The sequence below is a fragment of the Chelonus insularis genome, unplaced genomic scaffold (assembly GCF_013357705.1).
Source record: "Chelonus insularis isolate UGA/USDA-ARS -01 unplaced genomic scaffold, ASM1335770v1 contig_98_pilon, whole genome shotgun sequence".
Classification (NCBI taxonomy): domain Eukaryota; kingdom Metazoa; phylum Arthropoda; class Insecta; order Hymenoptera; family Braconidae; genus Chelonus; species Chelonus insularis.
This window is the reverse complement of record NW_023276787.1, coordinates 115,670-187,758: the sequence shown is the minus strand read 5'-3', so window position 1 is coordinate 187,758 and position 72,089 is coordinate 115,670. Positions and strand designations below refer to the sequence as shown.

General features: G+C 31.9%; 6 protein-coding genes, 1 long non-coding RNA gene and 2 pseudogenes across 10 annotated transcripts; 5 read left to right on the top strand and 4 right to left on the bottom strand.

Moving 5' to 3' along the window:
• Positions 1 to 16,999: 16,999 nt before the first annotated feature.
• On the bottom strand, positions 17,000 to 18,373 carry LOC118073095 (uncharacterized). The gene has a single exon (XM_035093393.1). The coding sequence runs from the start codon at positions 18,371 to 18,373 to the stop codon at positions 17,000 to 17,002; it is 1,374 nt and encodes a 457-aa protein (XP_034949284.1).
• A 10,576-nt stretch (positions 18,374 to 28,949) lies between these two features.
• On the top strand, positions 28,950 to 32,777 carry LOC118073091 (glutathione hydrolase 1 proenzyme-like; annotated as a pseudogene).
• Positions 32,778 to 37,871: 5,094 nt separating this feature from the next.
• On the bottom strand, positions 37,872 to 38,638 carry LOC118073090 (uncharacterized). The gene is made up of 3 exons (XR_004691071.1): positions 38,548 to 38,638; positions 38,023 to 38,392; positions 37,872 to 37,940 (listed from the first exon to the last, which is right to left on the bottom strand). It is a non-coding gene; the product is annotated as an uncharacterized lncRNA (long non-coding RNA).
• A 3,439-nt stretch (positions 38,639 to 42,077) lies between these two features.
• On the top strand, positions 42,078 to 44,465 carry LOC118073089 (venom carboxylesterase-6-like; annotated as a pseudogene).
• A 982-nt stretch (positions 44,466 to 45,447) lies between these two features.
• On the top strand, positions 45,448 to 49,926 carry LOC118073088 (SWI/SNF-related matrix-associated actin-dependent regulator of chromatin subfamily A containing DEAD/H box 1 homolog). 4 transcript variants are annotated; one of them, XM_035093385.1, is made up of 11 exons: positions 45,448 to 45,733; positions 45,881 to 45,936; positions 46,144 to 46,213; positions 46,286 to 46,515; positions 46,810 to 47,003; positions 47,119 to 47,312; positions 47,378 to 47,940; positions 48,012 to 49,038; positions 49,136 to 49,348; positions 49,427 to 49,533; positions 49,611 to 49,926. In XM_035093385.1, exons 4-11 carry the CDS (start codon positions 46,410 to 46,412, stop codon positions 49,739 to 49,741), a joined length of 2,535 nt encoding a protein of 844 aa, XP_034949276.1. In that variant the 5' UTR covers positions 45,448 to 45,733; positions 45,881 to 45,936; positions 46,144 to 46,213; positions 46,286 to 46,409; the 3' UTR covers positions 49,742 to 49,926. The 4 variants fall into 4 exon arrangements, with proteins under 4 accessions (XP_034949276.1, XP_034949280.1, XP_034949278.1 ...); XM_035093389.1 differs by lacking the exon at positions 46,144 to 46,213; XM_035093387.1 differs by lacking the exon at positions 46,144 to 46,213 and having other exon boundaries at positions 45,448 to 45,744.
• Positions 49,927 to 56,698: 6,772 nt separating this feature from the next.
• On the bottom strand, positions 56,699 to 58,136 carry LOC118073094 (uncharacterized; the record flags this gene model as incomplete). The annotated part of the gene is given in 6 exon segments (XM_035093391.1): positions 56,699 to 56,929; positions 57,011 to 57,208; positions 57,286 to 57,345; positions 57,347 to 57,638; positions 57,727 to 57,933; positions 58,021 to 58,136. Coding segments are annotated over 6 exon segments (1,104 nt in total), but the record flags the coding sequence as incomplete, so codon positions are not given.
• A 5,261-nt stretch (positions 58,137 to 63,397) lies between these two features.
• LOC118073086 (uncharacterized) lies at positions 63,398 to 64,698 on the top strand. Its single transcript, XM_035093383.1, has 3 exons — positions 63,398 to 64,108; positions 64,214 to 64,315; positions 64,451 to 64,698. The coding sequence occupies exons 1-3, from the start codon at positions 63,748 to 63,750 to the stop codon at positions 64,639 to 64,641; spliced, it is 654 nt and encodes a 217-aa protein (XP_034949274.1). The 5' UTR covers positions 63,398 to 63,747; the 3' UTR covers positions 64,642 to 64,698.
• Positions 64,699 to 65,577: 879 nt separating this feature from the next.
• LOC118073087 (succinate dehydrogenase cytochrome b560 subunit, mitochondrial-like) lies at positions 65,578 to 67,132 on the top strand. The gene is made up of 6 exons (XM_035093384.1): positions 65,578 to 65,683; positions 65,789 to 65,859; positions 65,935 to 65,991; positions 66,420 to 66,619; positions 66,686 to 66,828; positions 66,908 to 67,132. Exons 2-6 carry the CDS (start codon positions 65,840 to 65,842, stop codon positions 67,013 to 67,015), a joined length of 528 nt encoding a protein of 175 aa, XP_034949275.1. The 5' UTR covers positions 65,578 to 65,683; positions 65,789 to 65,839; the 3' UTR covers positions 67,016 to 67,132.
• LOC118073085 (replication factor C subunit 3-like) lies at positions 67,129 to 69,295 on the bottom strand. The gene is made up of 5 exons (XM_035093382.1): positions 68,741 to 69,295; positions 68,451 to 68,588; positions 68,212 to 68,377; positions 67,753 to 68,071; positions 67,129 to 67,534 (listed from the first exon to the last, which is right to left on the bottom strand). The coding sequence occupies exons 1-5, from the start codon at positions 68,825 to 68,827 to the stop codon at positions 67,177 to 67,179; spliced, it is 1,068 nt and encodes a 355-aa protein (XP_034949273.1). The 5' UTR covers positions 68,828 to 69,295; the 3' UTR covers positions 67,129 to 67,176.
• Positions 69,296 to 72,089: the final 2,794 nt, after the last annotated feature.

Here is a 72,089-nt window from a genome sequence, read left to right as displayed (position 1 = left end):
GTCTGCTTTAAAAATAAATAAAACAAATAATTAGGAGGGAAAAATCCTGCGGCGGGTAAAAACCTCCAAACAGACCAAAATGATCTAAATTAAACTAAAAACGTGATTCCATACAATAAAAGATTTCTTAAAAACTAATCGTCCGTTAGTCAAATTAAAAATGAAAATTTCCATCTTCAATTCCCTTTCCATCCTTCTTTTTCATCAGGACGAACCACTGGGAAAAACCAAAAGAACCTAAAGAGTAGGAAATGCTAAAAACTGGAAGGTCATAGAACTAAACAAAATAAAAGTTCCTTACAGAATCAAAGTTTTTCAAAAATTCCATTATTTTATCGTAAATTCAATGTTTAATCAATAGTAAGGTTAAATGGTTGCATTTCATGGAGTCAATTCTCCAAATAAATTCCGACTTCGCATCCTTTTTTAAAATAAAAACCCGACTCTCAAATAAATGATTCAATATCATTAAAACAATCAAGTCAATTCCACCTTGCGCAAGGAATTTTCAAAAATAAGTTCAATAGCTTCTGCTCACTGTGCAAACTAAATTATTAAAAATTGGGCTTACAGTTACGCATACTATCCGAACAAAAATAATAGGATATCATGGACATCTAGTGCCTCACTTTACTTCACTTTGGCCAATAAATGGAGAAAAGGATTCCGGTACAATGACTCCAACCGTGTATATCCTACAGTAACTCCACGAGAACGCTCCAGGACAGACATTGTGAATTTAAATCATCAATCAAATGATCAATGAAAGCCAACATTCTCAGACTGGAAGTTACAAAAACCCTGAATTCAACATAAATTAGGAATCCAGAAAGAGTCAAAATAACTAATCATCCTCATAAGGAGCGAGTCTGTTCACATGAACAACTTTCAAACGACCATTCGGAATTTTATGAATTCGAAATACAACATCATTAAGTTCGTTTTTGATAATATAAGGACCTTCCCACTCACATTGAAGTTTTGGACACTTTCCTTTAACTCTTTGAGGGAAAAATAACCAAACCTTTTGATCGATATCAAAAGAAAGAATATTAGATTTCAAATCATACATATACTTAAGTTTTTCAGATTTAATTTGCAACTTATCCCGTACATTATCATGAACAATCTTTAATTGTTCACGAAGATTAAAAACAAAATCAGTTATAGAATTATTCTCAAAAGAATTATCTAAAGGATTAATTCCTCTAAGAAGATCAATAGGCAACCTTAATTCACGACCTAACATCAACAAAGCTGGAGAATACTCAGTAGTTTCATGTCTTGAAGAACGATAAGCCAATAAAAATAAAGAAATCCACTTATCCCAATCTTTTTGATTCTTACTAATAAATTTGGACAAATATTGAAGAATAGTCCTATGCAACCTTTCAACTAAACCATTTGATTGAGGATGAAGAGGTGTAGTTCTTGTCTTCTTAATACCAAAAAGACTCATGACCTCCTTGAAGATTTCAGATTCAAATTCTCGACCCTGATCAGAATGAATTTCAATAGGAACACCATATCTACAAAATATTTGAGTTACTAAAGCCTCAGCAATAGTAGAAGCCTGATGATTAGGCAGAGGAATCGCCTCAGGCCATCTAGTAAAATAATCTGTAACAACAAGTAAAAACTTATTTCCAGAGGAGGTTTTAGTAAGAGGACCAAGAATATCAATGGCAACCCTTTCAAAAGGAGAACCAACATTATGAATTTGAAGTTGACCACAAGACTTTTTATGGGGACCCTTTTTAGCGAAACAAACTTTGCATTTTTTACACCAAATCTCAACATCTTGCTTAAGAGTTGCCCAGAAAAATCGTTGACGAATTTTTGAAATCGTTTTATTAATACCAAAATGACCACCAGAAGGAGAATTATGAGCCTCATGAATTATTTCATTCACTTCAGCTCGAGGAATGACAACCTGAAAAATAATATGAGAAAGATTTGGAGCTTCCCAACGTTTAATTAAAACACCATTTTTCAATTCTAAAGAATTCCAATAAAGTAAATAAATTTTAAAAGTAGAATCCAAATGTGAAACATCATTAAACTCGGGAACTTTATTTTCCTTTTTGAATTAAATAATTGAACTTAAAATGTTATCATCATTTTGAAATTTGATCCAATCAGAATCATTATAGATTTCACAAATGACACGGAAAATATGCCTACTATCACATTTTTCATCAGAATCTATTTTGAGACATTTTTTATAATCACATGGACGCCGAGAAAGACCATCAGCATTGCCATATTTATGACTAGATCTACGTTGAACTTCGAATCATATTGAAATAAGATTTCAAACCAACGAGCTATTTGATCTTGAGGATTTTTGAAAGAAAGTAACCAAGTGAGAGAGGCATGATCAATTCTAATAGTGAACCTCTTGCCAAGAAGAAAACGACAAAAATGTTTAATAGAAATAACAACAGCTTATAATTCTTTCCTAGTAACACAATAGTTACGTTCTCGATTATTTAAAGTCTTACTGAAGTAAGCAATAACTTTTTCTTCATGAACAGTCTCACCATTACTATTAACTGGAATCTTTGAGATAACACAGCACCAATGCCAACATTCGAAGCATCAGTATCAAGAATGAAAGAATAATTTGGATCAGGATAACCCAAAATTGGAGTAGAAGTCAAAATTTGCTCCAATTTTTGAAATGTTTGAAAAAAAAAAATCATCCCAAATAAAATCTTTCTTTTCCTGACTAATAAGATATAAAGGTTTTGCAATAGTTGCAAAATCTTCAACGAATTTTCTGTAATAAGAACAAAGACCTAGAAAACTTCTAAGTTCAGATTTATTCTTAAGAACAGGCCAATTAATAATAGCAGAAATTTTATCTGGAGAACTTTTCAGTCCTTCACCAGAAACTACATGTCCAAGGAAAATAACTTCTTTTTGGAAAAATATACATTTCTTAGGATTTATCTTAAGAGAAGCTTGTAAAAATCTTTCAAAAACATTTTGAAGATGAATAAAATGTTCATTTAGACTTTTACTGAAAATAATAATATCATCCAAATAAAGTCAACAAATTTTACCGAGAAGACCTTTTAAAACTATGTTCATAAGTTTAACGAAGGTAGCAGGAGCATTACACAAACCAAAAGGATGAACCTTAAATTGCCAAACCTCATTCCAAATACAAAAAGCAGTTTTAGATTTATCCTCCGGAGCAACTTCAACTCGCCAATATCCACTTTTTAAATCAACGGTAGAAAACCATTGAGCACCAAGAACCATATTCAATATGTCTTCTTGATGAGGAATTGGTGTTGAATCCTTAACTGTGATATCGTTTAATTTACGATAGTCAACACAAAATCTAATTCCATCACCTTTTTTTAGAACAAGAACAACAAGAGAAGCCCAAGGACCATTACAAGGTTCTATTGCATTCTGTTGTTTCATTTCCTCCATAACTGAATCAACTTTATCCCTATAATGTAAAGGAATACGACAAAGAGCCTGTTCAATAGAACGTGCATTTCCAACATTAATTTTATGTTGTAAAATTTTGCACTTTCCTAAATCAAAAGAATTTTTCGCACAAATATCCATATTTTTCAATAAAAGTTCTTCAAAACGAAATTTATCATTGACATCCAAAAATTTTGAAGATCTTTCAAACAAATTTAAAACAAATTCTGGAAGTTTATTCAAAGTAGAGCTAATTTTATTAATTGAAACAACTTTATTACTTTCTGAGAATTTTTTCTCAAGAAGATCTTTGAAATCAGTAAATAAACCAGACTTGATTAAGAAATCTAATCCTAGAATACATTCTTCTTCAATTCGAGTAAAAACGACCTCTAAATTAACCTCAATATTGGAAATCTTTATTTCTACAGTCTCGATAAAATCAAAATCAAATTTATCACCTGAAACTGTGATATAAGCATAAGAAATAGAAGAATTATTCGAAACAGTTACCATCCCTTCAAACAAAGAAGACTTAACAACCGTAATGTCAGCAGCAGTATCAACTATCATAATACATTTTATGCCATTAACTTCTCCTCTAAGTAAAAGTTTCAGTTCAGAACCAGAAGAATAAGAAAAATCAATTGAATTAATTTTTAGTTTTGACTAAATTTTTTTTTGGATGAACTTTCACCAGTAGACTCATTAGAATTATGAATATTTGATGAACTAGTTTGAACAGCTTGAAGAACTTGACAATTCTTCTTAGAATGTTCTTTTTCACCACAAATCCAACATTGGAAAATTTGCGAAGAATTTTGATTTTGGGAATTTGACCTAAAATTTCCTTTAAACAAATTATTTTTATCATCTTTTTTAAAATTATTTCTAAAATTATTATTTTTATTGAAATTATAATTATTTTCACTAAAATTATTACTATTCTTATTATTAAATTTATTTTTATTCTGACCTCCAAAGGTCAACTCTTCAATCGACTCAAGCTCTAAAGCTCTCTGAGTTGCTAATTGAAGAGACTCAATTCTCTCTGAACGAAGTGAAAATTGTAACTTTAATTTTTTTAATCCAGAAATGAATTGCAAACCAGCAATTCTATCTCTCTCTTCAAAAGAGACCGAAGGATACGCAAATTTGACAAGCCTATCTAAATCATTTGAAAAGTCTGTTAAATTTTCATTTTCAGACTGTTTTCTAGCCTGAAAACGACTAAAATAAGCTCGAGAAAATTGAGCTTCATCAAAACGATCTTCCAAAATTTTCTTCAATTTATCGAAATTCCCTAAATCTTCTAAACTTAAATTTTCTAAAATGACTTGAGCTTCGTCCTTCGAACAGGACACTAAAATCGATGCTTTAACTTCATTCGTCTACTTATGCCGACGAGCAATTGTCTCACATTGACGGAAATAAGATTCCCACGTCTGAGAACCATCAAATTTTCCGGGTTTTGCAAAAGCTAAAGAACTATTATTAACTGAAGAAGTTGAGACCGATTCAACCAAATTTTTAGAATTATTCTCTAGATTATGAATTTCCAAATTATTATTATTGTCTTGCGATTCGTCAAATGTATCTGGCCAGGGATCCCAGGGCTCCGACCCACCTGGGGCCTGACCAGACGGGATTATCCTGCAGGCATCCGACTCCCTCAGGTTTGAGGGTGAACCGGGGCTGCAGCCGTTCAGTCGAAATTCTTACAGTCGTCTCAGGATTCGGAGAGAACCAAGGATGACCGCTTTCTGCATACGAGCCGCGAGAATTTCAGCCTGACTACGGCAGACTGGTATTGTTCGAAGCTCTGTCAGAAAGCGGTCCCTCATCCCTCCGAGGGCGCCAGTCACCAGGACTATCACGTGCGCTGTGTATTCGTGATAGACATTTCTCATGACCTCCATGAGCTCTCTGTAGCGTTCCTGTTTACTCTCTTCTTTCGCACGTATATTTGTCTCGGCCGGGGCTGAGAACTCAATGTAATATACGTGCTTGGTGGTATGGTCGAAAAAAGTAATATCCGGCTTATTGTGTTCAATGCGTTGAGCGTAGAGAGCGGGTAATTCCAAAGAATTTTTGCTCTCCCGTTCTCAACGACTGACTCAATTTCACCAGGCACATAGGGCAGCACTAGTGTCTCGTCTATTCCGTAAGAGTGCTGTAGGTGGTAATACAGCACTCTTAGGGCGGCGTTATGCCGGTGAATGTAGGCTGAAATAACGTCTTATCTACATCACCGTGGCAAACTCGGCATCTTGTGTCCTCGAGTTGCTCGTGTATAACATCACGCCGATAGGCGAGGGTGGAAAATACACCATCTTGGCGGGCCATAATGAATCCTTCGGTCTCAGAGAACAAGCCAGCTGACTTAAGGTATTGAAAAGTCAGCTGGTGTGACAAGTCCTGTGTTTCGAAATGCCGGTAAAACACACCATGTAAGGACTTTGCCACATGTTCGTCGAGCAGTTTTAACTGCTCGGTTGTTTTTATATCGACCTTTCGCTGCCCTCTGGTCAATTGCAAAAGCCTTAGACCGTCTGGGCTGCTAGGGTCGAAAACTGAGCCGAGGTTCTGCGCTGCCTGATATGCTCCTCTATATAGGAACGCATCCCTTCCCAATAGTTCAAAGCTGTTCACGAACTTGAGAAGAGGATCAGAGCTCTCATAGATGTCATAAGCAAGGCCTATCACTAACCTGTCATGTAGACACTCCAAACTTAGTAGTCCACGCCCTCCCAGATCACGAGAAAAGTATAGGCGTTGGACAGAAGATCGCGGGTGATGACTTCGATATAACGTCATCACTTTCCTCGTGATAATGTCCAGATCTTTAAGCTCTTTTCGGAGCCATTTAAGAACTCCGAATGAGTATAGCAAGACTGGGACAGCGAGCATATTCGTGGCTTTGACTTTGTTAGGACTTGATAATTCAGAGCCCCATATTCTCTTGAGTCGCCACTTGTACTCACTGCGGAGAGTATCTTTGATGACAGACACGTCCTGTAAAGGAGATTGTGCCTGTCCAAGATGTCAGTATGACTCTCCAGCATCCAGATGTTTTATGATGCTCCCGTCTGTAAGCTCGACATTATCACTCCAGTTCGGCGATCTTCCTTTTACTAAGTGGGCAACTGCGCACTCGTCTAACCCAAACTCCATGCTGATTGCACTGGTATACTCGGAAACAGCCTCTAGGGCTATTCGGAGTCTCTCAGGATTTGCCGCGTACACTTTCAAGTTATCCATATAAACAGATGTGTGACTTTGTGTACGCGGTTGGAGACTCGTCTGGCTTTATGTCCAGGCGTTCGGCGTAGAGTGACAGATAATGGCAGCAGTGAGATGCAAAGTAGAAGAGGACTCAGGGTATCTCCCTGGTATACGCCTCTCCTAAATGGCACTGCTCTGGTAGACACTTTTGTTTCACCAGATGTTACGGTGAAACGTGTCTTCCAGAGCGGCATCAGATGTTCGATGCATCTCACTATTTGTGGGGGTACTGAAAGGCATTCGAGCAAGTAGAGGAGAAGCTCATGTGATGTTGTATCAAATGCCTTTCTGTAATCCACCCAGGCCATTGACAAGTTGCGCTTGTAGTAGTATGCGTCCATTGTGACGCATCGGTCTACTAGCAAGTTCTCCTTGCAACCTGTCAAGCCACGCTTGCTGCCACGTTGTTCGTTTATCTGTCTCCATACAGGTTCTATTGCAGTCAAAATCCTCTCGTTCAAAATCTTCGTAAACAATTTGTAGAGGGTATTTAGACATGCAATAGGCCTGTAGTTTTTGGGGTTGGACAGATCACCACTCTTGGGGATCAGCACAGTACGCCCTTCAACGAGCCATCCAGGAATGGGTGTTCTGAGAAGATACGAGCCAGATGCTGGTAGGATGACGTCAATTTCTACCACCAGAAGGTGGGGATTGCATCTGGCCCAGTTCTTTGTGCCCCTTAGAGCATTCCTGATCTCATCAATGCTGACTCGCTGAAACTCTTCAGGAATTCGTGATAGATGTTCGTCACAGAATTCTCTGAAAAGTTAAAGGGCTGGAGTGTCTACATCTAGCGCACTAGCGCGACCATATATTTCGGTCCAGTAGGTTTCGACTCTTTCTGCACTCGGAGGCTCATAAGTGACAGGGGCTTGCGGCTTTAGAAAGCGCGAAGGGTCAGATTGGAACAATCTGTTGTCCCTTCGTCGCTTGTACCGCTTTGCTAATTACTTTTTAACGGCCATTAGCGATCTTATTTTGCCTGTGTACCTCTCCTTTAGGATCAGTAACACGGCCGTATTCAAAGTGTGATGTTCACGTCTGATACTCGCCACGCAATCTGTTCGATGCGTCTTTTCAGGCTTAACTTAGGATTGACAGGTGTTCGTCTGCCCTGAGTAAACCCTCGAGCCACATCATAGACTGCATTGTTGAGTGCAAAAAGGTCTACACTATCTAGTACCCAATGGTCGAGATCTTAGTTAGCGCTAGCTAGATGTTCTGCAGAGAACGTAATTTTCTGGAGAAAATTACCCTCTCTGTTGGTGAAGTCCTGTTAGTTGGCGCCCGCAGGGGGAGGAGATGGAGGTTCTGCAGTGAAAGAAGGGCGGAACGGGAGTATGCTCCACCTCGGTGCGGCTGTCTCGAGTGTCAGTGAGACTCCGTCCTCAGTCTCTGAAGCGTCTTATATTGAACAGTCAGAGTATGACTCCTCTTCTATCCACCGTCGAGACTGAGTATACCGCAACTGCGATGCGAGCGCCGCCTGCTTCAGATGTTGTAACTCTAGGTGCATTTCGCACCACAGAGTATGCAGGCGCCTGGCATAGCCTGAGGTCTGTGGCTCGCATCTTTCCCAACACTGCATCAAATCCCGTCTCAGCTCCTATGTGCACCTGAGACGCTGTAGGGGTGGTCCGTGGTCTAAATCCATATTGGAACGTATCATAAGGCCCCTCCCAACTGTTCCATGGCCCTCATCTGAAGAGGGCCGGTTGTGGGGGGCCCGTGCAGGTCTATTGTTAGGAACCCGTTAAACTCCTTTGCAGGGGTGGTTAGCCCACTGCAAAGGTGGTGATGTTTAACGAAACCGGGATGGATAGTTTCGTTCCTCACGCCCAGAAGGCCATCACCAGTGAGGAGGAAAAACTGGCTGTACGGACTTATTTCATAACCGTAGCGAGAGGAGCACCCCTCGGCCAGACATAATTATTATCTCTAATACTTATCTCTAGAAATAAATTTTGAGTCTCTCTTCGACCTTCCTCGAAACGTTCCTCCAAACGAATCTGATCTCGATTTAGTCTTTCTTCCAAACGATTTAATCTCATCTCTAAAGCTACAAGTCCTCCATTACTACCGTCTTCGACACAATCGGCATATTGAGTTCTCCTTCTAGCTCGAGTTTGTCTCCGACTTGGACTCTTTGGCATGATTTTTCAAATATTCTTTCAAAAATCACCAACAAAAATATTCACGGCACGCGAAACGAACCATTTCTGACACCAATGTAAAATAAGACTAAATAACAACTTCGGAAAAATAGTAAATAAAGAAAAATGTTTATTAATGATTGACAGCAATTAATTAAAAGAAAGATTCCGTGCGGTCAACTCAAGTCTTAGACAAAAACTGGAGATAAACAAACTCTCCCCTCGTTGCTATAAACAATCTAATCGTCAAGCAAGCGTCGTTAACTAACAAACTGTCGTTAGTCTAATAGTCATTAGATGGCGACATACAAATATTTTACACTGATTTTACACAGTATTTACACAGAGATTACACAATATATATACAGTGGATCCAAAAATATGAAGGCTGGACAAATCTGGTTTTTCCCCCTTTGATTTTTCATAAGGAGACATTCCACCTGAAGCAGATGTAGGTACCCTGTTACGTATATAACAAGCTGTGGCTATAGCATCAGCCCAAAATACTTGAGGAAGTTCCGCTTGTAGTAACAGACATCTTGCCATTTCAACAATTATACGGTTGAAACGTTCGGCTACACCATTTTGTTGAAGAGTACGTGGAACCGTCAATCGACGTTGAATACCAGATTTACTGAGCAAATCATCAAATTCAGTGCTTCAGTACTCTTTACCATTATCAGACTGTAAACATTTTATACTTTTGCCAGTTTGATTCTCCATATAACTTTTATATTGTCCAAATGCAGTGATCACACCACTTTTTCTTCCCAGTAGATAAATCTCTGACCATCTTGTAGAATCATCTATAAATGATACAAAGTATCTGGCTCTATTCAGTGCCTGTACTCGAGTTTTGCCAACTACATCAGAATGAACAATTCTTAATAATTCATTACAAGGAGACTTACTTGTTGTATACGGCACACTGGTCATTTTTCCTCGAATGCATATGTCACACTCTGGAACTTCAATATTACTAGCATCCAGATTCATAGTTTCTTTTAACATCTTGGTGACATCTTTATAATTCAAATGATCGAGCTTTTCATGCCATTCTTTAAGGTCACTTTGACTCAAATGGGTAGATACATTAGCATAATGAGTATTCTGTGAAAGAAAATATAAATTATTTCTTCGAATTCCATTTAATCTTACTCTACCTTGTGGATCAGCAATTATAGCAGAATTCTTTGTAAATTTAACACTATATCCTTTATCAGTGATTTTTGCGACTGATACCAGATTAGCTCGCAGATCAGGAACATATAATGTGTCCTTCAATTCAACCATTTTCTCATAACCGTTACGTTTTACTGAGATCATGATATTACCTGAGCCTTGAACATCAGTGGAGGAATTACTAGCAAGATTCAGAGTACCACACATTGACTCTCTCAAATAAATAAAACTGTCTTTATTATTGCATAAGTGACTAGTACATCCACTATCGAGGATCCAAGGTTCATCTGAGGATACATGATGCCCTTTAATACTTCTTGGAATAGCTTCAACACAAGCTCCAAACGATTCACCTGCGGCATTTGCAGTTTGCTTCTTGGAATTTCTTTTACCCGAAATACTGTGTTTATTTGGTTCCTTACATTCAGGAGATTTATGACCATACGCACCACAATTATAACAGCGTATTCTGTTTGGTTTATCAGGTTTACCATTCTCCGATTTGTTTCCTTTTCGATCCTGCTTCTGGTATTTCGTCTTAGACTCTCTTCTAATCGCCATTGCACCAGCTGCTTGGACCATCTCATCATTACTTTGAGTTTCAGCATGCTCCAGTATTTTTGCCTTTAGAATATCTGCGGATGGTAGTTCATCTCGAGCTTCAATGGACAATCTAAATTGTTCAAAACTAGAAGGTAAACTATGTAGCAATGCAATAGATATAACATCAGGATGGGAGTGTATTTTCATCGTTGCTAACTTATCTATTATCGGCGCGGAAAGTATTGGCCCCTCACTTTAGAGGAGCATAAAAAAAATACTAATACCCATGGAAAATTGAACCAAGATTAAAAATATAGGTTGAGCAATTCTACGTTACCTGTTCAAATTTGACTTTAATCGGTTGATAAGTTCGCCCGCTACCTAACTTTGAAAGTCGAAAAAGGGCGTTTTTAATGTAGAAAATTTTTTAGGGCAAATATAAACGACCATAATGATGTCAAAATTTGTTTAATCGAGTTGAAAATTTTTTGGTAGTTGCCCGGAACGTTTCTTTCGAAGATCGCGGTGAGAAAAATTAATAATCTCAATTGCCAATTTAATTATTCAAAGAAACATCCATGAACGCTATCTCAACAACAGAACAAGATAATAAAATGATTCAAACGCAAATATAAAGAAAACAAAAATCACATTATAATCCGCAATTGTAAAAATAAGAACAAAAAGAATTCGCAAAAATATAAGACTTTTTAAAAATGGTACAGGTGTTTATGACACCGATTAACGTTGAGGCTTACCGGTCGTAAACCCATTCTGTGCGTATATGTACACAGAAGAGGATTAAAAGATAGAAAAAATTTTACGTGCGTGCGACCAGAAAACATGTGCAGATGGAAAAGCGTAGGACGTACGAAATTTTCAGAGGGGCAACGAAAAAACTAAAAGTACCAATAAAGAATAATTCCAAGATCGAAACACTCGAGCGTCACAAGTTCAAAAATTCATAGCACCTTTATTTACAACAATTAAGGAATAAAAATTGATCTCCATATATATTATAGTTAAATGAATAATATAGAGCCATTTTTATTCTTTAGAAATTATTTTTAAACCCGTAGGGCAATTCATGAGAGCATCAACTTGCCCCTTTAGGTCCCAGAGCATGATTTTAGGGACTTTGAAAATTCATAACACCTTTCTTCATAATAATTAAGGAATAAAAATTGATCTCCATATAAATTATAGTTAAATAAATAATATAGAGCCATTTTTATTCTTTAAAAATTATATTCAAACCCGTAGGGCAATTCTTGAGAGCATCAACTTGCTCCTTTAGGTCCCAGAGCATGATTATTGGGACTTTGAAAATTCATAACACCTTTATTTACAATAATAGAGGAATAAAAATCAAACTCCATATATATTATAGTTGAATGAATAATATATCGGTTTGAAAATAATTTTTGAAGAATAAAAATGGCTCTATATTATTTATTTAACTATAATATATATGGAGATCAATTTTTATTCCTTAATCATCAGAAATAAAGGTGTTATGAATTTTCAAAGTCCCTAAAATCATGCTCTGGGACCTAAAGGGGCAAGTTGATGCTCTCAAGAGTTGCCCTACGGGTTTAAAAATAATTTTCAACGAATAAAAATGGCTTTATATTATTTATTTAACTATAATTTATATGGCGATCAATTTTTATTCCTTAATTTTCATAAATAAAGGTGTTATGAATTTTCAAAGTCCCTAAAATCATGCTCTGGGACCTAAAGGGGCAAGTTGATGCTCTCATGAATTGCCCTACGGGTTTAAAAATAATTTCTAAAGAATAAAAATAGCTCTATATTATTCATTTAACTATAATATATATGGAGATCAATTTTTATTCCTTAATCATCAGAAATAAAGGTGTTATGAATTTTCAAAGTCCCTAAAATCATGCTCTGGGACCTAAAGGGGCAAGTTGATGCTCTCATGAATTGCCCTACGGGTTTAAAAATAATTTCTAAAGAATAAAAATGGCTCTATATTATTCATTTAACTATAATATATATGGAGATCAATTTTTATTCCTTAATTGTTGTAAATAAAGGTGCTATGAATTTTTGAACTTGTGACGCTCGAGTGTTTCGATCTTGGAATTATTCTTTATTGGTACTTTTAGTTTTTTCGTTGCCCCTCTGAAAATTTCGTACGTCCTACGCTTTTCCATCTGCACATGTTTTCTGGTCGCACGCACGTAAAATTTTTTCTATCTTTTAATCCTCTTCTGTGTACATATACGCACAGAATGGGTTTACGACCGGTAAGCCTCAACGTTAATCGGTGTCATAAACACCTGTACCATTTTTAAAAAGTCTTATATTTTTGCGAATTCTTTTTGTTCTTATTTTTACAATTGCGGATTATAATGTGATTTTTGTTTTCTTTATATTTGCGTTTGAATCATTTTATTATCTTGTTCTGTTGTTGAGATAGCGTTCATGGATGTTTCTTTGAATAATTAAATTGGCAATTGAGATTATTAATTTTTCTCACCGCGATCTTCGAAAGAAACGTTCCGGGCAACTACCAAAAAATTTTCAACTCGATTGAACAAATGTTGACATCATTATGGTTGTTTATATTTGCCCTAAAAAATTTTCTACATTAAAAACGCCCTTTTTCGACTTTCAAAGTTAGGTAGCGGGCGAACTTATCAACCGATTAAAGTCAAATTTGAACAGGTAACGTAGAATTGCTCAACCTATATTTTTAATCTTGGTTCAATTTTCCATGGGTATTAGTATTTTTTTTATGCTCCTCTAAAGTGAGGGGCCAATACTTTCCGCGCCGATAATAGAGCACCAAAGAATCGACGAATGTGCTCATTTACATCACTACCATTTTGAAGTTTGGTGAATAATAATGTTTTTAATAGTTGTACCTTTTTCAATGGTCCTTGAGGAGCAAAAACGCTTGATAACTTAAGCCAGACCTCCCTGGACGTCTCACATTCACTGTTGTGATGAAGCTCATCGAACCCAATAGACAAAATTGAATCAGCCTTGGCCATTTGATCCTTCTCGATCCAGTTTCTTCGCTTAATTTCTCTAGCTGCTGCATTTTCTCCACTAATGCACGGAGGAAGTATGTTTGTACTATCAACATAACTCCAAACACCATTATTAATCAGCATAGCTTGAGCATGAATCTTCCAAGAGTCGTAATTGTCCTTTTTTAATTCACTAATCTCAATTACACTCTTTTTTATTTCTTATAATTTGACGGCACGTGTTAGTGTAACTTCAAATTAGATATAAGAATTATTTATTTCAATTATTCCCTGAGCCCATAACCTGTTGAGCTGCTTTCGCAGGGAAGCAGGTAATTGAGTAGTAATTAATTATAAATAAACAACTAATTTATTCATAATGATTGATCGAAAATAAAAGGATTACTTTCATACAAAAATACAACAAAATAAACGTGACCACATGTCTCCACGGATATCACACAATCGAATGAAAATCAATAGTTCCGGTCGAATTATAGTAAATGTATCAAAATAAAATAGAGTATATCAACCAAATATACTAATGAGAATAATAGTGTGACGTGACGAATTTGGCGGAAAGATTTTCAATCTAACATCACCGAACTTCCAAAATACTTTTGAAAATTATAAGAAAAAGAAAAATTACAAAAAAACACGATAAATGTTGAATATACAGTTAACATCGTATAATATAATAAGAAGATTGAACAGATCATTTACATCGATCATGTCGGAGTGTTTATTCGAATTTTGACGATTATTGTTTTCGGCAAAGATTCGTGAGTGTTTGAAGGGGAGATAAATAGAGTAGTATTCTTGCAACATTACTTCTTTTAAGAAGGAAAAGTATCATTGAAAATTGTTTATGATCGAAAAAAACTGAAACATGACAACATACTTTCTTAAACGATTTTATTTTTATTTAATTATACATTTTCGATAAGTAAAGTGAGAACTATAATTGATATCAAAGAATGTTTTAAATAAAACTAGCTACAAGAATTTTACATAAAAAAGTCTGCATCTTTGCACCCCTACTATTAAAAGGTAGGAAGTTATTATACCTCTAAATGTTGATAAAATTAAAAACATCTAAAAAGCGAACACCTCACACGTACGACACTGTTATATTAAAGACCGTGCGATATGCCAGCGCTTGTCATATCTATAGAATTTTTTTGTATCTAAACACATACATTTAGTACTCCACTCTTTGATATGAAGAAAAACATAAACATCATACAATTAATACAAGCTTCCATGGGAATAGCTGACGCACAATGTCATTGATTTCATTTTTTTAAATCTACAAATTACAATGGATTCAGCTTAGCTACGTAATTTAGGAAATGAATTCAATATATTATAATTTATATTTATTAAATTACATATTAATTAATTAATAAATTACTGTTTTCTTTAACAACATATTGTAATTTAAATACACAATATAGTAGTAAAAAACTTTTGTTAGAGTGGATTTTTTTTGCATAAAAAACACTTTTAAATACACTTATAAATAAAAAAAACTTATATTTTCAAAGGGTCAATTCAAAAACGTATTGCTTCGTGATACTATTTCAAGGATCGTAATATTTTTGTGGGTATTAATAATAGACGAAAAAGAATTCGAATTCCATCCTAAAATTCATATTTTGCTTGTTGACAACGATTTGATGATTATAAACTAATAAAGTCCGTTTTTATTTCTATAACACGGTTAATAACATTTTTCAGTAAAAAAAAAAAGTTACAGTTTGAAGAACGCGAATACATTGCATAGATCCTGTTTGCATTTGTTCATAACAAATTTAATTGTTGTAAACAAAGACAGATCATTTCTATTCATGTTACATAGTTATTAACTTGTCTCTCGTATAAGAAAAAATTTCCCTTTGGAAAAACGTATTATCACGAATCGACATGGAAGTTTAGTGACTGTCAACAGACTTCCCTACAACGATTATGGAAGTTTGGTGACAGTCACTAAATGTCCGAAATAATTTTGAAATCTATAAAAAAAAGAAATATCAGTGCTCTGCAGTGGTCTGGCTGCGACCCGAAAGGTCCACACGACTCACTGTCCCCTGGGAAGTTAAGAATCACAGAAAAAGACAACAAATGTCAGATATACGGTTGAACATCATATAATATGATAAGTTCTGTTCTTCAAGAATGTAAGGGAAACGGAATAACTGAGGAACTATCAAAAGTTGTTGTAGGAAATAATTTTTTTGTAAAAGCTTGATGACTGTTGCTAAACTTCCAAAATAACTTCGAATCGATCGAATTTTTGTAAAACTAATGAATCGAAAAAATATGAAAGAACCAGTTATTTAACGTTAGATTTAATAATCACATTTAGACACGCTACATCCTAAATCATGAGTTCCAAAATATTCGAAGTATCAGTAACAGATTTTAACATCATAAATGGTAGTGATATACCCGATGGCTTACCATCGCTAACCATCCACAAAAGTTAGGAAAGAAACCCTAAATACCCACACGGAAATCCAATGTATCCATAATGTATCTGGGAGATATATGAAATATATCCAAAATATATCCAAGATATATCCAGATACAAAAAAAATGTATGCGGGATATATTTGGGATATTATACTTTTGGCCGATTTTTATATATCCGGAATATATCCCGTTTATATACCAGTAATAAAAAAGATATATTTAAGATACTTACAGAATATATCTTATATATATCTACATAAATTTTCGAAATGAAAAAAAAAACTTGAAAAATTTGAAGAAAAGAAAAACTTGTTTTCATTAATTCAATTAATAAATGAAAAAAAATTCATAATAATTTAAACAGCAATAACGACGCACAGAAGTTCTCATTGCTGGCAGTTTGGGAAAACCAGTCATACCTACCTTTTTTTTAGTATAAGAAAAAAAAAAAGTTTTTCCTAATTTGTTCAATTTCTTTCCAATTTTCTTCCTTACATCCTTTTCGGAGGGCATTCGTTCGAAGTCGATCTTCTTATCTATTCTCAATATGTTCAAAGAGAATTTACAAATAATATCTCAACAGTTCTCTACTTGAAATGTAACTAAAAAATCTTTACGAACATTATGTATGAACGGCTATTTCTATTATTGAAGGATTTATTTTGAAATTTATTATTCAGTGGAAATAACCATCATGAATTAGACAGTTTAAAAATTTGTTTTTGCTCTATCTCTTACCGTTTTCGAGACATAAGCCTTTTAAAAAAAAAAAAATGAATAAATATTGAAATTAAGAAAAATAACATGATACTAGCTGCATTTGAAAGATGAATAACGGTTCTTTTTCCTGAGTTCGTCCATATCAGTGTCAACAAACACATTAACAACTCACTGCTCTGGACGACGTCAAACTCTAGTGATGATAGTTGAGATCCTGCATATAATATGAGTAAGACGTGAGGTTTGATTAAGGTATTTAGGTGCATTAATACTTTCGAACGTGGCTCCAATAAGATTAAGTTTATCTATGGGATTGTTGATGACTAGATTGTGGCGGTCAGCAGCTTGTTCATTTGGTGCAATATGTGCTCTGGAGATTATTGATTCATTATCTGTACTGATATTTAATGTTTCAATGGTTAGCGGAGGTTTTCTCGTCAGTAATTTATTTATCTTGGGGAAGAAGTTTTCCGATCTTCTATAATCTATTGCTTGTACTTGTTTCTTCCAATAGTTGCTGATTGTTTCTCTGAATTCAGCGGTGATTTGCTCCTTGATTTCAGCGATAGTAGTATCAACTTCCATTTTGACCTTCATAGAGACCTTTATTTTACCAGTATTAATTTTGCGTCTAATTGTGAGAAGTTTGGATTTGACTCGCTGGAGTTTTCTTATTTTATTATTGACGTATTTAAGAACACTGTCGATATTTACATCTTTTTGAGGTGTCATGTGTTCGATAGCTGTGATAATTTCGTTATCTATTGCTTGAAAGAATTCATTAATTTCATCACGGTTAAGATTTCTAGTAGCTGGTATATCTGTCGTCGAACTTGTTTGTAGAAATTCAGCAAATGCTTGCCAGTTAGTTGCCTTATAATCATAAACAACTTTGATTTGATTATCAACTGGGCATTCTATAGGAATGTCAAACTTAACATTCAATGTGGTTACCCTATGGTCGCTATCATATTCAATAGTTTTCATGGAATTTTCAGGCGGAAGGTTACCCACATTCAGTCGATGATCTATGATACATAAGTCCAGGTAGGTACCAGTTCTAGTATATGTTGGTTCACAAGGAGGAATTAGTCTTGCACGAAAAATAAGACCATCATCGTCAAGCCATTTTTTAAGGTAGTCACCCCTTAAATTTGAATCATGATCTCCCCACTCGGTTGATCGGGCATTAAGGTCGCCAGCTAAAACAAAATAATTATTTAAGTGTTGAACTTTTAGAAAAGTTAATAGTGAATTTAGTTCATTAATAAAACAATGTTTGTTGTTTTTGTGATTTGCATATCCGCTAATGATGAACAAAGATATATTATCTCTTCTCAATTTGATGACTGTAGCTTCAAGACATTTGTTATCCCGAAGCATTGGAATGAATTGCGGTTCAGCCTGTATTTTCTTAGAAATTAGTATTGCTGTTCCTCCACCTTGTACACTATTTACTCTATCTGTCCTGTATATAATGTAGTTTTTAAATCCTAGCTTATGTTTTTTATTAAGCTTAGTTTCTGTAAGTAACATGATGTCTGGTTGCTGTTGCTCCATGAAATGCAGGAGATTGTATCTTCTCGAGTTATGAATTATTGAATTTACGTTGATGGCTATAATTTTGAGCTCTTGAGTTGATTGCTCATGTTCCGATGCAATTGCACGTATATTGCTATTTGTTGTGTTAAGATTTATATCCATTCAAGATTTAGATTATTAAGAATGAAATCTATCTTGGAAAAGTTTTCCAGTATTTGAGTAGTGAGCGAGTTTATTTTGGTAGTTACTGAATTTACAATATCATTTGTAAAACTCTCGAGCCATTGCGGAGGTGAATTTTGTTCGGCTGAGCTGTTATAGCTTCGACTTGTAGAGTCTATTGGAATTGTAGTGTTACGACTGCCAGATCGAGATCGGGAACGACTTGCCCTCGGATATTTATTATTAGTACTTTGTTTATTAGCCATATTAGCGAACGTGACCCCAGGAATTAACTGTTGCAGGTTAGTTATCTTTTTAGTTTTATTCTTCTTAGGATTTAACACTATATTATTATTCTTCTTCAAGATAATTTTCTCATTTTTAATTCCTGTGTAAAATTGCACATACGGACATCCTTTATATGATGCTGGGTGGCCTAACATACCACAATTTGCACATTTTAAATTACATTTATCAGTCTTGGAGCACTTCCCAGGATCATGGTGCAGGCTGCATTTGACACATCTATAGTCCAAATCACAATTGACACTCGTATGTCCAAGTCGCTGGCATTTTCTGCACTGTATCAGCTTTTTCTTTCTAAGAGCTTCCCATCTAACTGTTTGATACAGCAGTTTCTTGCAATTGATTAGATTTTCCAAATTCGAGTCTTGGGTTATTTGAACTAAAAAATGGTAGTGCAGTTCATTATTATATTTATAGTGAAATTTACTCACTTTCACAATATTCACATTATCTAATTTAAGATCTGCTAAGGAATTGTAAACCTCTTCTTCACTGTATCTTCCTCTTACTCCTTTCAGTATTATATTTTTATGTTTAAGACTATTAGGTGTAAATGTAAAGAATTGGATTTTATTGTTTCTTTGCCAATTAGTTTTACTTTTGTCAACATTTGTCACTGTGTTTTGAGTTTGATTTGCATTTAGCAGGTTAGACGGGCAGCTAACACTAGATGGCCCACTCTCCGATGTTGCTTCGTCGGTAATACCGGCCCCGTCAATTATCATATCTTGATCAAGAGGTTGAAATGGGTTTTGGGTTCACAGTGACTGTTCTTCATTTTCACTTTGTTCTGCATTTTTGATGACTTTTCTAGGATTTCTCCATTCATTTTCCACATCCGAATCACCACTCTCAGCAATATCATGTGCTTCATTTGATGTCGAAGAATTATTTCCAAGGATGTATTTTTTAAGACCTTTGCCAATGTGATTGCCGTGGTCTTTTTGTATCTCTTTGAACATCTTTTCTAGGGTTATTGCATTGTTACCTTTTTTTGAAGGATTATTCATTAATTTCTTCGGATTCAAGCTCGTATTCTTTTTCTCTTTCGGTGTTGTCCTTTTTCTTTTACCAGCTTTGAGCAGGCAGTCTTCCATAGCCGCTAAGTTACAAAGGACTGACGCCCTTGCAAATTAACCTCCAAAATTCTCACTCAGCTTAATAAATATTTATTTGTCAAATTATTATACCAAAGTATCTATAATTCTCACAATGCTCTTAAACAGCACTGTCATGCGATAAATCTTACAACGTCCAATTTAATTCATGCACAGGACAGGATATAAAATAACATTTAGGTACGAACTCGATGTGCACGGTACGAGAGACGCACGTGAACTACCGCAGAGCTATCGTGTTTATATTGTTGTATGGCCAATGAAACACGAATTTAAGTTCTACTTTGAATTTATTAAAACTTATTAGTTCGTACAGGTTACAGTTGTTCTAATATAAAATGGTATGATTTAGAAAATAGAAGACAAGTAGACAGGTTGGCGTCTTAGAAAAGAGTGTTAAGGTTCCTAAAATTGGGATGTATTTATGTAGTTGAGGATTTTGGGAATTTTGGAAAGTGTAGTTTCCTGGGGAAATATTAAAGTACAGTTTTATGACAGGATATAGAAAAAAGGGGTTCGAACATATATGTAATACTCCTATATTGCTAGTCGGTATAGGGAGAGAGACTTAAACATTACGGTGCAGACATATATGCGTTTGTCTCACTTATTATACGCTGCGACTTGTGCGCATGATCGTGAATGGAGCGTGCGCATTAGATAGCATTTCAATTTGTACAAGAAATGAGATATGAGATATTCATTTTGCATATGAAGTAGCGTCTGTTTTACATCCAATTTTTTATATATTTTAATTGACTCCATGTAAAATGTCAAGTTTGTATTATACAATTAAAAGGCGACGCTACTAAAGGCACAATGCCTTTATTATCGCAAATAAAAAATCGCGGACCATACATAACACCATCAAAGGATGTAATGGCTATTTGCAAAGTTTGCGAACAGATTATCAGAAAATATCAATCGGAAATAAGTAAACCTTCAATTAAACAATTTTTAATAAATAAAATATTTAACAACATAGGGATGCAATTTGACAATAAAATCATGAATGAACACATTTTATCACAAGATATTTTGGATAATCATCGATCGCAACTTTGCAAATACGTTATTGAATTATATTTAAATACTCGGTTACATTATGAAGCCAAAAAAATGTCCGAGAAGGATCATTTTATAAGACAAAAATATACAAAACTCGTATTATTTAAACACCAATAAGTTTAATAATGTATAATTTGTTATACTGGTATGTGTAAATAATAAATTATTTATTGTTAAATATTATTTTTTTTATCTTAGTTTTTGATTTCCTTATATCCTTTAATCAATTCCCCATTTTTTCTGAAATGCCTGTTTCAAATATGTTGTTCATTTGAATGAAGCTGCTTATAAGAAGTAGAATATGCAAACTTCGTTTTAAAAAAATGAAATAAAATCTTTTTTTATTAACAAAGAAAAAAAACATTTCTATTTGTAAATTCTTTAAAATTAATTTTAGAGCTCATGAATGCTACATTTTTTATACAGTAAACTTTAAAATTATTAAATAAAGATATTTAAAATCCAATAGCTTGTATACTATTTATAATTATCATTATCACATTTTAATTGTATTTAGTGTATAATAATTGTCATTAAAATATAGACAGGAAAAAAAATATTTTTTAAATTAATAATCATGAATATTTATTTATCATCATCACATTTATATATAATTAAAAAATAGGAGAGCAATGTCAACTATTGTGGTGATGTACAAAAGTGATTAGTATGTAGTTTGTAAAATCTAATACATAAAAAATAATTTAAAGGAACAATAATTGACTTAATTATTATTTTTCGCATTTATTACATGTTATTTTATTACTGTGGATGTTGGGTCAAACTCAAGGAGTTGGGGCAGCTTGGGGAAAAGACTTTAAAATCTAGAGTAGCGGTAGATACTCGGCGCCAAGTGCACATTCACCTTTTCCCTCTCTCTCTCTTTCTCACTAGCGCGCTCTTTCCCCCATGAGCGCCGAGGCTACCAACTACTCTATACACGAAAAATTTTGTGTGACGTCATCAACGCATCTTTATATGCAAATATCTTTATAATTGCTACATATTATGATTTCATATTTAATAGGTAGTTATCTTATATCATGAGCTTTCAATTAAACGTTAAACGAGAATTTTTTATTAATTATTAACGGAGTTATAAATAAGCCACGCCCCTAACAGCGATATTTCTGCTATTCAAGATTTTTTCGCTCGCTGTTTCACTCTACTTAATCGAGCGCTCTATCATGTGTTCTCTCTTACTGAATGGGTCTTTTGTCACTTTCTTTCACATTGGGCTCCCTACAGTGCCCTCTTTCTTGCGTTACGTATTGTTATCACTCTCTTTCACGTTAACCTCGTAATATTTCCTTCTCTCTTGCCTAACCAAGAGACATCTATGTTCTGAATAATGAAAAATGTTTCCCGCGTGTTGTATATCGATTTAAATAAACTTTCTTAGGAATTATTGGTAAAGAAAAGTTTTAAATGATCAATGAAAAATAAGTGTTTGTCGAATAATAACAACAAAAGAATATGATTAAAAAAAGTAAAAAGTGTTTCCCGCGTGTTGCATATCGATTTTAATAGATTTCATTTGGAATCATGAATAAAATGATGTTCTAGATGATTGAAAGAAAAAACAATTATAATAAATATCCAAAATTGTTATAAATTTTGTGGTTGGCTTTAAATAATGTCTTATTGAAATATCATATTTTTCACTATTTTTATGAGACATGATTTTGTTGAACTTTTTTCTATTTCAGAAAAATAAAAAACTGGCTTGGCAGAGTAATAAAAGAGCAGAAAATACACCTATGTAGCATAGGAACTACCTAAAATTGTTATAAATTTTTAAATTTTCGAAATAAATAAAAATTAAATAATTTTTAACGTTGTTGTCTTGAGACAGCGCGCTCGGAGAGCGCGCGTTGTTTCTAGTAACCTTATTGAAAAAAAAAATTAATTTGGAAGAAGAAAATTTTTTTGGAAGTTTGGTGACTGTCTCCAAAATTCCACTTTGATCGCACGAAATGTTACCAAACTTCCACTTGCACGTATATATACTACTATATGAATTTCTGGTGTCTATCTGTCTGTTCGGGGTAATCTCCAAAACCGTTAATTCGATTGCGACCAAATTTAGCAGATATGTAGAGGGGGTTGTTCGGAAACTTATATGCTACTTGTTGTTAATGTGAATTGTTTATAACTATTAAATTTGTTATAAAACAGGATTTATTCAATATATTTGAGATCTTTCAACGGGAAATTTTTTCTTTTACTGAAACAATGTTATCCACTGTGTAAAATGGATATAAACATACTTCTTTTGTTCGTAACATACTATTTGTTGTAAAAGAACAGAAATTGAGTTTTACGATCATTTCCTTTCATCATCAGTAAGAGTGCTCCTGTAACTGGAGGAGTTACCCAGTGAATACAGAATGTAAATGTGATATAACAAGGAAGTAACAAGTTACGTAACTTTTTTGACTTATAGGTGACATAACAATTATATCAAATTTGAGTTTTATGATATGTACCTAATTGTTACTTCTATGTTACGTATCAGTTACATGGCATTGTGATTGTAGTATAACGTCACAATTGTGACAGCTATATTATGTCCTCGTGACCAAACAATGTTACTTTGAAAAAAACGTCACAACAGTGACTCTTATGTTATGTTTATGTTATGTCGCAGCCGTTTCCTCAGTGTAACATAGCATCAATAAAATGAAATAACATCAGTGTAATGTAACTTACGTTACATATGTTATATAGACACTGCGATACATGAATTATTTTGCATTGGATATAATATTTTGTTACATAACTTAGTGATGTTGCTTATATGTTTATGTATATGCTTATTTGTAATACATAACTTATGCTACATAAATGGAACATTAATGGTACATAACTTTGTTACAAGTATACTATGGTAAATGTATACATGGATGTTATTATATATAACGTTCACGTTTTAATCTTCAATATCCGTTATTAGGTAAAAAATTAAAAAACTAATTGTGATAAATCTATTTTTTGTAACAAATTTTGATATTTCCTCAGTTATTCTGCTCCTTTTAGATTCTTGAAGAACAGAACTCATTATATTATATGGTTCTTAACCGTATATCCGACATTTATCGTATTTTTCTGTTACTTTTCTTTTTTTTATAGATTTAAAAATTATTTTGGAAGTTCGGTGACAGTCACCGAGTTTTTGTAAAAGATCTATTTTCTGCAACAAATTTTGATTTTTCCTCAGTTATTCTGCTTCCCCTAGATTCTTGAAGAACAGAACTTATTATATTATATGGTTTTAACCGTATATCCGACATTTATCGTATTTTTCTGTTACTTTTCTTTTTTTTATAGATTTCAAAATTATTTTGGAAGTTTGATGACTGTCACCAAACTTCCATAATCGTTGTAGGGAAGTTTGGTGACAGTCACCAAAATTCCAATTCGTCACCAAACTTCCACTTTGGTCGCACAAAATGTTACCAAACGTCCGCTTGCATGTATATATATATATATATATATATATATATATATATATATATGTATATATACTTCTACTGTTATTCAAGAGGAACGCTTCAACTTCATAGCTATAGATATTATATCAACGTTACTATGTCAGTAACACGGATGATTTGGTGATGTGAACTTACAAGTTTGTCCCCTACTAAAAATTGCTCCAACGCGCCTGAAGAAGTTTTCACTTCAAAAAGAAGTGAAATCCGCACAAAACAGGCATCTAGGAATGCCTGTAAAAACTGGCGCCAAGTCCACATTCAAGTAAAATTAGTATAAATGGAAAAAAGGTAAGATCAAAAAAACATATGAAATCAAGTAAAACGCCAAGTTAGCTGCGTCTTTTTTCATAATTGTTTCGAACTAGCAATGTACTATTGACTTATAAAATTTCAGTTAATTTTGAAGTACAAAAAAAAAAATCTTCAAAACCAAAAAACTATGGAACTTGGCCCAATTTTGTCTTTAAAGTCTGCCCAATTCAGTTTCAAATGTTCTTATGTACGAACTATAATATATGGAACTGTTGAAAGAATTTAAAAAATTGGGCCAAGTTCCATAGTTTTTTGGTTTTAAAGATTTTTTTTTTTGTACTTCAAAATTAACTGAAATTTTATAAGTCAATAGTACATTGCTAGTTCGAAACAATTATGAAAAAAGACGCAGCTAACTTGGCGTTTTACTTGATTTCACATGTTTTTTTGATCTTACCTTTTTTCCATTTATACTAATTTTACTTGAATGTGGACTTGGCGCCAGTTTTTACAGGCATTCCTAGATGCCTGTTTTGTGCGGTTTTAATTCTTCAAAAACTTTTAATTGTAATTTTTATAAAACAATTTAATTTGTACTGGTATTTAAAAATATTATTTATAGTCATCGAATTGAATTAGAATTATTGAACAATAAAAATTAATTTGTTCTTACAACTTTAGATTATTTTATTTATTATAAATTTATTTACAAAGAAATAATATATAGAAATACCTTTGAAATTAGATATTAAATTATTATATATAAATGATTTAATTATTATACATGTTTAAACAATTATTAATTGAAGTTATTCTACTAATAATAATAATAATAATAGAGAAAAGAAAAGAATGAAGAGAAGATTTAAATACCCGAGACTCACTGCCGGAGTCGGGAGCTTTACCGCTGAGCTACGAAGCATACAGGACCTTATTTACTATAACTCAATTTTAAGTTGTGAAAGGGAGGTGGCTTGCCCTTCTCCAATTGCCAATTCTCCCTCTACGGTAGTGACACTTGCGCACAACAGTTCAAATGAAAAGAAAGAGACAGACATATTCATTTTCTGTCTCACTTCATAGGCCACGCGCCCACTTACGGGAACTAGCAATATAGGAGTATTAGATATATGGGTTTGAAGAATTTAGAAAGCTAGGTAAAATATACATAAATAAACGAAGTTATAATATAAGGGCAAGGTATATAACAATATTCTAGTTATTTATGCTTGTAAATTATAAGCTGTAGGCTTGGGCACAGAGAGTGGAGGTAAAGCTTGCCCGCAAAGTGCCGGAACTCGATGCGGATTGTTTAAACTATTTTTTATTGTTAATAAGTTGTTAAAAAAGGCTATTATCAATGTATTTGTACAAAAAAAGGTTAATGGCCCTGTTTAAATATTTTCTCATTTGTCATTGATTAATTGAAAAATAATTTTACATAAAAATCGAAATTCAAAACTCATTTTTGGCATGATAAAATTGCAATTACATGCAATTTAAATAAAAAAAAAAATTTTGCCGCAATTTGAATCGAACACCGTTCGGTAAAATCACTGTCGAACCTTCTGACTACAGAGCCAGCATATTTTCATTTGCTTTGTTTACGTTTAGATATCATAAGCTTCAGGCTTGGTAACAGAGGGTGGGGGATGTACTTGCTCGTCAACTGTTCAAAGTCGCAGTCTTCTTTAAAAAATAAGACGGAGAGATAGATAGATATATTCTCTGCTCTGTCTTGCTCGGAACAGATTATTCCGATTTCCCTGTTACCTACTCAATTTCAATTGATATCGAGCTTCGGCCTTTCGCCGCACAACGCGAGGGCGTAAAGTCAACTCCGGGAAACTTTCTGACTTCAGCCTAGCCTTAAGGCTGGGCTGTAGACAGCTTTCCCCCTAGAAAGTTCCTAGCAAATTTTTCTCTACAAATGACGGCGTTAAAAATGGATGAATTTAGTTAATTTAGAACTTAATCGAAATCTATTTTATTCTTCACATCGGAAAACAACAATATAATAACATTAATTACTTCATCATAATTAAAAATGAAGATAAAGATATGCACTCATTTTTCACTAGATTTTAGAGGTGTCATGGCGGATACCGCTGTCATCAGCCGTCAACGAGAAAATGATTTATTTCACAATAACCACTGTACCTATACTGTAAATCGTTGTTTTCCGATGTACATATTGTCCAGGATATTTAAAAAAATATTTTATAACAAAAAAACGAATAAATAAAACACAGTTTCGCGAGAAAAATTTCAGGTGATCATTCACAGAATCGTATTTTTTCCATTCTCGACAGGTGGCGTAGCAATGGTCTCTGAAAGGCATGGAATGATTATTGATTTTTACGACAGTGCGTATCAAAATTACTCAAAGCCCTAAGACAAGTGACAAAGAGCGTTATATCTTCTGTCGCAGTCTTATTCATTCCATCTTTCTGCGCATGTATTGCACAAAAAAAAGTATGAGTAGAAGTAAGAAAGGCTCATGTTGGTAAAAAGAGAGAGGCATACGACAATCGGCAGCGAGTTCTGGCACTTCGCCGGCAAGCTTTATCCCCTTCCTTCGTACCCAAACGAGTAGCTTATAACTTATAAATATAAACAACAGAAGAGTTAATGTATTAGCTCTGCACACAGAGCACTAGATTTTTAATCTGCCGAGCCGAGTTCAAACCCCGCCGTAGCTAATTTTTTTTTCTCTTTTTTTTTAATGATATACAAGCGTTATTTTAGCATGCCAAAATTAGTTCTAAATAATAATTTTTTTTATTAATTACTCTTCCAATTTATAGCGGAAGAGTAAGAAAGTTATTAAAAAGTTTGAAAAAACTTGTTTTTATGTCGCTACAAAAGAGGCAACAGTTTTTTTTAATAATTATAAAACATGAAGAGCACTTACAACAATTTGTGACGAGTTCCAGCACATCGCCGGGAAGCTGGATACCCACACTCCATACCCACGTAAGCAGCTTAAAATAATAAACACGAAGAAATTGAATGAAGATATGCTAGCTCCGTGGTCAGAGTTCCAGCTCTTTATTTTGCCGAGCAGGGTTCAAACCCAGTTACGGAAAGATTTAAAAAAAATTTTTTTTTGTTAAAATTGCATGTAATTGCAATTTTTGGATGCCAAAATTAATTTTTAATATCAATTTTAATTTTTTCTATCATTATTTTCCTAATCAATGACGGAAGAGAAATAAAAAATTAAAGTAGAGCAGAAAAATTTATATTTATATAGTTACTTTAGTTGTAGGATTTTTTTTTTAACAAACAAAAATAATAAACAGCAAAAAACAGTTGAAACAATCCGCGGCGAGTTCCGGCGCTTCGCCGGCAAGCTCTATTCCCATTCTCGGTACCCAAGCCTGCAGTTTATGACTTATAAACATGTTATTAACAAATGCATACATGTTAGCTCTGTGGTCAGAGCGCGCGACTTTTATTTTGCCGGGCAGGGTTCGATCCCCGTCACGGCCAATTTTTTTCTTCGTTGTTAAAATTACACATAATTGCAATAATTACCTATTCATATTGGAATAAAATTGTTTTCTAAAGTTTTATAGAATCTACATTTTTTAATAAAGAGAATTCGTAGTAACTATACATGTCGTTTTTGGAAAAATTTAGAAATTAATTTTAAACCAATATGAATAGGTAATTATGATAATTATATGTAATCTTAACGAATGTAAAAAAAAAAAAATTGGCCGTGGCTGAGATCGAACCCTCATCGGCAAAATGAAAGTCGCGTGCTCTGACCACAGAGTTAGCATACATTCATTTGAAATTCTATATTTATTAATTATAGCGCCGGAACTCACCGTGGATTGTTTTGACTGTTTTTTTATGTTTATCATTACGAATTGTTTAAAAAATAATCCTACAACTAATGTACAGAGGGTGGGGATAAGAGCTTGCCGGCGAAGCGCCAGAACTCGCAGTCTTCTCTCTGATGAATAAGACGGAGAAAGATGTAGTACTTTGTTCTCTGTCTTGTTCGGAACAGATGATTGAAGAATTTGTGAATTCTATGGTGCCCCAAGAGTTCCCTTTTTTAATGCATCCCTGAAAATTATCATCTTTTGAGCAATTTCCCCGTTACCTACTCAATTTCAATTGAAACTGAGCTTCGGCCTTCCGCCGCTTAACGCAAGGACGCAAAGTCTACTTCGGAACTTTTCTTAGGTGTAGCCCAGCCTTAAATGTTCGAATTCTCGTGTGTAACCTAAATACATACTTACATATAATACATACAAATAGTAAATATTTTAATCAAATGAATAAAAATAAAAATATACGTAAACGAAAAAAAGTGTTACATAAAAATAAACTTTCTGATAGTCAAGTTACTCATAACATAATTACTAACGAACATCATTTCTCTACAATTAATAATGATTTATTCAATGAAAATAATAAGAATCAAGCAGCTACACATTTATACACTTTTCATAGATGGAAATCTTTTAATGTTGTTGGCAATGAAAAAACTATGTAAGTGAGAGCACTGCTGTTATTAAACGAAAAAAAAATAAACAATAATTTTGTCCAATACTTGATAGCAATTTTTCTTTTCTTATTTATAATTGCAATAAATACTGTTTCAACTGAAAAATATTTAAGTAATTACAATTCTATAATTATTAAATACTTTACTTACTCAGAATATCAGTACAGCCTATAAGATGAGAGCTCACTGTTAACTTTTAAAGATCATTAACTTTACTTATTGATAAATAAATCGTTTTTTTCTTGTTAAGATTAAACATTGACAGTAATTTGAAAATGTTGAGCTACATTAGAAGTTAGGCATTTGTAAAAGTCAATAATTACCTTTTTAATACTATATTTAAATCAACAAAAGTAAATCACTGCACTAATTGACATTAAACTCAGGCACCTTGCAGTGAGAAAACGATATCAAATTTTATAAAGTTCTTAAACGATAAAAAAATTTATCACCAATAAATATATTTTAATATTTGTTTTTACCCAAATATTAGAATTTTTACTTAATCATGGATATAAGACTTGACTAATAGATATAAATCAACAGAATAATATGTGAGAAAATACTTTTAACTAAATTAACAATATTCCATTCACAATTCTTGATGTAGTCTTAATGTATTAGAGCGAGCTCATAATATATTAGAGAATACTTGAAACATTATTGTACAATATACCATTAAGATGATTGGATCGAATTAAAAAGAGTTTTACATTAAACGTTGATATAAAATGCATTAAATTGAAATTTTATGAATTATTTTTTAGAAAAACGTCGCTTTTATTTCTGATAAAATCTTTCTTTTAATTATAAAAAGGAATAAAACCATAAATAAATATTATTCCTAATAAGTAGTAGTTTACTTAAAAAAATGATTTTTCAACTGATCATTTAAATTTTATTAACTTGTATACAAATATTTCATTATTCATAATATAATAAAAATTAATCGATTCCTACATTAGTTTTATTAAACAACATTATTCATATTTGTTTTCACATTTTATAGCTATTTAATGAATGATTTGACCCAATCTTAATATTCTTCTGTGTATTTCTAATATATTATTGAACTGTAATTTTTACAGATTCTCAAAGAAAAAAAGAATTGGTGGAATTATTTTATTAAATACAATTGTGGTTATAATCTTTATTATATTAACTCAATCAGAAAGAAAAAAATTGATCATCAATGAAGATAATATCAAAAAAGTTCCAGATGTTGAAGTACCTATACCTCCGTCTCATAGTAAATTACGAAAATTTAGAGGGGGTGGCGCCATTTGTGCTGATGATAATAGGTGTGCAGAAATCGGAAAGTAAGTATTCGAAATACAATGAACATAAATGAATATGTTTAAGTTAAGCAAATTATAAGTGTTATACACATTTCAATTTTATTGAAATCGTTAATTAAATACACAAAAAACTTGAGAGTTATTAAATAATTCTATAGATCAATTCTTGAAAGAAATGGATCTGTAGTTGATGCTGCTATTGCAACAGCAATCTGTAATGGCTTGGGAAATATGCAAAACATGGGTATTGGAGGTGGATTTTTCATGACGATATATAATAAAGCTACTGGAAAAGCTTATAACTTGAATGCACGAGATCGTGCTCCGTTAGCAGCACATACAAATATGTATAAAAATAAAAATGGGAAAGCATCAATAAATGGCCCTCTTTCAATAGCTGTCCCTGGTGAAATGGCTGGATATTGGGAAGCTCATCAGAAATTCGGAAAATTACCTTGGGTTGAATTGTTTAATGATACTATAAAGCTTTGTAGAAATGGGTATAGTTTACACCAAATTCAGTATGATGACTTGTTTAGAACTCATAGTACAAAAACTGATCCTACATTAAGGTAAAACTCTACTTTCATATCTCAATAATGATAAAATGATAAAATTATTCCTATTAAATTTACAGATTTCGGTTTTTTAATGAATCAACTCAAAAATTCAAACCTCCAGGAAGTTTAATAAAACTGGGAAATCTTTGTGATACTTTGCAAATTATTGCAAATAAAGGTGCAAATGAATTGTATAATGGATCACTGGGCCACATGTTAATTAACGATTTGCGAAAATTAGGTAGTATTTTAACGATAAACGATATACAAAATTATACTGCAAAGTGGCAAAATACTTTAGAAACACGTTTTTCGGATGGAAGTATTTTGTACACATCAAATTTCCCGAGTAGTGGAGGACTTTGATATTTATTCTTAATGTACTTAACGAATTTAATTTTACTAGAGAAAGTTTTTCAGAAAATAATATTACAATTAACACATATCACAAAATAATAGAAACATTTAAATTTGCATTTGCACTAAGAAGTAAAATGGGTGATTCTGACTATGTTAATATGACAGAGGTCATTATAATAAATAAAATAATACATTATTAGTAAAATTTTTACTTATTCAAAAATTGTTTTTTCTTTCATACAGATTGCTGGTAATTTAACATCAAAGCATTATGCTAAATTGATAATGACACAAATTGACGATAGTAAAAACATGGAATGATCCGAAACATTATCATGGAGAGACACACGTTTTGGAAGATCATGGAACTTCTCATATTTCTGTTATTTCTCCATCTGGTGATGCTGTTTCTCTAACAAGTAGTCTGAATACATAGTAAGTTCTATCCATAATGGAATATACTATTTTTTTTCATTTCCATTTTACATAAAGGTAATAAATTCATATTTTAGAAATGACAGACAACATGTTTTTTGATTTTATTTAAATTTTAGTTCAATTTCAACATCATAGATTATAATATACAGTATATATGTCTAATAAATACAATAAAACATTTATTGATGAATGTTTCATTATTCCATATCAGCTTTGGAAGCGGTATTGTAAGTGAATCAACCGGAATCTTATTAAATAGTGCAATGGATGATTTTGTGATTCCATCAATTGTAAATTATTATGGTCTTTCTAGTAGCGACAAGGAAAATTTAATTCAACCTGGTAAAAGACCTTTATCATCTATGGCACCATCACTTCTTGTTGATTCTGATGGAAATATTAAAGTGGTTATTGGTGCTGCTGGTGGTACAAAAATAATCACTTCTATAGCTTATGTTGGTATTAATCATTATTCATAAAAACACGAATTGTCAAAATTACTAAATTTTTGAATTTTTTTAAAGGTAATAGCAAGAATTTTATGGATAAAAGATACAGTTAAAGAAGCTGTTGATGCTCCTAGAATTCATCATCAGCTGTTACCAATGAAACTTGAATATCAGTATGGTATTATGAAACCGATTATTGAGGGTCTACAAAAATTAGGCCATATAACATCTAGATACAGGGGTCGAGGAAGTGTTGTATGTGCATTGATTCAAGTTAATGGCACTATATATGCAAATGCAGATTATCGAAGAGCTGGAGATGTTTCTGGCATCAACGAATGTACTATTTAACTACCAAATGAATAAAATTAATAAAATATTTTATCATTTAAAACATCGTTTTGAAAATAAAAATTAATTATTTAGATAAATATTTATAAAACAAGCTAAATATCGGTTAGAAATTCGTTAAGTATGAAAACATTATTCTCTGAGACATCGTTTTATTGAAATAAAATGAATGACCTTAATATTGGTTAATTTTCATATCGACTTAAACGTGATTATTCTTTCAAAATATGTTGTTTATCGTATCATACTAATACACTATTATGTAGTAGAACTGCTAAAATATTTATCATTATTTTTGCTGAATAGTTAATTATGTATTATTCTGAATATCAAAGAAATTTTTATTCATGTAAACTGTTTATCAACACCTGTTTCTAGAGATCAATAAATTCAATGTTTTGATTGGAGCTGTTCTACATACATACTCAAAGGTCAATTAACCTAAACGTGAAATTATTACATGTTATATTTCCAAAAATTGAATGGATTAAATTAATTCACGTAAAGACTACATTATGATATGAATATGTACAAAAATATACTATAATGGTAAAAATATATTATACCATATTTTAATATTTTCAAGTTTAAAAAATTAATGTATTATAAAAAAAATAAAAGTGATTGATAACATGGTTCACAATGTATTGTTAATGATAACTAGCATGATATAATGAACAATGAGAAGAGAATCGAATATACATATATTTCATTGCAATTTACGATACTAAATATTCATTGTAATTTCTTGAATGTCAATTGATTAGATTTAAGCCTCTTTTATGAATCATTTTTAAAATGATTTTTTTTTACATTATAATTTTTATCGCTAAAAGCAATATAACAATTGTATAAATAATGACTCAAAGATGACTTTTATGAACATACATTAATAAGTACATGAAAGACAAAATCCTTGTATTTACATTCACATTTATATGCATATATTAAATGACTGAAAAGACAATATTTTTATATGTATACGTATGTAGTGACTTACAATGTGAACATATTTTGTTCATATTATTCCATTTATTCATTTATCATTTTATGTTTATATACACCTTTGTTGATCCTATATTCATCTGATTACTTCCAATTAATTAGAACACTATATATAAGCTCAGTTGATGATACAACACTAATTCGTTTACATAATAATAAATATTCAGAAATGAAAAATAATATATGTATATGTATTTATTCATATTAGGGGCCAATAAACTTTTTTAATTTTCACAGTTTTAATGTTATAATTTAATTTCAAAGTACTGATATACATATATTAACTTTTACCTTATATCTTTAATAAATTAAAAGTAGATATGTTATTATAATTATTCTTTTTTTTTCTTTTTGAAAATATCACCTCTTTTTTGGATTGATTTTTCTCCATTTAAACATCTTATGAAAATTAATCGTTTCAGAAAATTATTTAAACAGTCCAATTAAACAATTTATGTATAAAAGGCCATTTTTAATGGCCGATACATAACAACTTACAGTATCAAAACATTTCTAGAATAATCATGCCTTTTCTCACGTATAAATGAACATTGGAGCATGCGTGTACCGAACATTCCAGTGTTAATTCTAATATTGCGATAAAACATCAAGTATACATATCATAAAGTATTAATTGTATACATTCTTAAATTTCAAAAATTAAATTTCCTTCACGTCTTTGTAGTATGCAAATTTTTTATCGAGTTGTTGTGATGATTGAAAATAAAAGAGAAAAATTCAATTGGGTATACAATCTCAAGTAGGAGCATGCGCAGTTGTGTATCAGAGGGTATATATTGAATCGAAAGGTCGTGCCGCATAACAGTAAACACACGTATTGAATGAGTTGTATAAGAAGCGTCTGACGCAAATTTTTTTCTTCAAGAACTTTTTATTGAATCTCTTGTGAAACATGTCTGAGGCATATATTGATGAGTACGAACATTTCAACTACGACTACGATAAACACATTTTTACTGGACACGGTGGTAAACAACGTAGTAAACGCGAAGCAAACGAGCACACAAATCATCCCAGACCCTTGTGGTCATTCTAGAAAAATCGCTACGAAACTAATGAATTCCGAACACAATAAACGACAAATTGTGAAGAATAAAGCATAATAGACTGCCGTTAAAGGTAATCAAATTTAATTAATAAAATTCTACGATAAATATTTTATTCTAAAGTCATGACACTGCCAAAATGGCAGCCAAGGTCGTGGAAATTACGTCGCAATTTTATGTTTATTGACATTTTGTTCTATTTTTTTTGTTACAGTCGTGTTATTTGTGAGTTCATCTCCTTCGTAACGGAATCTCGGCTGTGAATAATATAATCACAAAACAACCTTAGAAGTACTCATAAAATATATTATAATAAAAAGAAGAAGGAAACATTGCTGATCATCCGCTACGAAAGCTGCCTGAACAAGCATTTATTCACGAATCATCGCTACACCTGTTTAATCATTTTACTTACGAGTTCAACGTTCATCTACTCAAAATTAATATTAGATAAACATTGACTTAATTTTTTTAATTTTCAGTATAATTAATTAATTTGTTAAATTTCTGAAAATAATTGTAACATTAAACAAACACAATCCGTGGCCATTTTCTTTACCAGTTATTATTATCATACTTTATACATTAGTGAGTATTGTAGAATATCTTTTTTGTATGACGAATAAATCAGGAATAGTTTTTACTCAAGTTATTGATGTACAAAAAGTATTACTTCAATAAAAATTGATTAAATCTTGGTTCTTTTCATTGTATTTCAATTTTCCGCCTGCTTTATATTAAACTTTTTTTTTCACTTCAAACGTAGCATTGACAAATTTTTTTGCTTCAAAATAAATAATGGTTGCGTTATTGAGCAGTTAATAGCAAATAAAAACAAAAATCAAACTTTAAAGTAATAAAACACTCGTATTAATACAACTATTTTCTTTTATCAAAATATAATTGTATAACCAGAAAAATAATAGATTAAACGTTATTTAAGATAAGCTAACTCTTGAAGTATAATCTCTCATAAAACACTCTAAAAAGCAACATTAGAATAAAATTTATTACTGAATCTAGTAGTGTCTTAACAAAATAATATAATTCAATAATAGATTAATAAATATAGACCAGGTAAATAACATTAGACTTATATGTATATATATATATATATGTATTTATATATTTTTAGTAAACATGTTTCAAAACTATTTTGAAAACATAGTTATCATTACATAAAAAAAGTAAGAGACAATGTAACTATAATAAATTATTATTTGATTACATTGTTAACAATAACATTTGTAGTTTAATTTAGAAAATATTTTTGAACTCGAGTACTGTAGTTAATAATACTCTAAAACTTTTTTTTTAGCATTGATTCTTACTGTTCATTAATTCTTACAAAATTTAAAACCTATAAGAATACAGAATTTGTGATTGAAAATTCATTAGTAAAGCTTATGGACTTCTGGTTCCAATTTTTGTTTCAGTATTCCAGAAAGAATAAATTCTGTAGTAACAACTGGCACTTCAATATTTTTTGGAATTTTTTTTACCATTTCTTTAATTTCGGGATATCAATATCACAACCAACAATCACTGTATTTGGAATCCAAAGTCTTGGCATTCTTATTAATGATTTTCCACCTGCTACTTGTATCATATCTGTAACGATAACTTAATTTAATATTTATGAAGATGTTTTGAAAAACTATTATTTACCTTTAAGGTCCTTAATGCTAGGATTAACAATTTAGGAGTAATGATGAATGTAGATCCCAGTAATAATAAACCTTCACTCGATTTTTTTTAAACTTTCACTCAATTTAAAATCAAATTTAATTTCTGATATATCATCCTTCAAGATATATTTATCCGTATCCAAAAATTCATCTTTTTCAATACATTCATCAATCCATTTTATAGAAACAATTGGAATACTTCTAGAAATTGCGCAAATAAATTTATATGTTCTTCTAACTTTGTCGGTAACCAAAACAGTTGCTTTTGAAGGTTCATCTGTTACTGTTCCACCTAAAAATTAACACAAATAACATTAAACTACACTTACTTCGTAACTATGAATTGTAACCTGTAATAGTATTCTTGCATTGATTTTTCAATTTGAAATAAAAAAATTCAAAGCATGATCATTTGTATTCGAATAAAGATATTATATGTATTTTCATTTAATAAGTTACTTCAATGTCCTACAACTAATGATTTTCGTGATTAAAAAAAAATTAAATCAAATTAATATAATATTAACTCTTGAATTGTTATTTATAATAATATCTAATTTTGAAATTTTTGGGTGTATAACTTTGTATTGTTAAAAAGATCTTATTCTTATACATTCCTAAAATTAGAGAAATCTTTTATTGTCAATATACTGTCTTTCTCTCTCTCTCTCTCTCTCTCTCTCTCTCTCTCTCTCTCTCGTCTCTCTCTCCTCTCTCTCTCTTCATTAATATTGAACGAACAATCAATTGTATTCATATTAAGGCGCCTCGAGCGGAAATATATAGATATATAAAAGTATATGGACCTTTGCGCACGAGTTTTAGGCAAATAAATAGATAAAATAAGAAATATCTATAGGAAAAGATTCGCGCAACAACAATTTATGGAATGATACGAGATAAGGACGATTAGTTGAAGAATAAATAAAATATCCGAAATTAAAAGTCTAAAGCGATTTGACAGATTGTTTTTCATATTTCTAACTCTTACTCGTTTACATATGGCCGACCAAAATCTGGTTACCCTACAATTTATGATTTATAAATCATTCGTTATTTTATAATTTGAGAAAAATTTTAAGCTCTAATATTATATATTACACTTACCTAGACTCTTTATTGATTCAATATAATCTCAGGATTTATTCCAGTAAAAATAACACAATACTTATGAACTTGGAAACTCTTACGTTTAGATTCTTGGCGCAAAGAAATATTCAGACTATTGTCTAGTCTTACAACTGGTTTTTTCTTCTTAGAATCAATTAAAGACTGTGATACATCACAAATAGCCTTACGTTTTTCATGAATTTTTACTTCTTTAGATTCAGAACTAGAATTATAACCAGAGGTAATTACTTCAGAATTAGTTCTGGTTTTGAAACTTGACTTTGATTCATTTGCCCTTTTCGTTCTGGTGTCTTTTTTATTCTCTTTTGATCTGTAATTGAATTGTAGATTATTTTTTTTTTTGTTAACAAATTTAAAAAACTAAAAAAAGTATTTGATTGTTAATATATTACCTAATTCAATTTGTTCATCTGACTTTGATAATTTTCCACTATTTTCTGATGATTTTTCTTTCTTATCATATTGTGAGAGCTTAACAGTCGCAATTTTGGTTTTTTTTTCTATTGACCTCATCATTATCATTTATTTTATTATCACATTGTATAGACAAAACCAATTTTTTGGTACCGCTACTTTTTGAGATCATTTTTGGTTGTTCTAATACTTTTTTTTCATTGTTTGGAATATCTTCATCTGATGAATTTAGAGAAGCATGACTACGTGGAGAAAAGCCAGCGCCGTTTAAATTAACTTCTGGTAATCCTGTTAAAATATCATCATTCACATCGTTTGTTTCCTTATGATTTATAGTTTCATCAAGTCCTAAAAAATAGTCATTTCAAAGAATTTACTTTTTCATATGATTATAGTATATGCACATTACTTGAAGCAAAATTAAAGCTTGGACTATTTTAACCATTACAGACAAACAAAAAAATTCCAAATATATAATAATGAGTATAAAATAGTATTACTACCTTGACAATCGAGTCTCTCACAAACTATAGCTATCCCATCAACAAATCCAGATAGACAAGGCTCATCGTTCTTTAAACCGGAAGAATTTTTTCTGATATTTGTTACTGCGTCTGAATCAGAACTATCTTGACTGTCAAAAACTGCTTTTCGCTTCCTTTTGAAGTTCAAATGAGCAAAATAAAGTTCTTGAGATTCTCCATCAACACGAGAATAATTACCCAATGTCTCTTTCTCCTTTTTCTTCGTATTTTTTCCATTCTTTTGACCACCAAATTTCTGAAAAGCAATATTATCTACTACTGTATCTACATTATCGGATTTTTCGGGAGTTTTTAAAATATCTACAAGTTGCTGAGTTAGAAGCTGAGTTGGTTCAACCATATCGTCATAAGCTACTTCACCAAACATACTGTCCAAATGTTTTAATACTACATCGTTATCCTCGTAATTAGAAGTGTGAATTTCTTGATTCTTATCTTTTTTATTTTTAAATCTATTTTTTGTACTTTGATTTAATGATAAATTTATTTTGTTCATTGAGATAGGAGTTGTTAAAGTATACTTTTGATCTTTATTATCAATTTTTTTTTGTGATAAATATCCATTTTCATCCTTTATATGATTGATTTCCTCATCATTTTCATTACTTCATCATTATTCTCAATTTTTGATATTTCCTGAGATTCTTGTTGAAAACGATCATCATTACAACCAATTTTACATGATGAACTTATTCGCCACTCTGCACAATTTTTTGAAATTTTATTTTTTTTCAATCTCAAAGTTTTTAATGGTTTCTCATTAATATCACAGTCATTGTTAATCTCATTTTCAATTTGAATTCTTGTTCTTCTAGCATATTTTCTGTCATAGTATCATTTTCGAATTCTATCAACTGTGTTGATTCATTATCATAATTATTACTCAAACCTTTATTATTTTCTTCATCATTATTTTCAGAAAACTCATCAGCTTTTTGTGTTTCTAAAATTTGTGTATCAGCTGATTGAGTTGTAAGTTTCAACACTTGTTTTCTTTCAGGAGATTCAAAATCATTTATTTCTCGTACCTGTGTATCTATAATTTGAGTTTCTAATGAATAAGTTTTACGTTCAATTAAATTAACTTTTTGGGTTTCTATTAAGACTTGAGTTGCAATTATAGATTGAGTAGCCGCTAAAAAATTTTTTTTACTCATTTGTATCAGTGTAGGAGATACAATTCGTTGAGTAGCAGCTCATTATTATAAGAATTTACTTGAATGTTAGAATGAAGATTCGATGTTGTTGGTGACATAATCTGATTTGGTGTCATATACATTTCATTATCACTATCATCTACAATGTTATCTTCATTTTTAGCACCGAGTGATTCTGAAATTTCATCTAAATCTACAAGAACTGGACTTCCAAAATTTCTATTAAATAAATGAACGTCATTGTTTATATTTTCATTATTTAAATTCATATCAGTTATAACTTCACTATTAGTAGTAATATTTATATTACGATTTCCATTAGAATGTTCTTTTTGCAAAAAATTAGAAAAAACGCCTTCATCATCAGTTTCAGACTCATCATCTGTTTCTGCTACAATTAAGCACGATTGATCAGGTATTAAAGTTGATGAATTTTGAATGTTTTCAACTGCTATTTCGTTTATTATCGGACTTGATTGGTTTTGAGATGCATTATTAGACTTATTATTACTAGAAATATTATTAATACAAACCTTTTTATTGGTGGTCATAATCTCTTCATTTTTATTACTTCTTAAGACCATATCAGTGACAGGTACTTTATCTTGTTCATGTTCCTCATCACTTTCTGCAACCATTTCAACTTTTTGAAACGGTGCGTTTAATACTTGTGTTGTTACATTCTGATTTTTAAACTTACTTGATTTCTCTTCGACTGTTGAGTCTCGGCATCATAAATTTCTGTTTTTTCTTTCCTAATATTCAAAGGTTGGAATCTTTGTGTTGCCATATTGTACACGTTATTATTATCTTGATTTTCAAATTCATTTCGTTTTTGTGTTTCGATGTCATAAATTTTTTTATTATTGAATTTTTGTGTCATCGCATTTTCCAAATCATTATCTTGTGGTTTACAGAAATTTTTTGGGTTTCAGCATCATAAACTTGATCATTTTGTTCACTTGCTAATTTTTGCGTTGAATTTGGCTTTCATCTGTATCGTTATTTTTTATCACGATATTTTTGTGTTTCTTTATCAAAAATTTCGGATTTTACTGATATGATGTTTTTTTTTGCCTTTTGTCTATTATCCGTAGTTATATTTTTTTCTACCAGATTGTTTGGAATCATATTTTTGAGTAGCACATTCATGGATAAAAACTCTGACTTTCAATAGATTTATTAGTACGTTGAGTTTCTTCATCATATATAGATTTATCTGATTCATAATGTTTATTTTGTCATTATTGCTAGTATCTTTTGAATTTATAGTTCGATTAGGTACTAAAGGCTTAACAAAAACAGCTTCTGGAGTCTCTTGTGTCCCCAAAACTACAGAATCATCACTATCACCGGTGGATGAAGTATTAGGTCTTGATGAATTTTATTTGACTCTCTTCGTAGTTTTAATCCAGGTTCAGGTGTTGAAGGAATAATAATTGATTCATCATCTCGTAAACGTAAGTATGTACCATTTAAAATACCAAATGTTAATTTGGTACCATCTAATAATTGGTAAAAACGATCAGGTTTTAACTTCTCCTGAAAAGAAAATTTATATAATGTGTTATAATATTATCTTTATAAATTTAACAAATTATTGTAGTTTTCTAATATTACATTTGTTATTTTAAAATTTTTATAACTTTAGCATATTAGTAGAGCCTATAATTCATTTTATTTCAAATTTTATTAAACTAACAAAAATTATCATGTTAAGATGTGTAAAAAATAATAGATTTTTGTTTTTACTAATTATCATAAAGTATGAATTATTTAAATTAAACTATATAAATACTTTACATCGTTCATTCGTGTTTTATTAGTTGATCGTAAGTCACAAATGAAGGCATGTTTTGCATCAGCTTCAATTTCTGCATGATACATTGAAACATTCTGTAAAAGTAAAATAACAAATAATGATTTATTAATTTATTAAATTACTGATAATACTATTAAGATGTTGACAATTTTATATAAAGCCAATATTTTTTAAATGTTCTGAGAGGTCTAGGTTAATAATGATAACTTTCAAGTTATCATAATAGAAAGTTCACAATATGCCATGATTAACTTCATAAATCAACGTAAATTTCGTTAATTACTTGTATTTTATTAAAAATAAATGTTAAAATACATAAAATTTATTCATATCATTTATTTTATTATGTAATTAATTAAATTTATCATAATAAATAATTGAAAGAGCATCAACCCCAATAGAGATAGTGGTTTACTATCATTTTAAATAGTGGATAACTTAAACTTGGCTTACTATATAAAGGGATAAATAAAAGACAGACCTACAGTGGAAAACAGTCAGAGTTTCGAAATGAATCAAATTCTTTTGATTTGTTTCTTGCCTCTGGCTTTCGCTACTTTGGACATCGATAAAACTTCAGATGGTCCAAAAGTGATAACTCCGTTGGGAGGAATTCGAGGATTTTACGATCATTCACTTAATGGTAGAAAGTATATAGCTTTTGAAGGGATTCCATACGCTAAACCACCTGTTGGGGAAACTCCGTTTCAGAGTAAATATCAAATCCATGTTATTAATTTTATTTATAAATTGTCGAAATAAATGTTTTCAAACTATTTATTTATTGAACTCACATACTTTTATATAATGTATTAACTTATGAACATTATTTAGCCTCCTCAAAAGCTTCCAGCTTGGAATGAAGACATAGTTGCAATTAAGACAGGATCTCCATGTCTTCAATATATTCATACTCCTCTGGATGCAAAAGAGAGAATAGTTGGGTCTGAAGATTGTTTATATTTAAATGTTTACAAACCAGTTCTTGAAAGTGCTAAACCCTTACCGGTGATTATTTGGATTCATGGGGGAGCTTTCCAATGGCATATGGAAGCTCGTGATGGTCAATTTACCAAGCCAGATTATATTATGGACAGGGATGTCATCTTTGTCACTTTCAGTTATCGTGTTGGTCCTCTTGGTGAGTAATTAGTTTATTGATATTTATTATTTAATAACAATTTATTTATTACTTTTAATCCATTATAGGATTTTTAAGTACTGGTGATGAACATATTTCCGGTAACATGGGTCTTAAAGACCAGAATATGGCTATACGTTGGGTAAAAGAAAATATCAAAGGCTTCGGTGGAAATCCTGATGAAATCACTCTTTTTGGATTAAGTGCTGGAGGTGTTAGTGTTCACTATCAATATTTATCTCCACTCAGCAAGGGTCTTTTTAAAACGTATGCTTAACTGTTTTAAAAATAGACTCATTAATGTATTTACTTTTAAAACTTTTGAAAACTTTCAATTAATTTCCACAATTTTTTAGGTGGACTTTCTTTTAGTGGAAATGCACTCAATCCTTGGGCTATAACTGAAGCTGCTCCAGAAAAAGCTAAAAAATTAGCTTCTATCGTAGGCTGCTCAACTTCAAATGTTGAAGAAATGGTGAAGTGTCTTAGAACACGACCAGCACGACAAATCGCAAGAGCCGATATGGACTTTATGCCTTGGTTTTTTAATCCAATGACTCCATTCGGGCCTGTTGTAGAAAAATCAACTGCAGAATCTCCATTTATCACCAAAATACCAGCAGAAATTATTATGGATGGAGAAGCTTACGATGTTCCTTGGATTACTGGTGTAGTTCCTGAAGAAGGACTTTATCCCGGAGCTGGTTAATTAATAGTTTTTTATATCAAATTGTTTTTTTTTTCAATTTTTTTTCAGTAGTTATACTTTTTTTTTTTAATTGTTCTATTAGATTTCTGTGCTGACAATGTTGCTTTAAAGGAACTGGATGCTCGTTGGGACTCTCTTGCACCATTCCTTTTCGATTACAACTACACAATTCCTCTTGGAAAACATATTGAAGTTGGACAAAAAATTAGACAGTATTATATTGGAGATAAGCCAGTTGATAAAACAACTGCTTTATCTGTCGTTCACGCGATCGGTGATCGTCTATATGTGATGGGTAGCTTGAAGGCTGTTAAACTTATGTCTAGGGCTAACAAAAGCCCCATTAAATATTATTACTTTACTTACAAGGGTGCGGAAAGTTTGGGACCTGCTATGACTAGAACTAATATGGACTTTGGTAATTAAGTATCTTTTAATAATAAAATAATTGAAAATTAACAAAATTCTTCTCAAAGAACTTAGTTATAATATTATCTTAAACTATTTTTAGGTGTTGCTCACGGCGATGATCCTTACTACGTCGTCGGTTCTCCATTTATGAATCCAACTACAACTTCTCAAGATCGAGCCATGCAACGACAATTGCTTGACATATGGGTATCTTACGCTATTAATGGGTACGTATAAAAAATAAAAAGCTTATAATTAATTAAAAGTTATTGATAATTTAAGCATAAAATATTGCTTATTTTAGAACACCAAATGTCGGTCTTGACTGGACTTCAATCAATCCATCTCAAGATAAATTAGTTTATCTACATATTAAAGGTCCAGGAAAATTAGAAATGAACTCTGAAACCAACTTTGGTAATATTGAATTTTGGAACAGCATTGATTTTGATGAAAGCAAAGTCAATGGAAAACGAGTTGAACTTTAGTTATCTAAATGGAATATTAAGTTATGTTTTTTTGTGTTTTATCTTTCGAGATATAATTTTTTTTAAATCAATTGCCATAAATAAGTAACGGAAATTGTAATAAATAAGAAGTTCATATTGTAATAAAATAATAGTACATACATGATCATTAATGCAAATATCATTATCTAAATGTCTTCCCACTTTGTTGATTCCTTCAAAGATCGGATATTTTTTGTTTCCCACTGTTAGAGTCGCAACCTTAACAAAAAAAACGTAACAGAAAATATAACGCAAATATTTATCATGCAATCAAGAGATTTTAATTTAACTAATTATAATTTTTATAAAAATTTATTAATAATAGATAATTAAAAGATTACCTGATATACTCTTTTTGGTGTTTTTTGCAATGATTCTGATGATCTGAAGAAGAACTATCGTTATCGTCTAATACTTGAGTAGATGGGGAATCCATGTCGTTCGAATTACACTCATAAACAATTATGCAGCAGTAAATTTTTATATTTAAAAAAAATATTCATTGAAATTTGCCAAATAATAACATTAATTTAACTCATTTACAATGATAACATCAAATAATTCTATATTACACACGTGATAATAACTTTTTAGCGGCGTCGTTGTTTGTTTTGAAGTGAAATTTCTATCAAATACATATTCAATCATGTACACTACGTAATATATAATATATATATATACAATAATGTATTTTAATATACCGGTGACTTTTATAAAAATGCTCCTTTTTAGTATATATCGACAAAATATATGTATGAATGTATATTTGTTACGCAGGTATGATTTTTTTTTTATATTGAGTTTCCAATCTAGAATTTTTTTTAACTTCGGCTAAACTGAAAAAAGTATAAAAATTAAGATAACATTAAAAATATTATGTTTTAGTATGTAAAAAATTTCTTTTTCGTATAGTAGGGTACAAAGTTATGTCGTAATCAACAACAATAACAGAAATTCGTTAAAAAGTGAGTAGTTAGTTATTTATCTTGCATGTCTCGGTATTAAGATGGCCGTGCAAACATGATAATAGAAATTTATAATTTATTAATTTCTTAAGAAATTTTCATTGATTATTATTATTTACGGCAGACTTTTCAACCGTTCTAATAATAAAAAAAATTATTTTTCATACTAAAGCATCATATTTGGAATGTAATCACAAATTTTATAGCTTTTTGAGTTTAGCCAAAGCTTAAAAAATTCTAGATTCGAAACTCAATGTAAATAAAAATCATACTTGCGGTCGGTAATTGTTCTCCAAGGATACACCAGGCATTAATGAAGCCGAGTGTACTGATTGTTATGACGCCGTTTAATTCTATACTTTGTAGTAAACGTTGCCAGATTTTAAACGTTCTAATGGCGGTATAGATAGCGGAAATACTAGATTGAATGGTTGGGATCAAGTAATAATAATAATAATTTACATGTTCAATTTTAAACTTAAATATTTATTTTAAAACCTTGGTGACTTTAGTTTTTATTTATTTTGAGAAATAAAAAAAAGAATATATTTAGTAAATTTCAAATTTTGATTTCAAGTTATTTTTTGCAACATCCCAAGTACTGTCATTTTCTTCAGGATTAGGACATTTCCGGTAAGCGTAACATAAAATTGAAGAGAATGTTTTACACTAACATTCATTTTCAAATGGCTGATAAAGTACATATACATGGTTTTTAATCATTGCAAAATAATTAATAACGTAAAATATTCAAAATTCACAATAAATTTTATAAAATCATTTCTGTGAAAAATATTTTTTAGCATAATTGCTTACTCAGTGTATTGCTTTTTCATATAGGGGATGAAAAATTTTTCAAGAAACCAACGTTTTTCTTACTGCATTGTAGTTTCGACCTTACCGTTCTGTGGTATATGTATACATATATTTATTCGTTCGTTTTCTACCTGCTTCTAACCTTCACTCTTATAATGTTTTACAGCCAGTACAATAGAGAATCCTCAGAAGACTGATTTTTCGAAACATCTAGTACTTACATTATAATAAATATATAAAAATGTGTATGTACAAGCGTCGATCTTATTGTGAACAAGTGTATTAATGCAATGTCCGATTCGAATTTGGATAAACAGGACACATTGAGTCCAAATCTTTCAAATAATTTACGAAGATTTCGATTTCAGAAAAAACCAATTGAAAAACTCAAAATGTGTAAGTTTTTTTTATTTCATTTAAAATTTTTTCTTTTTCTCTACATTTGAAATATAATTATTATTCTTTCCTTTAGAATTGCTATTTTTGGCCTTATTCAAATGTTTGGTGAACAAAGTCATTATTCTAAATCATTATTCACGTTTGTAACCCTATTTTAATAAGTCGTTGACTTTTAAAAATATAAAATATATAAAAATTTGAATATTATTTTATTCATCAAAAATATTATCCTTACGAATAGAAAATTTAAAAAATGTTCAATGAAATTAAGAAAAAATTATTTGTTTTCAGCTGATGACGATAGTAATCTAGTAGGCTCAGATACTCAAATCCGTAGAAAAGTAGTAAATCGCATTGAAGACAGTGATAGCGATGTAGGATCACCCATCAAGTTGAAAACATCCGACTCAGATGGAGATGAAACCAAAGAGAAGGATAGAAAATTGCAGTACCTGATTAAATTACATCCAAATCATGACACAGATGTAATAGTTTAATATATATATATATATATATATATATTTACATAAAAATGTTTTTTTAAAAGAATAAATATTTATTGAAAGAAATAGTTACAATATTATTGTTAATATTTTATAGAAAATTCAAGAAATATTAAACAACACCAATTGGGATTTGGATCTAGCAAAAAACAAGTTACAAAATAATAAAAAGAGACCATTAAAAAGTTCTCACAAATCAAAAAACAAAAAGCCTAGAAAAGATTATGATGATGATGATGATGGTGATGCTGACTCTGATGAAGCTACTTATAAAAATAAAGTTTTTGATAGGTAATATACAATTGATTTTTCTGTCAATGTAATGTTTTAATTTATATAATATGTGTTCATTTTAGTGATGAAGATTCTGATGTAGAGATATCGAATGAATTAACAGGTGATAAAAAAGCAGTATTAAATTTCATGCAAACTGCAATGATGTCAGAATTACTACTTATGAGTCAATGCTCTCAAAAAAAAGCTCAAGCAATCATTGATTCAAGACCATTCGAAGACTGGCGTGATTTAATAGAAAAATTTCAACATACAAAGTATCTGGATACAGAATTACTTAATTCAGCACAAGTTTTATTAGCTACTCGATCAGCAGTCGATAGTTTGATGAAAAAATGTCTCAGGCTTTCGGCAAATATGGAAAAAGCTGTAGCTGCTGGTGCTTCTATGATAAAAGAACAGCCAAAAGCTTTGGCTTCTGGCTTAAAATTAGCTCCTTATCAAATGGTTGGCCTTAATTGGCTAGCTGTGATGCATTCTCAAAATGTTAATGGAATTCTTGCTGATGAAATGGGTTTAGGAAAAACTGTTCAAGTTATTGCTTTTTTAACATATTTAAAAGAAGCTCAATTAATTGGAGAGAATGATGGTCCTCATTTAATTGTTGTTCCTAGCTCTACGATAGGTAAATTTTTACATTAAAAATATTTTCTCTTAATACTAAAATTATTTATCATAAAACTTTTCTCTTTACAGAAAATTGGAGTAATGAATTAGAACGTTGGTCACCAAATTTGAAGGCAGTTCAGTATTACGGTTCTCAAGAAGAAAGGAAAGACATACGAATGGGTTGGCGCAACGGTGATCTCGACGATGTTGATGTAATTTTAACAACCTATAATCTTGTTAGCAGTACTCCCGAAGAACGTAAATTATTCAGAATTATGCCAATTACGTATGTTATTTTCGATGAAGCTCATATGCTAAAGAATATGGGTACTGTTCGATACACAAATCTTGTGAGGATTAATGCCAAGCATCGAATCCTTCTTACTGGAACTCCTTTACAAAACAATCTTCTGGAACTTATGTCTCTTCTAATTTTTGTTATGCCGTCGTTGTTTGCAGGAAAACAAAATGATTTGAAGAGCCTGTTTTCTAAGACTCCAAAACTTGCTGGAGATAATCGAGATAAGCCTCTTTTTGAACAAGAGCAAGTAAAAAATGCTAAATTAATCATGAAACCTTTTTTTCTACGTCGATTAAAATCTCAAGTATTAAAAGACTTACCGATCAAGACTGAGAAGATAATAAAATGTAGTTTAGTGAAAAAACAACGAGAAATGTATAAACAATTGATGGTACAATTCTCAGAAGCAAATTATAGTGAAGATTCGGGAGTTTCCATGATGATGAAATTGAGAAAGCTTGCTAACCATCCATTACTTATGAGAGATTATTATGATGAAGAAAAAGTTCATGCAATGGCTAAAAAATTATCAAAAGATCCATCTTATAAGCAGAAAAATTCTCAGTATATTTTTGAAGAACTTGTTTTACTTTCTGATTATCAATTAAATCAGTTGACTAGAGTTCACAAGTGTCTTGCTGGTCAAGGATTACCTCAAGAATTAATTCCTATATCTGGAAAGTTAAAAACTCTTGATGAACTATTACCTCAGCTGAAAGAAGATGAACATAGGGTCTTAATTTTTAGTCAATTTACAATGATGTTAGATATCCTAGAGGAATACTTGACAATTAGAGGCTACACATTTTATAGGTTTATATTCGAATACTTTTCTGTTCCAACTAAATTTATAGATATTAAAATTATAAATACAATACCGGAAATAAGAATAAATTTAACTTATTTTCAGATTGGATGGTCAAACACCAGTGATAGAAAGGCAAGCTTTGATTGACGAATTTACACAAGATTCATCGATATTTATCTTTCTTTTATCAACTAAAGCTGGTGGTCTCGGTATTAATCTTACAGCAGCAGATACTGTAATTATTCATGATATTGATTTTAATCCATACAATGACAAGCAAGCTGAAGATCGTTGTCATCGTGTTGGCCAAACTCAGTTAGTTTTGCTTCTATATCATGTTTACTTATAACTTATTATCAAATTGAAATAATTATTTTCACATTTCATCTACAGACCAGTAAGCATAGTTCGATTATTAGGAGAAGGTACGATTGAAGAAGAAATGTATCAGATTACACAAGAAAAACTAAATTTAGAAGCACAAGTTACTGGTAACGAAGGTAAAAAACAAGTTGTATTATAATCAATTTTTTAAAATCAAAACCGCATTTTAAAATAAAAATTATCTTACTTACAGAAACAGAAAATACTGATAAAAAGAGTGTTTTAAGATTGCTCAAAATGACTTTAGGAATTGATCTCAACAAATCACAATCATTGTCACCAACAAAAAGTCCAAATATATCAGTTAATGGTTTTCATGGATAAATTTTCAATTTTACATTTTTTACAAATTTTCAATAATACATATGTGGCTAGCTCACTAGTGGGAAAAGTAATTATCTTAATGTGTGAAACACTATTTTTATGAATTGGATTATATGTTAACTTGGGATAAATTTAAAAATAGTCATCGACAATTTAATAATTACAATAAACTTGTTTGTGAGATATAACGTGATATACGATCAATAACACTCCAGTAAAATTTATCAATTTTTTAACACTTTTAGGTTTTTATACATCAAGTAAATGTAATATCAAATTCACAGTAACGTATTTATCGAATTACTCATTAAAAATTGCATTCCATAATTTATTGTACATTTGTATAAATTGTGAACATTTCTTTCACAATAAAAATCATTTTCAAATAATTAGCATTGTCTAAAAAAACTATTCATTACTAAACTTCCCTGAAATAGACGAAAGTTTTATTTTGAGGAAAAATATACAAAAGATTAACATACATTTTAAAAAATAACAAACAAATATTTATTCCATGAAAAACAATTATTATACGTGCATGTATAAATTAACAAATTTCATCGATTCAAATTTGAAAAATTCCATGTAATTTTTACTAAGAAATATAAATTTAAGGTAAGGTATTTCGCTCGCTCTGGGCCGTATCAAAAAAAGAAAGACCCTGGGCCCGGAATTAAATTAATTTTTTTATAGAATATACATACTAGCTTTCTCCATATTAATTATTTTGTCTTCGATTATTTTGAAAAACACAAAAAGATTCAAAAAAGAAGGTTAATGCCTATTTTATAGGAGAGTTTAGACTAAAATTATTAACAATAACTTATTCTTTTAGGAATGGTACGATAAAACTTAATTTTTCTTTTTTGACAAAATATTTGGTATAAAAGCATTTACAGTATATACATATAATTTTTTTATGAAAATTTAAAGAACCGTTTTTGAATGAAAGTTAAAAAACCTAATCTTGTAGTCAATTATCATCGATTTAAATGGAGAGAAGAGTGAACTTTGATTTCGACTAACTCGAGTTCTAAATGATGAATTGATTTTTTTATGAAAATAAACTTTATTTTCTAATAATTTTTCATTCTAATGTAATAAAAAAAACCTTAAGAAAACTAATATCGATCGAAATACCTTAAGCAATCAATTATATTAATTCAATAAAATCCGTTGCATGATTATAATATGTGAAATAAATAATAAAAACTAAAAGTTCTCTTTAACGCAAATTAATAACTCTTCTTTATCCTCTATTCGTTTCTTTAACCCTTCGTTGGTCGCGCTATGAGGGAATCGCCGCACTTTTTAGTAATTGTATAATTATCATGCAACTAAATGTCATCAATACAAATGCACCGAGCTATTCCTAAATTACACTTTTAAGAATCGAGTGGACCCGTCAAAATATTTTTAATAACTCATATTTATTAAATAATTCAATTTTTAATATCAAAAATGAGTCGATTGGGCACGACTACGGTTTCCGTGGCGCCACGAAATGATAATGAATTTCGATAGAACAGTCCAAAATAAGACGAAAATGAAGAATAAAATTTTTTCATATCAAGAGATACGGTAGTGTCTCGTGCGCCAAACATAAATTGCCGCCATTTAGCCCTTACGTCACGACGAGACACTACCGTGTCTCTATACAAATTATGAGATGATTTTTGCAGTCACGCCAAGTTAAGATTTTATAAAAGCATGAAATTGTGAAAATATTGAAAATATTTAAGCCAATTAATAAATAACAGTCACGCCAAGTTTTTGGTTGTTATGTTTATTGTGTCATTAAACGTACTAAATTTTTTTTCAAAAAAAAAACCGAAGAAAATAATTCATTTTAAATATTATTGATTTGTAGATTTAAATAATTGGCGTTTAATAATCTTAGGACTTTTTGTAATTACGTCATTGACGTTATTTATGTTTGGCGCACATTTTTGTACAGCCCAGAAGGAGGGGGCTGTTTTTGATGAGATCTTACTTAGTTTTCGAGATATTGATACTTTAAATTTTGGGTCATGGAGAATATAATAAGGAGGCCGAGCTCAGGGATAGGATTTTGGTACTAAAGTAGAGTTGGTGGATAGTTCTCCTAAATTCTACGGGCAGCGCTGATGTCAAGAAGCGTCAGAAAAATTGAAACAAGTGGGAGAATAGAAAAAGAGAGAGGGATAAGAAAATTACAGTGGAAGATCCGCCCACATTATAGTCGGACTGAGAAGAGAGTTCCTTAGATGCTCTTCATGTGTTCTTGTACGCTTGCGCAGTAGTAAAAAACATGGTAGAAGGGGTAGAAAATCAGTGGTGGGGAGCCCGAAAGCATTGAAGCAACTGAAGAACTCTTTTCTTAGTTCGACTATAGTTGAGGCCAGACAGCCTAGAGAAGAAGGTGCAGAGAACATGATTTTTGTAGCTTTTAAAATCTGTAACTTTTCTCAACATCAATATTAAGGAATAAAAATTGGCAGACTAATAGAGAACAGTCTGATCTATGATCCTGTCTGATGAAAATGATTGAAAACCGTGAATCGACCTCGCTACAGATTTTAGAAGGTGAAAAAGCATGGTTTCTGTACCTTCTTCTCTAAAATTGATGCTCTCATAATTGCCTGCGAGGTCGATTCACGGTTTTTAATTATTTTAGTTGGGCAGGATTATAGATCAGACTGTTCCCTATTAGTCTGCCAATTTTTATTCCTACAGTTCTTCAATAGACGATTATTGTTAATTAAATTGATGAGTTGGGAATTTTTTTAAAAGAGCGTCTGCTTCAAAAGTACAGCAAGACGGAATGGCTGGACGCTAAAAGGTCAAAGCAGCGCTCGCTGTCTGTCCCTTCCAATATTCAATATCGTCATTAAAATTCCATTTTTTTTATTGATGTTCGCAATCGTCAATTTTTTGTTTTTCTTAAGGCTGGGCTGTAGACAGATTTCCCCCTAGAAAGTTCCTAGCAAATTTTTCTCTACAAATGACGGCGTCAAAAATGGATGAATTTAGTTAATTTAAGACTTAATCGAAAGCTTATTTTATTCTTCACGTCGGAAAACAACAATATAATAACATTAATTACTTCATCATAATTAAAAATGAAGATAAAGATATGCACTCATTTTTCACTAGATTTTAGAGGTGTCATGGCGGATACCGCTGTCATCAGCCGTCAACGAGAAAATGATTTATTTCACAATAACCACTGTACCTATACTGTAAATCGTTGTTTTCCGATGTCCATACTATTGTTCAGGATATTTAAAAAAATATTTTATAACAAAAAAACGAATAAATAAAACACAATTTCGCGAGAAAAATTTCAGGTGATCATTCACAGAATCGTATTTTTTCCATTCTCGACAGGTGGCGTAGCAATGGTCTCTGAAAGGCATGGAATGATTATTGATTTTTACGATAGTGCGTATCAAAATTACTCAGAGCCCTAAGACAAGTGACAAAGAGCGTTATATCTTCTGTCGCAGTCTTATTCATTCCATCTTTCTGCGCATGTATTGCACAAAAAAAAGTATGAGTAGAAGTAAGAAAGGCTCATGTTCGTAGAAAGAGAGAGGCATACGACAATCGGCAGCGAGTTCTGGCACTTCGCTGGCAAGCTCTATCCCCTCCCTTCGTACCTACCAAGCGAGTAGCTTATAACTTATAAATCTGAAAACTCGAAGAGTTAATGTATTAGCTCTGCAGACAGAGCACTAGATTTTTAATTTGCCGAGCCGGATTCAAACCCCGCCGCAGCCAATTTTTTTTTTCTCTCTTTTTTTTTAATGATATACAAGCGTTATTTTAGCATGCCAAAATTAGTTCTAAATAATAATTTTTTTTATTAATTACTCTTCCAATTTATAGCGGAAGAGTAAGAAAGTTATTAAAAAGTTTGAAAAAACTTGTTTTTATGTCGCTACAAAAGAGGCAACAGTTAATTTTAATAATTAGCGAATCGCTAATTTTGACATATCTCCACGTTTTAAGGTCCCCAGAGTTGAATACGATAGTTTTTACGTGGACGTCTGTGTGTGTGTATGTACGTATGTGCGTACGTGCGTATGTGCGTATGTTCGTATGTGCGTTCGGAATTATTTTTCGCCTCGATTATCTCGAGAACAAAAAATGATATCGACGTGGGACCAACTGCATTCGACGCGTAATTACGTAACTTAGAACTAATTAGATTTTCAGCAAAATCGGTCCAGCCATTTTTTATGCAGAATCGAAAAACTGAAAAAATAGTGAACTACCTAAATTCTGCAATTTATAAATTATACCATTTTTTAGACGGAATTTCGAGATCTTTTAAAAAATATGAATATCAAATGTTTAGAATAATTGTACAGAAATATGATGACAGTATTTCAAAGAGAAAAAGTTTTAAAAAAACGAAATCAGCAATAAAGAAATTTTAAACTTGTGTTGGGATGGAGAAAAAAGCGTTGAGGATAATAAAATAGTCAATGATTATTGTTAATAATAAGAACTTGTGTTCATAACGATCGAACATTGTTAATAACAAATGATTATCGATCATAATAATATTTGAATAAAAAATTTTTTAATTGTTATAAACAATAAAAATAGGGATCTATGCAATATATTTGAATTCTTTTCACGCGTAATTTTTTCTTTTGCTGGAAAAAAGTTACCAACCGTACGACATGAATGGGAACTCATTCTTTTTGTTTATAACAATTGAATCTGTTATAAACAATGAAAATAGAGATCTATGCAATATATTTGGATTCTTCTAACGCGTAATTTTTTATTTTTCTAAAAAAAAGTTAATGATAAATGAATTCGAAAGCCTATTCTAGAATGAATCGAAAGTTTTTACGTAGACGTCTGTGTGTGTGTATGTACGTATGTGCGTATGTGCGTATGTGCGTACGTACGTTCGGAATTATTTTTCGCCTCGATTATCTCGAGAACAAAAAATGATATCGATGTGGGACCAATTGCATTCGACGCGTAATTCCGTAACTTAGAACTGAAAATGTTTCCGGGAAAATCGGTAAAGCCATTTTTTTGGCAGAATCAAAAAACTGGAAAAAAAGGAAATTACTTGAATTTTGCAATTTATAAATAATACCATTTTTTAGACAAAATTTTAAGATCATTGCAGAAATATGAATTTGTTGATTAATAAATGCTCACACACTCGGCATTCTCGTTATAAACTGAATCATACACAATTTTTTATCAATTAAATTAAATGTTACCGCGCCTGTAGTAATACATTGAGTGCTTATGCGCATGCGCTAGTGGTGGGGCAGTCGGGCTTACGTCTGAATGGGTGCCATAGAGTGTCCCGAATGCCAGAAATGTCTACGGCATCATTGTTAACAAAAATGAAATCCCCTAGCGTTTAAAATATACACTAACTATTATGAAAGATTTTTCTTCTACACTCTACATTCGATAAAAAGTATGAAAGTAAAAAATTTCATTTTGTCCAATTGTTACGATAAATAATTGATTGTAATTTGATAAATTAAAAAAAATATATTTTGAATAAATTAGTTATAAATTAATTTTTTCAATGAAAATGATTCATTTTGTCTACATGGCATACACTAGCGCTCCTTTCAACATCTACTGCCGGTAAACTAGATTTCGTAAGGTAAGTCAAATACCAACATAAAAAAACTACAAATTATTTTAAACATATTACATAGCAATTTTCTATTTTATTACTTAAATAATTACAAAAATAAATTTAAGACGTTTGGTTGAATTTTAAAAAGAAGAAAACATCTTAAAAATCTAGAAAATATTATTAGAATTACATATTTTTATTTTTTAATCCACTTAATACATGTTAATTATTAATTTTAACTAATTTGTAAGAATATTGTTTAAAGACATTACCATTTTTAATTAACAATAAAAATAGTTCTTTTAATGTCAAATTTCTAGAACGTTTTAAAATCAAAGAAATTTATAAGAACTTTAAGAAACTTAAAAGAAAAATTTACTAAACCTTTAAATTTTTTAAATAATAAACTGATAAGTGAGAAAAATTAAATTTTTGTCTTAAAAATTCCAAAAGTAGACCAACTAAAAAAACAAATTCTTTGGAGTACTTCTCCACAAATTGAGAATTTCAAAACATGTTTTATAATTCTCATGTTCAAAATGAAAAAAAAAACACTTTTTATTTAGAAAAACAAATTATAGAATTAATTAAGTCGATCAATGTGTTGTGGAACAGCTCTACAGATAGGACACACTAATGCTTGCTCATCTAGTTCTGCCAAAGCCTCCAGTATCTCCTGTTTTCTGATCCTTATTATTTTTAATCAACAATAAAAATAGTATTTTCGATATTTAATTCCTGGAACACCTCCAAATTAGAGAAATCATTTAAACTTTGAGCTGTATATTAAAAAAGAATGATAAACATTTTTATTTTTTTTTCCTATTATTCATAGCACGATATTATACATTGAATTACCAATATCATTACCGTTATTCTGTGATATTATTTGCACGTTTGTAAGTCCATCACCGATTTGTTTTTTGGAGAATGATTTCAATTCATGACTTGCATAAGCCAGAAATTGTATCGAATTTATTATCTGTTTTTCATATAAGTTTCATAATTTTCTTAATTGATTATTAAAAATTATGTTCTCATCTCTCCTTGCTCGTTTAACATCATTACCTATTATTAAAGTCTGATATTCCAACAATATCGTTTGCGAATGATCTTTCATATGTTCTGAAAAGCATAAAATAATTTCAAATAGCATGTACTTGAATAATTTAATCATCAAAAGAAAAATTATACATAAATCCACTATTGTGACTTTTTTTTAGAAATTTTTACTCCATACCTGTAAAGGTCCATATCGATGGATGCTCTCCAAGGTTCTGTTGAAGAATCCTATTATATGATTCTGCATAATTGTTTGTTCTTATATCGATACCATATACACTGAATCGATCAGGCTGTATTCTATTGATCCACTGTCGTTCATAATATTTGATAAATTTTTCAAAAAGTTTTTTTATAGATTCTGGTATGTTATTAATTAACCACTGAAAAGTTTCTTCAATCTTATCAGCTGGTAATAATGCCAACGCAAAGAATTTTTTTGATAATATCCGTCCTATTTTCCATCGCTGGATGAGAGGTAATAACTGAAGTTTTTTCCACTTTTTCATTAGAGCCTATTTAATTAACAGAAATAAAATAAAATATATAGTTAACTCTCTTGGATTGAATTGGAAATTTTTTCAGTGTATATTGACCTGGCAATAGTGAAAAAAACAACGTTTATGCAACGTTCCAGGATATATTTCTTCAATCACTATTGAAAGAGCTGCTTCAAAATCCGATATAATAATATTTGGTACCAAATCAGGAACAAGAAGAGTAAAACATTTCAAAACTTGACGATATGCTGAACTACTTTTCTTTTCCATTAGACTCCAAAAAATAGGGATTGCCTGAAATACCAAAATTTGAATGTATTCCACATTTTTATATTAGAACACCTATTGTTTTTGAATTCAAAAGTAATAACACTGACAGTATTATTCACTAATGCTAAAATCGTAAAGAACTGAAGGGCTTGTGGTTTTTTTTGGCACAATTTTAAATGTAGCATCCATAAAAAGCTGCGGTGTTTTAATTATTTGTAATAACGTCCTGTTACCAAAAATCGTCACATAAGATTTGTCTTCAGATTCTGAAGTTGACACGTGCATCAGACTTGTTTTATCATAGTTTTTTCTAAGAAATATCCAGCGAGGATCATCTAAAATCTTTTGATATTGTTGGAGATTCTGTGGTATTGGAGGTTGAATTTGAGTTCGCCAACGACGCATTCTGGGTTCCATAATTTTCCATGTTTTTATAGTAGCTGCTTCAGGATGTCTAAAAATATATAATTTCTGTGTAAATACATTTGTATATTAAAATGAAAATTTAATGTGTACATATACATCGGAAAATTTATACTCACAGCAAACTAATTTCATTGTAAACAGACTTGACAGATTTCAACCTGTTGTTTATGATTGCAGTATATAATGCCTTCTTAAATGCATATGTAGCATCAACTGATTTAACCTGGATATGATTATGGTCAGTTAACATAAAAAACTGACCATTTACAATCTTCCCTCTACCCGGACAATGTGAATTTGTTTTTTCTCTGCAGACAAAGTATCTGCAATTCATTAATTTTGAATTCATTTAAATTGAAAAGAATAAAATCATTTTTAAAAAGAAGTAAGAAAAATATATTATCACTTACTTTGTTGATCCAACTCCTTTCGAATAAACATAGCAATAGCCATTGAATATTTTGTTTTCCAACTTCTCACAAATAGAAATTTTTGGTCCATGAGCAAATGATGTAATTTTCGGCATATCACTTAATGAAATAGAAGCACATTGATTATTTACACAAGCTATCACGTAAAAACCTCCACGATGTTTTACAAGCACTGTATACGCACTGTATAATAAATTCTATATAATTGTTTCTCTCGCTAATAAATTGGTAACAGATCAAAATCAAACGGCAGTTAGCAAGGTCACGTGGCGTTAATTCCTAAAACCAAGAAAGATAGCTTCTCATTGGTCAGTAGAAAGGAGGTGGACCTAAAAATTTCACGATATAGATGACATACAGTGTACACCATAAATTAGATTTCTGAACCGTCTTTCTTTTCGATCTATCCATTGTGTTGATCAGTATACTTAGCCTACAACATATCAGCAGTGAATAGATATTTTTGAAACGTATTGTACACATTCAACAATAAGCGTTTCAAACTATCGTTCGTCAGTTGTTTTTCTGAAAAGTGTGTTCGGTAGATCGGCATTATTACGGCAAATTGGTGGACGCGATACAAGAAAAAGTAAATAATCAATAAGAAAAATAAGTTTCATAATCATTTTTTCATTATTTTTAAAATGTTATCACGGCGTGAAATCCCTATTAGAAAAATTCACAATGGATATTCATACGTAAGATATCGACAAACAGATAATGCTATGTAAGTATTTCACAATTATTTATTATCTATTAATTTTGTATGTTTGCTTTCATTTCCGTTTTGACTGTATGGGAAACTAGCTAATTCTTCTTAATATTTTTTGTCTTTTTAAAAAAAATGTAGGGTAAACACATGAAAAAATGGGCAATTAAGTCCAGGAGATGGACACAAAATTATTATAAATAGATAAAAAAAATGTTTACGTTAAGCATTTCACAGTTTTCAATTAATAAGATCTTCGTTAAAGGATAAAAAATACATTGAAACATTAAAATGTTTAAAAAATGTGTCCATCTTCAGGATGATGTCCATTTATCGGTCTATTTACTCTATTTTACTCTTTGATAATAATCTCATATTATTTCAGATTTTGGCGATGTAGTCTCTATCAAAGAGAGAATTGTCGAGGCCAGTGCAAAGATATAAACAATCATTGTATTCTTATAAAAGAACACAATCATCCTCAGCAAAGCAATTTGGAATTAATCTCGAACTTTCGTCAACAATTACATCAAGCTTGCGTTAGAAGACGAACCAACATCCGAAATATTTACAATGAAATCGCCAGTCTGTAAGTTTTTCTAAAATATTTTTAATCAAAATAACGTTAAAGTTTTAACATGAAATATTCCCGGTATTCCACGATCTCTATAAACGAGTGAGTGGAACATAGGTTGAGCACCTACCGGGCGCGTCTCCAGGTGGCGGATAGGAGCATTGTCCGGGTAGTACCGAGTGGAGGCCTCGGGAGCCGCGAGGCGTACCGAGTGCGAACACGAGGGAAGCCGCTGGCAAGTGCAGCTTGGGTGTGTACACACTTTAAGAGGCACCGTGGACCAACTCCCCAAGTCAAGGTGTAAGCCATCGTGCTGAAGACTGAATGGCACTGGGACACTGTGTCGCAAACGATGCCCTTGGGGTACCAGGCGACCCCCCATTGTAGCTAGCCTTACCTGTGCAAGAGGCTCTGCACAGGTGGACCTTTATTTCCTCATCACTCGTGGGACTCGAATGGATGACTTAGACAACATTCGGAGTAGTGGGGGTCCTATCTCTTCTGACGAAGAAATAGGACTTGGAAAAGCCGAGGCGGGACGAACCAGCGAGGACGGCGAGGTGCAAACCGAGCTGCCTTGTAAGGAACGACCTGCTACCGGCAAGGAGGATCAGGGGAAGAAATTCGATAAACCTGATCCACCGTCACGCCCCAATAAGAAAAAGCTTTGCGGGGCAGCGAGGAAGAGGTTGAGGAAGGCTAAGCTGCTGGAACTGGAGAAATCCGGGGCTAGCACAGCCGGAGCGAAGGCTGAGCCAAGTCAGAGGAAACCGGGGGCCCCTGTGGTAACCGGCGGAATCTCTGGAGGCAAGGCAACTTCCTGTGGTACCAGGACTGACCCTAAGGTCGAGACCGGGGCCACTAGCTCCACCAAGTCGGGGTCTTCCACCGAAGCCGTGGGTAACACCAAAAGGCAGAGGTCGGAGGATTGCACGACGCAAAATGTCGAGCGAAGAAGGCTCGCGTAGCACCTGGGCCTAGCAGCTTTGCTGAAGCGGCTGCGGGAGGCAAGAGGGTGGCCATCGCGCTGGACCTCTATCCTTCTGCGACCCTCAGCAAGCAGCAAGGGGAAGTAGTGCTGGCAGGACTTCTTCGGGCCCTGGACGATGCCATCAAAAGTGGCACGGTTCTGGGATTTGAGGGCCACAAACTCGACAGAGGGCTTCTGTGGATCAACTGTCCTGATGAACGGGCAGCCACATGGCTCAAGGAGACAGTCCCCTCCATAAAGGTCTTGGAAGGAGTAAACCTCGAGGTTCTCGAGAGGGAGAAAGTTCCAAGACTCTCCAGGGTCACCGCGACGTTTCCCGGGCCATCGGTGGATCCGGCGGTGATCTTGAAAAGACTCGAAGGCCAAAACGCCGGACTGCACACCAACCTCTGGCGGGTTTGGAGCACGAAGGCAACGCCAACATTGACTAGCTTAGTCATTGGTGTGGACGACGAGTCATTAAAGCTCTTGAAAGGGTTAGGAATGAGTCCTTACTGCGGCCTAGGCAGAGCTCGATTTTTCGAGGCGCCAAAGGCTGTGGAGGGGAGGCAGGCCGAACCCGGAAAGAGGAAATTACCGGTGGCAGGGACCTCCAAGGCGGTACCCCCTCCGAGAGGAAAGAGGAGGCGTGCGGAAACGCACGCAGCCTCTACCTCGAAGGAGAAGGGAGCACCAGGAGGGCCCACCAACCCCCCACCTCCGAGGGAGCCATCACAGGGGCTTGAGAAAGCGAACTGTGAAGAAGGCAAACCTCGGACCAGTGGACGGGCTACACCAACTCCTGGGGCACGGGGGAGACCCACGAAGAACCAGGAGTTGGCAAGGGTGGGGAGGGTCCTGTCTCAGATCAGGCTGACCGACATGGTAAAGCCTGGAGCAGAACCTACGGGTAACCCTCCTACGGGAGAGGGCGCAAGAAGGGACGGCGACATGGCTGGCCGCTTGAGGAGCCATAGACAGTGGACGAGCTTTCGAGCAGGGCATGCGGCGATCCTTGGCCCGGAGGACCCTACGGGACTCAGTGGCAAAAAGGTCGATCGCTGCCCCAGGAAGCTAGAATTCTCACCCGGATACGAAGTCATCTTCATGGACAGACGGACCTGGCTGGAGGAAGGCGAGGAATCGCTTACTCCCAAGGGGCCTGTCTGGTACGTGGATGGGGCGAAGTTTAAGGGGGGAGAGGCCGGAGCCGGAATCTGGTGCGGGGGACCACGGGTGGAGGAATCCTACACCCTGGGCCAGGACGCTTCCGTGTTCCAGGCAGAGGTGTACGCAATCCTGTTATGCGCTATGCATATCACCAAAAGAGATTGCACTGGGCAGCATATCTATATCTGCAGTGACAGCTATGCTGCCTTAACGGCTCTTTCGCAAGTGGCTACCTGTTCAGAACTCGTGGACCACTGCAGAAGGGTACTAAAACAAGCGGCATGCCGCAACGAACTGAAGCTGCTAAAGGTACCAAGTCACTGCGGTATACGCGGCAACACCGAAGCTGACAGGCTGGCCCGTATTGGCGCCAGCGGCGGAGGTGACAGGGGCCCAGTGGAGATAAACGCTCCCGGGGAACTTGTGAAGGCGCTGGGGGACAAGTGGCTGCACAAAAGATTCACCAGCTACTGGGCGGAGACCTCGGGGATGAGGCACACCAGAGCGTTCATCAGGAAACCCACAACTCAAGTGAGTAGGGACCTGATCGAACTGGATAAAAGAAGGCTAAGAGTGGCCGTGGGCACCGTCACAGGGCACTGGCTAACTCGACGCCATATGAAGATGCTGGGACGCGGAGAGGAATCCGCGTGTCGGTGGTGTGGTGAGGAAGAAGAGACGCCTCTCCACATGATAAGGGAATGCTCGGGGCTAAGGGAACCCAGGCAGCGCCTGTTAGGGAACCTTGGGACCGACGCACCCATTCTCGAGACGGTCGGGACGGACAGGCTTCTGCAGTTTTGCTACGAGGCCGGGCTGTACCAACCCACCTAAGACCGCCTTTACCATAAGTTTGGACCCAGTACAATGGCCCCGTGGCTAAGTGCAGGGGAGGCGGGGCAGACTAAAGGGGGGGGAAAAAAAAACATGAAATATTTATACTTATTTAGACTAATTAAGTATCATCAATAAAGCAGCAATTTAGCTAAAACGTTGAAATGGGAGTTTCACTATTTAATTAATTTGTTTTTTAATAACTTTAGAGTTGTTAGATTTATAAAAAAAATAAAGGATCAAATGGTAACGAAATCATTAAAACATCATTTTTTAAATTTTCAAAAAAACTTGTTCAAAGTTTTAGTTAACTGCTATCTTTAATTATTTTTTAACACAAATTTGATTTTTGATATGTTTTTAAGGAATCGAAAAGCATCAGCATTAGTACCATTCCATAAAATTCAATCGTCTATGACTCAATGGCGACAAGAGATAATTCTAGCTCAACCACCATCATTACTCACATTTCGCGCCATTGTGCAAAGACAGCGTTACAGTAAATTATTTATGCATAATAGAGGGAACATTATGGTAGAATTTTTAAGCTCGTTTCGATCATATCAACATAAAATTGCTGTTGTTTTCACTGATGCTGGCGTACTCCACAAACTACGCAATATCAGGACTAATCTCTATGTGGACATGACTCAAAAATTGATTCCTACGAATATGGATCTTTCCAAACTTGTTGCATGGACTATTTCATTCAGAAATCACGTAAGTTCTTACCAGCAATGGTTAATCTTCAAAGAAAGGTGATATATCTTATTTAAAATTAATGAATTTTTAATTTACAGAGCTTCCAAATAGGTTGGAATCTGATTAAAAAAAACCCATAATGTATCATACCAAGAAATTACTACAGATATTTCAGAAAAATTTTTCACAAATAATATAACCATTGATCGAGTATTTTATAATTTCGATAAAAAATTGTACAATGAATTGTCTACAAATTTTCCCGAGGCTCAAATTCGAGGACTATTTATTTCTTATTGTATGGTATGTATATCACTCTCAAATAATTCAATCTTTCTTAAAATGTAATAAACGTTTCTTTTTCGTTTATTCTTAGATTAACAATAATAAGGTTATCATTTTTATGTGCAGATATTACTGGATTATGCCAACAATATTCAAGGAATAAATGTAACAAATCCTCATCATTTAATTATATTGAAAAAGTTCATAGGCTTGAGCTTATTACCTGCAAATCAGATAAATCGTGTATTTATCGATTTGTACAGTTCTATACCTGAGGTCATACTGAATAATGGATTTCTAGATTTCGTGAAATACTATTATTCCAATTGGATCAGTTCTGTTGGAGTAAACAACATTTCTTTTTATCAAGAGATTGAGGCTTTCTCGAACATCGCCCATAAACATTGGAAGAAAATAACTGCGAATTGTAATGAATCACCTGATATTTGGAAGTTCTGTGGAATGATTGTTAAATGGATGCAATCAACTCATCGAGATCTTGATCGTACAGAAAGAGGAGAAAACAGATATATATCTGCACCATCTTTAACCTGTTGTCCTAAATCAACTGATTTAAGAGAATTATGGAGAAGACTTGATAACAATTTAATAGATACAAACACATTTTTAGCAGTTGCATCAAATTTGATCGATCCAATTGTACAAGATATATTATTCAATGGGTTAACACTTTATTCAGACTTCTCTTTAGTAAAATTAGTAGATTTAAATGAAAATCCTCCAGAGATATCTTATAATGAAAATAATGTGTTGAACGAAATATTATTAGAAAATCTCCCAAGACAAAATGAGATCAGACATGGTAAGATTTTTTATTACATTATAATAATAATTTTACAATAGTAAAAAATACAAGTCAGTTATGAGTGTTTTTCATGATTTCTCCAAATATATACTTTTTTCACAGGCTTAAACGCTTCATCATTGACTACACTACTATTTCTTGCTCAATACTGTCATTCTTCTTACTCCTTCAATACTTTGACGTTGCTTTTTCTTCTAAATCCTGGTATTTACTTTCTTTACAAATTTAGAAGGTTCTATATTAGTTTTCACTGATATTGGCATGACTTTTGATGACGAAAAGGATATATGTTTAAAGAAAATAATTTGGTTTTAATTCAATGAATATTTTTTCTTATAGAAAATCAAGAAAACAACGAATGCGTTGCAAGCTCATCGAACAGAATTGAATACATAATGCAACCTTGTGGACATAAAGTTTATTGTTGGAATTGCCTGGAGATACTGGAGGCTTTGGCAGAACTAGATGAGCAAGCATTAGTGTGTCCTATCTGTAGAGCTGTTCCACAACACATTGATCGACTTAATTAATTCTATAATTTGTTTTTCTAAATAAAAAGTGTTTTTTTTTTTTTCATTTTGAACATGAGAATTATAAAACATGTTTTGAAATTCTCAATTTGTGGAGAAGTACTCCAAAGAATTTGTTTTTTTAGTTGGTCTACTTTTGGAATTTTTAAGACAAAAATTTAATTTTTCTCACTTATCAGTTTATTATTTAAAAAATTTAAAGGTTTAGTAAATTTTTCTTTTAAGTTTCTTAAAGTTCTTATAAATTTCTTTGATTTTAAAACGTTCTAGAAATTTGACATTAAAAGAACTATTTTTATTGTTAATTAAAAATGGTAATGTCTTTAAACAATATTCTTACAAATTAGTTAAAATTAATAATTAACATGTATTAAGTGGATTAAAAAATAAAAATATGTAATTCTAATAATATTTTCTAGATTTTTAAGATGTTTTCTTCTTTTTAAAATTCAACCAAACGTCTTAAATTTATTTTTGTAATTATTTAAGTAATAAAATAGAAAATTGCTATGTAATATGTTTAAAATAATTTGTAGTTTTTTTATGTTGGTATTTGACTTACCTTACGAAATCTAGTTTACCGGCAGTAGATGTTGAAAGGAGCGCTAGTGTATGCCATGTAGACAAAATGAATCATTTTCATTGAAAAAATTAATTTATAACTAATTTATTCAAAATATATTTTTTTTAATTTATCAAATTACAATCAATTATTTATCGTAACAATTGGACAAAATGAAATTTTTTACTTTCATACTTTTTATCGAATGTAGAGTGTAGAAGAAAAATCTTTCATAATAGTTAGTGTATATTTTAAACGCTAGGGGATTTCATTTTTGTTAACAATGATGCCGTAGACATTTCTGGCATTCGGGACACTCTATGGCACCCGTCTGAATTCCATATATACTATATACTATTCCATATACTATAGTACCTCTTTGTCCAGTTCGACTATAACCAAAAAAGACACTTATTCCCACTCATGTAAATGTTGTGTTAACAAGGCAAAGTAGGAACAGTCTCGTTTGGTATCTTTTTGGTTAGTTCAATTTTATTAGCTTAATACATAGTTAGATCCAATCTTTAATTTTTTTTTTCATTGTAATAAATTTTTTAACAATTCTTTTTGTATTCCAAATTCTAGATATTCAATATATTTAAAAAAATAAAAATTATAATACACACGTATGCAAAAATGGCTTTGTGTTATTCAAGGTAAAATGTCATTATTTATATTTATACATGATTCTACATAATAATTTAAAAAAAATATTCATTTGCGTTTTTCAGATTATTATGGCAAAGAAATATAAAATTTTTAGGACATAAAAACTTCTTAAATTTATGGTAAGATTCTTGTATTACATAATGTTATATCCATATTTTATTGATAGAGAATTTTATAAAAAGGTATTTTCTACTACTTCAAATATTATTATATTTCATTAATAATAGCCATGTAGTATTTTTTTTATCGGCTTATTTTAAATCATATAACAAGATATTTTTTTATTAAAATTATTTTTAAAAAAACTGTATTAGTTAACAATGTTTTGATTCGTTTAATTTAAATTGAACATAAGAACACTTCATTATAAAATTCATAATAAAATTGAAAATCGGTTATTCAATCAATTATAATTCACTCAAGTAGAATTTAATATTTATGTACAATAAGTTTAGAACATTTATTTGAGTAAATAGAATGATAAATAAACTTATTAAAAGTAATGTAACAATTTTTAATTGTTCGTATTAATGACTTTTATTGACAGTGCTCCAAGAATTTCTTCAACTCTACTACGAGGAGTTACAACACCAGTATGTGAAACTCATGCAGAAAAAAATGAAAGATTAAAACGGCCAATGTCACCACATTTGACCATTTATAAACCTCAGTTAACTAGTGTGCTTTCTATTACCCATCGAGGTACTGGAATGGCTTTAGCATTTTATGCCATTGGAGCTGGATTAAGTAAGAATAACAATTTTTTCTTATTTAATTTGAAAATACATTGTGATAAAATCAAATAATTTTCAGCTGAACTTTTTGTTCCGGGAGGAGTAAATCTTTTTATTGATTCATTTCATGCACTTTGCTTGCCCGTACCCATAGTATTTTTAACAAAATTTGCTATCGCATGGCCAGCGATGTATCATTTTTTTAATGGAATTAGACATTTGGTAAGTTATGATGATCTATTTAGAATATTTTAATCGGTTAAATTACATATTAATATTAATATAAATTACAATATAACAGGCTTGGGACATAGGTATATTTTTATCTATGAACCATGTATATAAAACAGGATGGACGATGTTAGGAACTTCAGTTGTCACAGCACTAATAATATCAGCAATATTTTAAATGATTCATTATCATTATAAATTAGATAATACTATCATTAATTAAATTTATTTATAGAAAATAGAAATTACTCAAGATTGTTATGAATATGGAAATACAAATAAATAGCACAATTAATATTAAATTTTTATTGATAATACCAAAAATTCTTTTATATTTACTTATTCAAAATCATCCATAGTCATATTCATGAATTTTTCATAAATGGCCATAAATTTTGCGACAAATGCTTCAAGATGAAATATTGCTTTCGAACCACGACACATTCTGTACTCGTATTCAGCAGCAATTGAAACTATTTCAGACTTTAGTTGTAAATCACAATTTCTTATACATTCCTGAAGAAGTCCTTTAAATATTAAATCACATGGAATAGCATGAGTTAATAACTCATACAGCCTACTCCGAATGTCTAAAAGTTTTTTTGGAGTTTGCTCTGCCACCATTAATGCAGCAGTTTTAGTGATAAATACTTGCCAGTCCGGTTGGGTTATTTGTTGATCTACAGTAAATGGATATCTAGGAAATAAAAAAATTCAAATTAATAATAAAATATTTTAGTAATTGATTTTTTAAGCTGATTAATTGATCATGTAAAAATGACATATAAAATAATGAGAATGAACTTGAATTTATCATGAAGATAAAGATAAAAAAAATTATTTGATTTTTGATAGATCAAATTTTAGATTACAATCTAATAATTATTAAAAATTATTATGTGGAGTCCAACTTACGATTCGACTTTACATGTTTCAAACATTAGTATAGCTCGTCGTAAATTCCGTCCACTGGCTTCTGCTATTTTTTGTGCAAATTCATTTGGTAAATTCAAATTTTCTTTTTTTGCTATAGAAATAAGTATTGATTTTGTTTCATCGATTGAAGGTGCGGGTACACGGATTTCTAGACAACGTGATCTAATTGCTGGTAACACTCTAGATATTGAATTAGCACATAAAATTAATCGGCAAGTTGTTATATATTTTTCCATAGTTCGTCGGAGCGCATGTTGAGCATCTTTCGTTAAGTGATCGACATTTGTCAAAAGAATAACTAAAATAAAATTGTATTGTAGGATTTGATAGTATAATTTTATTATGCTGGATGATAATAAAAAAACGAAATTTATTCTAAAAAATATTATAATTTCTAAAATATTGATTTGATTTATATTAATCAATATATTACATTACCTTTGAAATCGCGTTGACCATTAATGTCAATTTGATGGGTCTGAGCTGTGGTTTTTACCAAGTCCATAATAACACTTCTATCGTAAATTCCAACATCACTAGGATTTATTTCAATGTGATAATTACTACTAGTTGTCATTAATTCAAGTTTTTTCTTTGATGGCGTCTAAAAATATATTTTATTAGATTAGATACATAAAAGTATCCTTAAATATAGTAAATATCGATAAATGTGCTACCTCAAATTGCATCGATTCCATCCGAAGTCTTTCAACGCCAGGACCATAAAGTTCGCGTATAATAGCCATGACTCGAGTTTTCTTTCCAGCACCAGGTGGTCCATGAACTAGCAAATGAGGAAAATCACTTTTTTGGATCTGTTATGAATGTAAATTTAATAAACAAATAAATATTTATTCAACCTTTAATCATATATTTCATTTACACCGGTGACAGTCATTTGAAAAAAACTAAACCAGTTTATAATTATTAAATTGCAATTAATAATGTTGATGAAAATATCGATTACCATATTTTTTAACTGTTCTGCTTGATTAACATGATAGTCCAATTTTCCTAGAGATATCGGACGGTATTTATCAACCCATAAACTCATTTTCAAAAAATGAAATAAATGAAAAATATATTAGTAAATAAAAGAAAGTAATACTTAATGTTAGTACAGAACTTAAAAATCTACTTTTGAAATATATACATCATTTAACACAAGAGATTAATAAAATTAAAGATAAATTGTAAGAGGTTCAGTATCAAAAAAATATTGTCTATTCCACATAACCATTTAAGATTTTGTAGTATGTTTGGATGGAGCAACTTTACGTCTCCCTCCAATTTTGTAATTTGTCGATGATAATGAGTATGCGCATTGATGGTTTCACAAAGCACTCAAAAAAAAAATCTAAATGATGTTACGGCACTGAAAAGCCTTTGCTAATAGGTTCATTCATATTTTTACCAATATAAAAGTGAAAACGAGGGGTGCCATAGGGTAGTAGGAAAGAGCAGAAGGCCGACCATATTAAAAGTTTCAAAAATAAAAATCCCTTCATAGTATCAAGTCCACTGTATATTTATTATTATTATAATTAAAACTGTAATTAAAAAGGAAAATTGATAAAAATAACTAAACTCGTTTTAATTACATAATAAATAATAATTAAATAATTTAATATACAATTATAAAACTACCAAAAATTATTTATAACTTTTACAAAAGAGCTCAATCAAAATTGTAGAACAATAACAATATCCCCAAGCGACATTTGGCCCACACATTATAGTAACTGCATTTAAATTGAAAAATTACCGACGGTTGATATTAAAAATTGATTGTTGGTAAAGTAAATTACCAGCTGAAGTCAGAGAGGCGACTGATTCCCCCTATCTAAATACATGGGATCGGGATATTTCTAATTTCTTTGCCAATTTACTATTATTTCTATCAAATTAGGTACCAAAATACAGATGAATTAATGCCGGACTGACGTAAACAACAATTTTTTGTATGTAGTGAATATTTTTATTTAAAAAATTAGAAAGAATAATGAACAAATTATGAATTGACTTGCCGCGCTTGAATTCCAAGATGGCGGCCAAATCATTTAGATGAAAAATCACTAATTATTTTATTTTTATACGTTTTTCGCCCAAAATTCGTATTTGCGTCAGTCCTTGCTACCTATCTAAATGTCAAAAAAATCAATTCATAGTATAAAATTGAATAATTTAGAAATAATTAGAAATATTGTATTCCAGATGATATTCTCCGGAAAATTAGTTTGAAAAAATTCCGATAGGTGACAGCATTATGCTCGCAGATGACCTCAGTCATCCATATTGAAAAAATGCGCAATCCGTATCCAGAACTGATGGTGCCCTGCATTTTAGCGAGTAATTTGTATCTGTGTATGTATAATACATGTTGTGATGTAAATGTAGTGTGTCACACTACATGCCCTACACTTTGATGACTATTGCAGTATTATAAATGAGTATGATGATACCCATTGAACATTAATTAATGGAATACCTGAAAATAACTTAAAATACACATATTCATCCATTATTATTATTTCTACTAAGTATGAATTTCAACAAGCGAGCTCAATTCCAAGTCTACGGATCGAAGCATGTAGTTTAAGATGAATAAACATGGAATTTTTATTGGAAATATGCTGGCTTTGTGGTTAAAGCACCATGCTTCTATTTTACCGAGCAGGGTTCAATCCCGATCTCGACCAATTTTTTTCTTTTTTTTTTAGTAGAATTGAATATAATTATAATTTTAATAAGCCAAAATAAATTTTTTATAAGAATTTAAGTTTTTTTTTTTTATAATTCTTTTAATTAATGAACGCTGAGGGAGAAGACATTCGAACAGGGCCATAAACCCTTTTTTAGTACAGTTATATAAATGTAGTTTTTTTTCAAAAATAATTTAAAAATATTTAGCAGCAATTTAAACAATTTGCGGAGAGTTCCGGCACTTCACCGGCAAGCTCTACCCCCACTCTTTGTGCCCAAGCCTACAGCTCATAATTTACAAGCATAAATAATAGAATTGTTATCCTGATAGCTCTGTGGTCAGAGTATTGGACTTCTATTTTGCCAGATAGGGTTCGATCCTAGTCATGGCAAATTTTTTTTTCCTTTTTTTCGTTTAAGTAACTTTATATATTTATATATTTTATTAAAATATTCTTCCAATTAATTACGAAAAAAAACTTGTTTTTCTGAAAATAAGCTGAGGGTGAGGAACGAGCTACTATGAATTCTCTTTTTTAGAAAATGTTGTCTCTAAAAAACTATAGGAATTAATTTTGAACTAATATAAACAACCAATTATTGCATTTACGTAAAATCTTAATGAAAAAAAATTGGCTCTCACTGGGATCGAACCCTAATCGGTAAAATGAAAGCCTGGTGTTCTAACCACACAGCTAACACATTATCTCTGACATTATGCTTATGTTTATAAGTTATATAATGCAGGCTTGAGTATGAAAGGTGGGGATAGAGCTTGCCAGCGAAGTGCCGGAACTCCCCGCGGACTGTTTCAACTACTTCTGAATATTTTCAAATTGTTTAAAAAAAAGCTACGCTCATAGAACTGTATTTAAAAAAATGTTTATAACCCTTTTTAAAGGTTTTCCGACTCGGCGTCCAATAATTAAATGAATAAATTGAAGAAAAAAAAATCAAATCGTTAGTAAGGGATTAGACTGGGATCGAACCCTGGCCGGCAAAATAGAATTCCAGCGCTCTGACCGCAGAGCTAACGTGTTTATAATCTAGCTCCAGTTCCATTTGTATTGTTGTCGTGAGTGGACGTCTCTGTTCAACCTGCGATACTGTGAAAGACTTTTCTCCAATTTTGAGGACCCTATTGTGGCCACAACCAGGGATTATCATCCAATACTGTTGCTGAAGCGTTATCAAAAGAAATCTGGGGCGAACCAACACCCGGACGACCCGTTTAGACCACCGACAGCGTGGGTTTTTCCCAATGAACCTAACATCAAGTTGAAGATGGATGCAACTACGAAAAGAAAAGCTGAGGCCCTTGGACAGGGCGATAAAAATAAAAATAAAAAATTAATCAAGAAGTCTATGAAAGATTTAGGCATTCTCAACTCTGCAAATGTTGAGAAAGTCTTTAATGAAAAAATAAAGAAACAACACCCTAACCTAAAAAATGCTAGAATACATAAAGCGGCGTCGCTAGAGGAGATGGATTTCTCGCATGAAGAGATCGACACGCCATCTGTGGGCGTTTTTTCACAGCCTAAACAAACCTCAAGACCTACCTCGCCAGTCGATAGGGCAGGTATCACGACCAAGAACCGTTTCAGCCAGCT

Bases quoted from the DNA above. Each gene is read 5' to 3' on its own strand.
- LOC118073095 (XM_035093393.1), bottom strand. From the start codon at position 18,373: ATGGAGCAACAGCAACCAGACATCATGTTACTTACAGAAACTAAGCTT.
- LOC118073088 (XM_035093389.1), top strand. From the start codon at position 46,410: ATGTCCGATTCGAATTTGGATAAACAGGACACATTGAGTCCAAATCTT. The intron at 47,941-48,011 runs GTAAATTTTTAC...TTCTCTTTACAG, and splicing joins TGTTCCTAGCTCTACGATAG to AAAATTGGAGTAATGAATTA. The intron at 49,534-49,610 runs GTAAAAAACAAG...TCTTACTTACAG, and splicing joins ACAAGTTACTGGTAACGAAG to AAACAGAAAATACTGATAAA.
- LOC118073086 (XM_035093383.1), top strand. From the start codon at position 63,748: ATGATTGTTAAATGGATGCAATCAACTCATCGAGATCTTGATCGTACA. The intron at 64,109-64,213 runs GTAAGATTTTTT...CTTTTTTCACAG, and splicing joins ACAAAATGAGATCAGACATG to GCTTAAACGCTTCATCATTG. The intron at 64,316-64,450 runs GTATTTACTTTC...TTTTTCTTATAG, and splicing joins GCTTTTTCTTCTAAATCCTG to AAAATCAAGAAAACAACGAA.
- LOC118073087 (XM_035093384.1), top strand. From the start codon at position 65,840: ATGGCTTTGTGTTATTCAAG. The intron at 65,992-66,419 runs GTAAGATTCTTG...TTTTATTGACAG, and splicing joins AAAAACTTCTTAAATTTATG to TGCTCCAAGAATTTCTTCAA. The intron at 66,620-66,685 runs GTAAGAATAACA...AATAATTTTCAG, and splicing joins TGCCATTGGAGCTGGATTAA to CTGAACTTTTTGTTCCGGGA.
- LOC118073085 (XM_035093382.1), bottom strand. From the start codon at position 68,827: ATGAGTTTATGGGTTGATAAATACCGTCCGATATCTCTAGGAAAATTG. The intron at 68,589-68,740 runs GTAATCGATATT...CATTCATAACAG, and splicing joins CAGAACAGTTAAAAAATATG to ATCCAAAAAAGTGATTTTCC. The intron at 68,378-68,450 runs GTAGCACATTTA...ATATATTTTTAG, and splicing joins TGGAATCGATGCAATTTGAG to ACGCCATCAAAGAAAAAACT.